The sequence below is a fragment of the Argentina silus genome (assembly GCF_951799395.1).
Source record: "Argentina silus genome assembly, chromosome: 7".
Classification (NCBI taxonomy): Eukaryota; Metazoa; Chordata; class Actinopteri; order Argentiniformes; family Argentinidae; genus Argentina; species Argentina silus.
Window position 1 is genome coordinate 9691137 of NC_139661.1, and position 63177 is coordinate 9754313.

A 63177-nucleotide genomic window follows, 5' to 3' on the forward strand; every position below is an offset into this window, starting at 1 on the left:
CAGCTAAATAAATAGGCAATTCTTCTTTATCTCTCGCAACACCCAGTCATAACCACAGGCCTAATTGCTGCCACTTTAGTGTAGTCTTACAGTTGCCTATACGCATTTGTTAATATCATTTCATACCTCTTTGTTTCCTCTCTGTAAACGCTGTTAGGACTATGGTTATTATTCCAGTAGCCTATTCTAGGCCTAGTTACGGTTGCTGGCAATAGTGGATAACTCATTGTGTAGCGCATTGTTTGAACCTGTTAAAACAGCGATGCGCACGGTTCCAATTATCAGTGGGGGGGCGATCATGCAATCTAGCACCTATTGTATGCTAGATTGTATGCTAGATTTGGATTGTTTTCTCCTCCCAATAGTACCATGGATTGAATAAGTGGAATTTGAAAGCAAATTAGAGCCCATATAGTTACTACAGGATAAACCATTCTCTCTCTCTCTCTCTCTCTCTCTCTCTCTCTCTCTCTCTCTCTCTCTCTTACAGACACACATACACACACACACACACGCACGCACGCACGCACGCACGCACACACACACTGATGTATGGATACAACTTTTGAAGAGAGCCCAACATACAGCCGCTCACCTCTCCAAACCTCCAGGGGGCGACTCTTCCATGGGCTATTTTAGCCATATCAGTTGGGAATTTAATAAATATTTGCCTTTATGTCTCTGGTGGCTGCCTCTTCGCGCACATGGAGAAACACAACTTGACAAAATGGTTGCATTTAATATGTGAAATGCAACCATGGAATGCTTCAGGAAAATATTATGATGATACAATGTACAAATGTGTTAAGTCTTTTCAAATTAGATCAGTCTTTTTTCTATTTTCAAAAGTCTTGATCAAAAACGTCAATGCGAAGAGGATTTCTTAACGAAGTACTTTCCTGTTGACAATCCGCATTATGTACTTCTCTCAACTCTCAACTGCAAATCTGCAATTCATGTTTTGATCCATTGTTCAGTGAGGACTGTATGTGTATTCCTCCCAACCTTGTTATAACTTGTGTCTTCTTTATGTTTACACTCTCCATTGAATTCTCTCCCACAGGTATGTCTTAGTTATAAAGTAAAGTATAATCTAACTACAATAAGTGCTGTTTTTGTGAGAGGCTGTTTCTACATAAATACAACATCAGTCTACTCATTATAAGAGCTTTATGAACATACTGCTTATTATGTGATCTATCACTAATGGTGGGTAGCATTACACACCCTCAAATTCTATTCATGTATAATCATACAAAACAGAAATGATAAAGCAAGGTATTAGAGCTCCACTAACACTGGAAAATATAAAGTTGCAACATATTGAATGTTAGCGGTGAATAAGGTGTGTATAAAGTATAATGTTATCATTCATAAACAGGCACTTTTTAAGTAAAAGTGAGATTTTATGCACTCCAAGTTGATGTGTTGAAAAACCACAGCACAGGCATCTAGTACAAAACAACACTGTGAGAAATTCTCACCACGCCACCCTTATCACAGTTATTTCACACGGCTCAAAAGAAAACAGAATGCATTGTTTCTCTAAGACCAAAATGATACATCATTATGATTTCTTACAACAACGCCAACAACATAACACAAAGGTACAACTCTCTTTTCATTTGGAAGTACTAATCAAATGTGAATTATTGTAATTCCTTGATTATACAGTACAGTAAGTTGGTATGGCAATTTGATATATTGTAAGAATTACAGATGATTACAACTGTGACTAAGAACACAAATAGTAAAATTGCAGTGTAGAAACATCATTTTATTTTAATTAACATCATTTTCATCACATTGTTTGACTGTAACTGTGTGCCACATGACATGTTTCAAATTGTTCATTTACCACTCGAACCACATGCCATGCAACAACAAACACAATATCATGCATTTGTTGCATGTCAACTTTATCTTGATTATGCAATCACACAGTGCCTCTTTTATGGTTTTCATTTAAACATTGAAAATAGGTTGAGAAGTGATTTCTACAGTGTTTTCCTTTCTTCTTTTATTCTCAGGTGCTAGTGCACTGAGGCAGTCTTACAGCCAGAGAAATACACGAGGATGTACTGCATGTGGCTGTGAGACCACACCATTTAGTTTAAGAATTCTCTTCCTGTTTTGTCCCACATTGTCCCAAAATGAGGGGTTTGGCTGTGGTGGAAATAACAGAGATACCATATGTGATGCTGAACTTTCTCAAATAAGAAAACAGCAAACTGGAACATGTCTGTGGAGAGGCGGACAACAGAGATGCATTTGCAGTATGAATACTGTAAATACTTTATCTGGCCCCCATGCTCTGTCTTTTCAGTAGTATTTGCATAATGTTTGAACAATGTGTATTAGCCTGGAGCTACATTTCACACACAACAACATACTTGGAGTTGTGGTTTAAGTTGTGAGGAAAAGCATTGCACAACATAACAGAGACAAACATAGGCCCAAAAGTGAGTGAGCCGTCTCTTCAGCTGACAGGCTATTTCAAGAAAACACATGTGTCTTGTGGTTTTGAAAATTAACATCAAAGCACAGATTGAGCAGAACATCATGAACATTGTTTAAAAAGGCCTTTTGGTGAAAACTTTGTGCCTTTAAATGATCCACTTAGCCAGTTGGTTACATATTTAGGATGGAAAAACCTCCTTTGAGGTTACCCTCTGTTAATTCATGCAAATTCCATTGGTACTGTAATTAGCCTCAGCAATGTCAAAATGTATGAGTAGTAAAAGGTGCAAAAATGTAATCTCTTGTAATCTTTCCACTGTAATCTCCTTGATTACTTGATAGTAGTAGAGAAATTATGTAAATCTCTTTTACGCTTTTGCTGGTTACTAAGATCAAACAAAAGATGTCTCAAAGAAAGACAAATGGACTACGTATGTTAAATTAAAAAGGAATTCCAAAGTAAGAGTATAAGATTATGTTATGGATTGGTCTGGATTTCAACATTCATCATTTCTCTCTATTTGTCCCACCTCCAGATGCATTTCAGGGGTCAAGAAATTCAAGGGGAATGGGTGCTGACTAAATGCTGACTAAAATGTGTAGATTTCATGGATTCCAACTCCAACAACTTACAACACCAAGGTGTACTGAATAATGAGTAATGTTTAAATGGAAGTCATCAGCTGTTTTGGGGGCAATGTAGCATTTCGGAACAGGGAAAAATCTGCTGATGTGCATAGGTCTGCAGACTTCACAGAAAAGGTGATTAATAGTAAATTGGGGGTTGATCACTAACCCAGACTTACTTTTGTGTTTGTCAGTTAGCCTGTTGAGCTATGCTGTCATTCATTAATTATCATTATCATTGTAAGAGTTCATTGTTTTAAGGTATTGGGGCAGAAATAGTTTTTCTTCGGAAGATCACTTAATGTTTATTGACAGATTACTCACATTTGATGATCAACCATCTGTTTAATCTACATAATTCAGAGCTACTTATTGGAAATCTGAACATGCCTTTATGGCTAGAGAGAGAAATGGAGAGGTAGGACTACTATCACACTTATTCAAAGTACCAAGAGGCATCATCCTTTGTTTTGTTTTTCAGGTGAATTTGAGAAATAGTAATTCCAATATCGGACATTTGATACAGTATTTGCATAGGGGTGTTGTCTTTCATGGTCTGAAGTAAACCTAGTCGAAAAAGAGTCGACTATAGACCGTAGTTGTTAGTAGGTAGTAGTCATCATGTTGAAGGGTTGACATCGCCTGGAGTAAAATGTTCTTGTTATCTGAACAAGGTGTGCCAAGACAGCTGTAATTAATGTTTCCTGTAAACAAGCTAAATATTAAGCTTTGCTGCCTCTAGCAGCTGCGGTCTTATGATTAAAACCGAAGTGTGTGCGCATGAGCCGTTATTCTCCACCCATTGCCAAAAATATATAAAACCCACTAACAATTTGACTTTATAAAACGTCTGGAGCCGTGACACAGCACTCAGACTTTTGCCTGTGCCTTTACTAAAAGTGGACTGCACTAGTTTTGACAGGATACCTCACGCTTGCTTTTTGGCTCACGTGCTGCGCAGTCTTTTAGAACACCTCCGCTTTTTGCAACGCTGCAGCTGAAAACCAGCCTTCGTCAATCGCAAGACATTCATTGTGCCTCATTGGTGAGTATCAACCTGTTATTCTGAACTCTCCATATTATAGGCTACCTTCTTTTATCACCTTGGTAGTTCTTACTTTTCTGAGACTATTAACTGCAGGCCTGATTGTGAACATTATGAAAGTGTAAAGAGGGTCACCAGCACGCACTGATAGTCTTTTTTTTTAACAGACTGGATTTACTTTGCTTACTTTGTTGTTGCCCTTTTTTGGATTATATAGTTTATATGCTGTTGTCAGTTGACATAAATAGGAAAATAACTATTTACTTTATATTTACTGTTTTTAAATATCTTTAATTCATTCAGCTCGTGCCTAGTGCCACTCACTGTAAGCCTATACACATGTGATGGCTTATTTGATCAACATTAAAACAAATAAAGTAGGCCTACACTTTTTTGGTAATTGTAATAATTTGATATTATTTGTACTTGAGTTAGGCCTATACTTTAACCTTAACACAGTAAGTAGGCGTACATTTTGCTTTCAGTGTAATTAAGTTTACTTTATGTGCATCTAAAGGGTCCACTATAGATATTGTTACAAAGATAAGCCTACATTATGTATATATTGTCTAACATTATGAATACTTTCCAAAGTAGGTGTTACCATCTTGCTTCCTGGGGAAGAGATAGTTTTTATGACAAAAAAGGAAAAGTTAAATTTAAAGTTGACTGAGATGTATTTATTGTAGATCTTTATTGTACCCATTAAGTAAACAGTGCAAATAATGGTGGTTAAGCCATGGGATTCCTGAGGGTAATCATTCACACACATTTTGGTTGCACTCTTGTTTCATGAATCAATGATCACTCCAAGTGCAGAAGAGGCAGTCTTGCCAGAAAATGATCTAGGCTAAGCTTGCAAGTTTTAGATTCCTTCTTCTTCTTCTTCTTCTTCTTCTTCTTCTTCTTCTTCTTCTTCTTCTTCTTCTTCTTCTTCTTCTTCTTCTTCTTGTTTTTGTTTTTGGTCTCCTTATTTAATGTGGTAACTCTTTTTTTTATTTGTTTATCTCATTTGCAGATTTTTCTTGCTGAATATATCATCAACCAGCTGCTGAGGCTACCACACAATGGGTGTCCTCCCACTCTGCATGTTGTCCCAGTTTCAAAGAAAGCCCTCAAACAAGCACTCTATACTCAGATAGCAATTATAGTTGTACCCTTCCCAAAAGCCTCTTATTAAACTGAGCTAGGAAAGGTGTAACAAAATCACATTATTGTTTAGTTTAATTAAGGCAGGATACCTAAAACGTTTATTTATTTAATTTCAAATACATTTCAAATACCTCATTATTCATTGATAATCTTATTTTGAAAAGCATTGTTAAGTTATATTGAAACTCACTTTGTACTGCATTTACAAAGTTTTATATTTAGATTCAAACACATAAGATAAAGAGTAACATTTCTTGCAATGGAAACTACCACTATAGCCAAGCTAGCAGCTGCCACCACTCTAGCGATAGCCACACAGACCGATATGTCGGGCTACCTGTGGTTACTGGTGCTAGGCTTCATCATTGCCTTCATCCTGGCCTTCTCTGTGGGAGCCAATGATGTGGCCAATTCCTTTGGCACGGCGGTAGGTTCTGGAGTGGTCACCCTACGACAGGCCTGCATCCTGGCCACTATCTTTGAGACAGTGGGCTCCATTCTGCTGGGGGCCAAAGTCAGTGAGACCATCCGCCAGGGCATCATCGATGTGAACATGTACAATGGCTCCGAACACGTCCTGATGGCAGGCTCCATTAGTGCCATGTTTGGTGAGGGTTCATATCATGACTACTGTCATTAGACCCCAGATATCTCCTTGCATTCAATGCAGATTAAGAGATCTGAATGGTGGTTGTTGATATAACGTTGTTGAAAAGGCAACCAATGAGGTCATTGTTCAAGTTTGTGTGTCACAGGTTCTGCTGTGTGGCAGTTGCTGGCTTCATTTTTGAAGCTCCCCATATCTGGAACCCACTGTATTGTGGGAGCTACAATTGGTTTCTCCATGGTAGCCAGAGGTCATCATGGGGTCAAATGGATGGAGCTACTACGCATTGGTATGTAAATGGCTGTTTTTTCCTGAGCAGTTGTGTGAGGGAGAGATTTTCTGAGGGCTATATTCAAAATAAAATATATGCTCATACACGGACTGAAGAAAAAGCCTTTTGTGGATGGTCTCATATTCTTCTGTGTACTCTTTGAAAAGATGCTCTTTTGAAATACTTCTGTTTTCCCTCTATAGTTTCATCCTGGTTCCTCTCGCCTCTACTGTCAGGCATTATGTCAGCATTTCTCTTCTATTTCGTCCGCAAGTTCATCCTGAATAAGGTAAAAAGTGCAAATCAGACCTGATTGTTTTGTTTCTTTGGAAAAGTGGGGAGTGAATGTGACTGGATTAAAATCTGTGCCTCAACACAGCCTTAAGACACTTATGGAGAGGGTGTGAGGAAATGTCAGTGAACTTAGAGTATGATCCTTCACATGACTATGGCTTCCAGCCACTTCTTAGCCCTCTTTGCCTTCCTCAGGAGGACCCTGTACCCAACGGTCTGAAAGCTCTTCCCATCTTCTACGCTGTCACCATGGGCATCAACTTCTTCTCTATCATGTTCACAGGAGCCCCAAGTGAGTACAGTGCACAGAAACACACACACACACACACACACACACACACACACACACACACACACACACACACACACACACACACTACCCTCTTCACCCTCTCAAACCAATCTCTCAACACACTAATACAATGACCATTGAAAGCCTTGGAGTAAGCATTTGGCAGGCATGACGTCACTAAAAAGTGTGGAGACACTGTGGAGTGCTGATCCCCCTTCATGTTGGTGACATCCTCTTAAGATAAGAGCAGCAGTGTTTTTAATTTTTTGACCATTCAGTGTACTAAACTCCCTGAGTCACAGAAAAGAAAGCCGGGTTCTCTGAACCTGTCATGTCTTTGGAATCACATTTTCTTGCAAAGTTGATTGAACAACTTAGAGAAATATGGATATTGAAATGTAAATGTTTTGCTTCACTTGCAGGACTTTGAGAGAAGTCAACTGGCCTCGGCCCTTCACTGAAGGCTGCAGGCCGGTGTATGTGAAAGGATAATATACACCATAACCTATCCTCTGCGCATACTACACTGCAGTATGCAATGTACACAAAACACAACAAAAGTTTAGCCCACAATGAATGATACTCATCAAGACAAACTACCTCTACCTCACACTTTTTTCTTTTTCCCCACCTTCTTTTTCCCACTCAACCCCACTTTTTCTGTTCCACATACATTTTTACTCACATTAACATGCTAATGCTGTCCTGCTCACACAAACATGCACTGACACACAGAACCACACAGTCTTGTAGCTTCATGAAAATATGTGTTCCCTTGGGAGAAGGCACAATACATATTGCTGTATCTATAGCAGTATGAGAATCATAGTCATTATATTGTAGTTTTTATTAACCTGTGTATTTTGCTTTTATTAACCTGTTCGCCTCTTTTTGCTGTAGATAGTGTTTTTCTCCCTGTCTCCCACTTCTGTCAGGACTTATTTTGCCCCATATTCATACCACTATGACCACTATGAACATTCCCATTTTTCAGCATATGTATTTACTAGTTGGCCATACATTGATTATGGTATTTTACATGTCATTGTCTTCAATACAAAATAGGTAAGTTGCCCCTATAATGAAAATGTTGTTACTAACCTTATTGAACTTATTGGTGAGTTAACTGTATAATTAAAACATATGTTTTATTGGCTAGATAGATGCACTTAATAATTTGACTGCAGTCCAAGTAAAGAAATACTACTTTAGTGGTTGTTAGGTGTAGACCATACTGTAGGCTATACAGTAATATTATGTGTTGACCTATTTTAAACTGACCCTGGCAGGTTCTTCTGTCTGCATTCTAAGAGCATGTAATCACTATAACACAGCGCCTGCCTGACTGTCATTATCTGTTGTACAGACCATGTGCTCTGTCTGATACTGTTCATCTCAAAGAATGTAATCAAACATCTTTAGTAGAAGTTAGAACATTTACAGGAATTTTTACCCAATTCCTGTCACCTCAAGATGGAGGAGGGGCCTTGGTAACCATAGTTTGTACTGTCCCAGTCCTTATCTGATGAGTGCCTTGAGGAATGAAGGCTGTTTTACTTTGCGCTGCTTTTGTTTTATCAACTTCCCTATCTTGACCTTACTCATCATTGAAATTAAGTTTCTTTAGTTTTCAGTTTGAGGCTCTTGTTTTCATTAACATTGGTGTATTCTAACTACATGTAGAGCTCAAAACAAGAAAATATGGATCACTTAAAGTTTTTTATTTGTTCATTTTCCGATAGATATATTAATTAAATGTGAAATTCATGCTTTATACAGAACATTGAATATTCTCTGCAGAATGTACTATGTGTCTTTATTGCTTTGACTGTCATGCAGCATTACAGTGGGAAATGTCAGTTCTGCCATATCATCTGCTCTGGCTGAAGAATGACCTTGGAGGATCTGGAGTGTGTACAGTACTTAGTCTTAGTGCTAGCACCCTGTGCCCATCCCCCTGGTCTAAGAGTTCTCTCCCCTGTTCCCCTGTTCCCCTGTTCCCCTGTTCCCCTGTCCTGTTCACAGTGCTGGGGTTCGACAGAGTGCCATGGTGGGGCACACTGCTCATCTCGCTGGGCTGTGCCCTCATCACAGCCATGGTCGTGTGGTTCATTGTCTGTCCACACCTCAAGAAGAAGATCAGACGTTAGTGTCATTACTTTGTTGCACCTTTGAAATTTAAATGGAGGTTTGATTTAGAAATAATCCTTATGGCCGCCTTGCATGGTGATCTGATTTGGTTCTTTGTCTCATAGGTGAGACAGCCGCAAGCCCTTTTGAGACTCCACTGATGGAGAAGAACCCATCTAAACCTGCCCCTGAGGAGCAGTCCTCCACCCCCAAACACTGTGACCCCATCCCCCAGACACCTCCAGACGATGAACAGAGGGTGTCTTTCAACATTGGAGGCTCAGAGGAGGCTGATTTGGACAGTAAGGACATGGACACAAAAGACTTGGATATCAGCAATGGTGAGACACCTGTACTTTGTGTAATCCTGTGTTCAATTGATGACCACTTCACTCAAAACACAAACATGGAATCATAGAGTTTGTAATGGTGTATATTTTATGCAGGTATCAATTAGGTATTTTTATATGTGACTATCCACATATCAGTATTGACTGAACTGAATGGAGTGTAACTGTTTCTTCCTGCAGGGCTAAATGGCAGTTTAGGCCCCATGACGATTACCGACCCACTCAGTGGGCAAGCCCACACAGTGCACAAAGACTCAGGCCTCTACAAAGACCTTCTACACAAGCTTCACCTGGCTAAGGTGGGTGACTGCATCGGAGAGATTGAAGAGCGACCCATTCGACGTAATAACAGCTACACGTCCTACACCATGGCCATCTATGGCATCCACGGGGAATCCAAATACAAGGAGGGGGACAACGGGCCGCAGAGGCGATCTCGTCTGGACAGCTACAACAGCGTCTGCTCCGCGGTGGCAGACGGGGTGCCTTCAGCAGCTGCGGAGGGGGATGTAGGACTGGAGGCTGGCAAAGACATGTTTCTAGAGGACGATGAGTTAGAGGTGGATCGGCCTGAGGTCTCATCGCTCTTCCAATTCCTCCAGATCCTCACCGCCTGCTTCGGCTCCTTCGCCCATGGAGGCAATGACGTCAGGTAGGGGAGAGGAGGGAATATTGGGAGTGAAGTATTAGGTGAATGTGCTCATTTGCATACACTGATCATTTAGGCTGACACTTTGAAGTAAGTATGCTCTCTTTTGTTCTTTTCTGTCAGTAATGCGATTGGTCCCCTGGTGGCTCTGTGGCTGGTGTATGAGAGTGGCTCTGTGGCATCCAGGGCCCCCACACCTATCTGGCTGCTGCTGTATGGTGGAGTAGGTATCTGTGCTGGACTCTGGGTGTGGGGCCGTAGAGTGATCCAGACCCTGGGCAAGGACCTTACCCCCATCACCCCCTCCAGGTACCTCATACAATGAAACTCAAATAAACAATTTCTCTCTCTTATCGCTGATAACAATCATTATGAAATTAATTGAACTGATTACAGTCTATAATATATTGTCAATCTTATATTCCCTTCACCAGTGGATTCAGCATTGAACTCGCCTCAGCACTTACAGTGGTGGTGGCTTCCAATATTGGTCTCCCTGTCAGCACAACCCACTGCAAGGTAATTAACAGAAAGCAGACATTATTAAATCTGAGTTTAATCCAGGCAAATCCTGAGGCCTAACCAGTAGAAACCTATGTCCTGTAGTGTTGAGTTTAGTTGTTAAGTTCATGCTGTTGTGTGCACACAGGTGGGCTCTGTGGTCGCTGTGGGCTGGCTGCGCTCCAAGAAGGCTGTTGACTGGCGTCTGTTCAGAAACATCTTCATTGCCTGGTTCGTAACTGTCCCCATCTCTGGCCTCATCAGTGCCGCCATCATGGCACTCTTCACCTACGTAATCCTGTGAGCCCCGGATTGACTGGAACCATCTTCACGCCCTCAACCCTGCTGATGATCTATGATAGTCTGCAGGAATACTGTTATTGCTTCACTGACCATACTTTAAACGGTGTTGAGAGTGACATTTGTATTCAACATGTTTAAGTTATCTGTACATACCAAGTTCCGTCTCTGTTTCTTTATTATACACATGTGTGGTATTGTTTATTATACAGTACCAACATCATTTAAGTTGATAATGATGTAAAGCTCTCAAGGAATTGTATTTTTTCAAAATGTTTCAAAATGTTTCAAAATGTTTAGTATTCAGATCATGCTAGAACTAGAAGGGGTTAGAAACACCTTTGTAATTTATTTTTTGATTTAAAATAAAATTACATTAATTACCCATTTGCTGTTGTTGTTTTTATAAATATATATATACATAAATATAACTACTATAACTATATATATATATCATATAACTACTATAACTACAATCTATCTTGTATGGTGGCTCATGGATTGTATATGGAATCTGCATGTAGTGTGTAAGATCATTTGCACACAGCATGATGGGGACTGCTACCATTAAAGTGACAGTTAAAGTCAGGTTTTAAACAGGTTTAATACACTCAGAGAAAAAAGGTGCCAGCCAGTACCAAAAACCATTGTTGGTGCTTTGTAGTGCTACCTAGAACACCTTGTAGAAGGTTCTTTGTGAGAGGGTTCTGTGTAGCACAAGAAGGGTTCCTCGACAGGGACAAATCATAGACCCTTTAAACAGTTCTTCATGACAGGGTTCTATGTAGCACCAAAAAGGGTTCTATATGTTAATACTGTACATACTGTATAAGGAACCATGAACATTTCTATATAGAACCATGTTAAATGGTTTGAATGAAAGAACCATAGGGGGTTCTTTAAATGGTTGTAATTTATAATCTAAGGGACCTTTAATTGTTAGATTTTATAGATATTTTATTTTTACTAGGAGTAGTAGCCGAGATTCAGGAGGAGTGCAGGCAATTTCACATTGTGGCAGATCACAACATATCTCAGAGTTAAAAACTACAAGACACCTCAAAGGTGAATAATCTCGCATAATAATTTGTATTATAAGAGGTGGAGGACAGATGTTTATTCAGAACCTTTATTTACCTTAATTCTCTAACCTTTATTCTGTGATGTATTTTGTTGTTGTTGTTTGTAATGTGAGCTGCTGTAACGCCTTCAGATTCCCCTCAGGATCAATAAAGTATCTATCTATCTATCTATCTATCTATCTATCTATCTATCTATCTATCTATCTATCTATCTATCTATCTATCTCTCTATCTCTCTATCTATCTATCTATCTATCTATCTATCTATAGGCCTACCTACCAATGCTTTTTCTCACACACTGTCCCAAGCTTTATGAATAAGTGATGATCTATCTCTAGTTAGTTTTATCTCTTACCTTGAAAACATCATAATGGCCTGAGCCGCTAATGTTAACCATTGCACAATGTATTAAAACAAAAAAAATAATTGAGCTACAGCAGCCAATTTATGAATGTCTTTGCAAATGAATTGTCTCATAGCAGAGTGACACCTGGTGACGGATCAGCTGAAAAACGTCCTGCTCCAGCTCGCTGCAGTGCACTGCGAGTCGATAGAGGGCACTGTACAAAAAATTGACATGCATCAACTTGTCCTATGACTTACGGAAGCGGAAATAGTATCTGTAGCGCTTGTTGTGTGGAGGAGCGTGTTTTGCAGAAACGTATAGCCAACGCGTTTACTTTGGAGGAGTAAATAAATCACGTCTCCCGAAATATATATTGATTTAGAGGGTTTCTGCGCCGTTCTTCTAGATTTTAGCAGAGTAACGTTGACTCTGGCGCAAGCTAACACTAGCTGGCTCCTCTGCAAAATCGCTAGCTAACTTAAAGCTAGCTAGCTTGTGTTAGCCGCCGGTTTTCATTGAGCACAAAAGTGCGCAAAAGATCATTCTACCATGGCGGATGTTACTGCACGTAGCTTGCAGTATGAGTACAAAGCGGTAAGTTTATTTCAAATGATAAGTATCACTACGCTATGTATAGTTTTGAGTCTTGACTGCGAGGACGCTAGCCACGCGCTAGTCTGAGCCGTAGAGTGTCTTGAGTCTTAAATTGAAAGACGCAGAGAGCAGCAGTCTAATTTATGTAAAGATGATTAGTGTTGTAAAGCATCTTGATAAAACTGCTGTATTCAGTTTTAATTTTGCTTGACCTTGATAGAAAGTACGTGTAAGCAAGTATACATTGTCGTGTTCCATTATTCACAGCATTTTGCTAGTTTAGTAAGTCTTAGTTAGTTTGTCTGACTCTGGTCGTGTTGTTGTAGAACTCCAACTTGGTCTTGCAAGCTGATCGCTCGCTGATTGACCGCACACGGCGTGATGAGCCGACGGGAGAGGTGCTGTCCCTGGTGGGGAAGTTGGAGGGGACCAAGATGGGTGACAAATCACAGAGGACCAAACCTTCAATGCTGGAGGAAAGACGTGCAAAGTGAGTAAATGTGGCAATTTCAGATATTTTTCCTTGCATGAGTCACTTTACTGTAACCGAAGTATGCATCTTTCATTCCACCGTATTCCTTTGATGTGTGCAGGAGGAGGAAGCGAGATGAGGACAGGCATGATATCAACAAGATGAAGGGCTTCACCCTGCTGTCAGAAGGCATTGATGAGATGGTGGGCATCGTGTACAAGCCCAAAACTAAGGAGACCAGAGAGACCTATGAGGTCCTGCTCAGCTTCATCCAGGCTGCCCTGGGAGATCAGGTCAGATAATCACTCATCACAAGACATTTCTGCAACTACTGAATGCTGAACTAATGACATGTTCAACACCCAATGCAGGCATTGATGACAACTCAGTTAAGCAAATAACTTTATACTAACAACAAAGACTGCCCTGAATAGCATTGACTGTGTGTGTGGTGTTTCTATATTTCTGCAGCCACGAGACATTCTGTGTGGTGCTGCTGACGAGGTCCTGGCTGTACTGAAGAATGACAAGATGAGGGACAAGGAGAGACGACGCGAAGTGGAGCAGCTGCTGGGGCCTGCAGACGACACACGCTACCATGTGCTTGTCAACCTGGGCAAGAAGATATCTGACTATGGGGGTGATAAGGAACTCCAGAACATGGGTATGGAACAGACCATTGAAGTTGTGGCATCCTTATCACAGTTCGGCAATATACTCACACAACCAGATTATGCAGATGATGTTAGGCTACTATGAAATACTAAAATCTATCACTGCTTCGACACACAGATGACAACATTGACGAAACATACGGAGTGAATGTCCAATTTGAATCTGATGAAGAGGTGAGTAGGTCCTTCCAATTTCAGTCTTCATAGTCAGGATGGGTTGAATGGTTTTTGTATGTTGAAAATGGTACATGGGATGACATTGATATTGACTCCTTTTTTATTGCAGGAGGGAGATGAGGATCAGTTTGGGGAGGTGCGAGACCAGGGTTCAGATGAAGACAGTGAAGGAGAGGAAGCGGACGTGGGCTGCACACTCACAGCCAACGTAAGTCCCATATTGACATTAATGGACACTAAATGAACAATGTATCGTTATTTATAAATACTAAACACGTATGCTGTCTTTTAAATTATTTATTTCTCTCTCCTCCCCTCTAGCTTGGTGTCACAGGTGACGTAATGACTGCGAAGAAAAAGGACCTGCATCCTCGTGACATTGATGCCTTCTGGCTCCAGCGTCAGCTCAGCCGCTTCTATGACGATGCCATTGTCTCTCAGAAGAAAGCAGACGAGGTTCTGGAAATCCTAAAGGTCAGTTTGTTTATGCACATTTTTTTGTCTGTGTGTGTGTGTCTTATAACCCACAGCCTGATTGACCATATATTTATCACACAGACGGCCAGTGATGATAGAGAGTGTGAGAATCAGCTGGTCTTGCTGCTGGGGTTCAACACCTTTGACTTCATCAAAATCCTTCGCCAGCATCGGCGCATGAGTGAGTACCTGTCAAATTGCACTAAACTGAGACTATTACAGCTTTCATTGCTTTATTTGAGGGGTCATTTTATGAGATGATAATTAACTTCTGCTCCCCCTCAGTTCAGTACTGTACAATGTTGGCAAGTGCCCAGAGCGAAGCAGAGAAGGAGAAGATCATTGGAAAGATGGAGGCTGATCAGGACTTGTCCAAAGTTCTTTACCAGCTGCAGGAGACGGAGAAGGAGGATATTATTCGGGTACAAAGGCATTCTCTTTGTCATGGTTATCAATCCTATAAGTCTTTGATTCAGTGCTGTGTCATGTAAACACATCATCAAAATAAATTATTTTGACAAGATTTGAATGTAGGCTAAACATCCACCTCCTAACACATGGTCTTTGTATCTTTAGGAGGAGCGCTCTCGCAGGGAAAGAGTGAGGAAGTCTCGTGTAGACAATGACTTGGAGTCTATGGACATTGGCCATGGAGAGGTGGGGACCACATATGCACATATCCTGTACATGCTCCTCTTCTAATGTGAATATAGCCGGAACACCCATTGTGTAATCCACATCTGACCTTCGACACAGATCTTACCGGCATATTGTATATAACATGTATGTATGTTGCAATACTGCAACCAAAGGAACTGTGCGTGTGTACATTGCTAAATGTCTGTGATGTTATAACTCTCCTCCTCACAGAACATGACCCCTCGGCAGCTTCTGGACCTGGAGGATCTGACCTTCACACAGGGAAGTCACTTCATGGCCAACAAGAGATGTCAGCTGCCAGACGGCTCATTCCGCAAGCAACGCAAAGGCTATGAGGAAGTGCACGTACCTGCCCTCAAGCCCAAACCCTTCGCTGACGATGAGGTTTGTGTGTTTGTGAGCCTCTTAACTGTGAGACGACAAGCAATGTTTGGGAAATGGAGATGTATGTCTATTTTACTTCTACATTCCTTTCATGGTATATCTGTATTACCAGGTACTGACGGCCATTGACAAGCTGCCCAAGTATGCCCAGGCTGGGTTTGAAGGGTTCAAAACCCTTAATCGCATCCAGAGCAAGCTGTTCAAGACTGCCATGGAGACAGATGAGAATCTGCTGGTTTGCGCTCCCACGGTTAGTAAACAAACAACTGTCAACTACATAACTACTCTCTATAGTGTGATTACTATATCTCTCTGGTCAGCTTGTTTTGTTCATACAATTGCTTGTTTATGAAAGTGCTATGCTTTAAGCTCTTGTATGTATGTTTTGTTATGCTAAACAGCTGATCCTAATGTTTTTTCTATATCTGTTCCACTGCGCCTCCAGGGAGCTGGTAAGACCAACGTAGCCCTGATGGCTATGCTGAGGGAGATCGGGAAGCACATCAACCTAGACGGAACCATCAATTTGGACGACTTCAAGATCATCTATGTGGCCCCTATGCGCTCGCTGGTACAGGAGATGGTGGGGAGCTTTAGTAAGGTAAGACTTGTTGTCCTCCTTTTGGATCTAGAGCTCAAATGACATCAACTTGAATTTCCAAGAGACTTTATGTTCTGGTTTTCATGCCTGTGTCTCTCCCAGCGCTTGGCGAGTTACGGCATCACAGTGTCTGAGCTGACAGGAGACCACCAGCTATGTAAGGAGGAGATCAACGCAACCCAGGTCATCGTCTGCACCCCAGAGAAATGGGACATCATCACCCGCAAAGGAGGAGAGCGCACCTACACCCAGCTAGTGCGCCTCATTATAATTGTAAGTGCAGTCGCTAGTCTCAAGGAAGCAGATGCTGCTCCTCATAAAGGACGTTAACCCATCTGGTACCTATTCAAGCAACCCATGATCAAACTTCATGTGCATGTGTGTCCTGTGACATAATACTAATTTCATGTGATGTAATTTTGTTGTCAGGATGAGATCCACTTGCTACATGACGACCGTGGTCCTGTGCTGGAGTCTCTGGTGGCGAGGACCATCCGCAATGTGGAGCTGACCCAGGAGGACGTTCGTCTGCTGGGCCTCAGTGCCACCCTGCCCAACTACGAGGATGTGGCCACATGCCTGCGCGTGGATCCCGCCAAAGGACTCTTCTACTTCGACAACAGGTCAGCAAAGAAGGAGGGAGAACCTCTATGAACAGTCTCAATGATCCAAACACAGTCAGCTTTTCTCCTACATGGGGTCAAATTGTAAACACAAGTTTGAAGGCCATTCTTTTCCATTTTTCTCTAGTTTTCGGCCAGTGCCTCTGGAGCAGACATACGTTGGCATTACAGAGAAGAAGGCTATCAAGCGCTTCCAGATCATGAATGAGATTGTCTATGAGAAGATCATGGAGCATGCTGGGAAGAACCAGGTGTGGCTCGGCCTAGTGTTCTCTAAACATTTGGCTCACATTTGCCACAGAACATTTCATCTTTTTAATCCCTGTTAACTGTGTTGTGTATTTTAGATGAAAAATATCAATTTACAGAGTGATCCACAAGCTTTTATGTAGCCCTTCAGTAACTTATCTCCCTCCCTGTGCTAGGTCCTGGTGTTTGTCCACTCCAGGAAGGAGACAGGGAAGACAGCCCGGGCCATAAGGGACATGTGCCTGGAGAAGGACACACTGGGGCTGTTCCTGAGGGAGGGGTCAGCCTCCACTGAGGTGTTGAGGACTGAGGCTGAGCAGTGCAAGGTGAGTCCGACTGACCTGAGACCTGGTTCCAGATACCAAAGCCTATTGCGTCTGTCTAAATGCAGATTTGGCACCCCTGTCCTAGGTGCAGTGACTATGGTCACTTAGTCCCATTTAAAAGGCAGACATGTCTCATTTTATAATGCCTAATCCAGTTTTGTCATTCCTTCTCTGCCAGAACCTTGAGCTGAAGGACTTGCTCCCCTACGGTTTTGCTATCCACCATGCAGGAATGACCAGAGTGGACCGTACCTTGACGGAGGATCTCTTCGCTGATCGCCACATTCAGGTGATAGTCATCAAATATCTATTTGCCTGACATTTTTCACTGACACTGTAGAGAAAAGGGCCTGTCTCACAGAAAGGATTCTATTTCAGGTGCTGGTGTCAACAGCCACTTTGGCCTGGGGTGTCAACCTGCCAGCTCACACCGTCATCATCAAAGGCACACAGGTGTACAGCCCTGAGAAAGGCAGATGGACCGAGCTGGGAGCCCTGGACATCCTACAGGTCAGTCTGCACCAGCTGGACACAGAACTACATAGCCAAATAGCTGCTGAGATTATTTAAAATGATCAGCACATTCCCGTGTGTGTAAGCTGTCTGAATGACACATGTCTCTGTGTTGTGCCGTTCAGATGCTTGGTCGAGCCGGCCGTCCTCAGTATGACACCAAGGGTGAGGGCATTCTCATCACGTCCCACGGGGAGCTGCAGTACTACCTGTCCCTTCTCAACCAGCAACTGCCCATCGAGAGTCAGATGGTGGGCAAACTGCCAGACATGCTCAACGCTGAGATAGTACTGGGCAACGTACAGACTACTAAGGTGAGAGTCTGGTGCACTTAACACACCTTGTAGAAGTCTCAAACACATACACTGTTTCTGTGGGTTGTACATACAGACTGATCTCTGCAGTGGTGCATTGGACATTCAAACCCTCACCGCTTTTTCTTTCTCTTTGTTCAATCAGGATGCAGTGAACTGGCTTGGCTACACCTACCTATATGTGCGCATGCTACGCAACCCCACCCTCTATGGGGTCTCCCATGACGACCGCAGCTCAGACCCACTGCTGGAGAGACGCAGGATGGACCTGATCCACACGGCAGCCAACGTGCTGGACAAGAACAGCCTGGTCAAATATGACAAGAGGAGTGGCAGCTTCCAGGTACAGTACACAACACCATGCTCTCTGTTTGTGAGGGATGATCAGTGTAATTGAGAACCCTCTGCTGGTTTCTCCCTCATCAAAAGCTTCTAAAATGGTGAAAACATCTTATAAACTGATAATATTAGGCAAATTGGGGTTTGTTTTCAAGGTTGTCTTTGTTCACGTCACCCTATTTTCTTCCCCTGAAGGTGACAGATTTGGGTCGTATTGCCAGTCACTTCTACATCACCCACGACTCCATTCAGACTTACAACCAGCTGCTGAAGCCCACGCTCAGTGAGATCGAGCTCTTCCGTGTCTTCTCCCTCTCCTCTGAATTCAGGAACATCACTGTCAGAGAGGTATACACTGATAGCTCATGTTTTCATACAACATTCATGGGGAGTGATTTTTAATTAGGGTCAACAACAAACTTGAGACCGTTTGTCTCGCATTGTGCATTTGAATGCTGACATGAGAGGACTTGTTTCAGGAAGAGAAGTTGGAGTTGCAGAAGCTGCTTGAGAGAGTTCCCATCCCAGTGAAGGAGAGCATTGAAGAGCCCAGTGCTAAGGTATATAGGCCTATGTGTTTGTGATATATATTAAAACATTTTTGTGGTTTGTGGTCAACCATAGTTCCATGGTACAGCAGTATCGTAATAAGTACATATTTTGGAGCTAGTTTGATGTTTGTATGTTTTTGTTACAGATCAACGTGCTGCTCCAGGCTTACATCTCCCAGCTCAAACTAGAGGGCTTTGCTCTGATGGCCGACATGGTGTATGTTACACAGGTACGGTCACATCTATGCTTGCATTATAGTGCTCTCAATTAACAAGATGATATAATGATGTTTATTTACCAAAGTAAAGAAATTCTCATGAGGCTGATAATTACTTGTATCCTCAGAGTGCTGGAAGGCTGATGCGAGCCATATTTGAGATTGTCCTGAGCAGGGGGTGGGCTCAGCTCACAGACAAGACCATGAACCTCTGCAAGATGATTGACAAGAGGATGTGAGTCTGCCAATGCTTCTTTTTCCAGACAAACAGCCCTAATTTAATAAGCCATTAAGCTCCTCCGGCCTTCCCTGTCTTAATCCATTCCTCTTCTCCACAGGTGGCAATCCATGTCTCCTCTACGCCAGTTCAGGAAGCTGCCAGAGGAAGTCATTAAGAAGATTGAGAAGAAAAACTTCCCCTTCGAGCGCCTCTATGACTTGAACCACAATGAAATTGGTGAGTGTTCACCCCAAATCTTCAATTTCTACCCAATACTCACACAAACACACCCTGTATGCGTATTGATTTACCCTTCCAGCTGTTGAAATGATCATTAAAAAAGTCATTCTTGCCCCCAGGTGAGTTGATCCGCATGCCGAAGATGGGGAAGACCATCCACAAGTACGTGCATCAGTTCCCCAAGCTGGACCTGGCTGTCCACCTGCAGCCCATCACCCGCTCTACACTGAAGGTGGAGCTCACCATCACACCTGACTTCCAGTGGGACGACAAGGTCTGTGAAATACCCCAACAAACATACCTTTTAAATGTTAGGATTTAAAAATAGAAGTTGTATCTATTATAGAAAACTAGTGCTCAAATCTTGTAACAGGATTTGGATTAAATTATGTGTTTCTTACTGTAATATCCCATCCTCTTATGGTAAATTTAAAGACAATAAAAGGGCTAGCAATCCCACACCCAGTGAAGAGATCGAAGGACAACAGATAGTCTTAGAATATTTGAAGAGTGCAATAATAGAGGGGTGAGGTTAAGGTGAGGGTTGACTAGGGGGTTGACTAGAGGGTATGAATACAATGAGTACAATGGTTCAAAGCTGCAGAAACAAGATAGAGTGATCCAAGGACAGGATAGATGAGTAATAAACACAGTTGTAAACAGCCAGGACAGATGGCTTTTGTAAACAGCCTGGGTCAATCAGTCTTTCAACAGACTGACCGACGCCAGGTCAGGTGGGAGTAGCCCCCTGGATGACGAAATGTAGTTCTTGAATGTTATTGGTGTATGTAGACAGGAACTAGAAGTTTGTTGAATGGAGGGCGTTGACCTGTGTGATGTTTATAAAAAGACAGGTAACGGAAGTGGAAAAGAGTTCAACTTTGCAAATCTGAAACGGCTTCTTTCTCTGTGAATAAAGTCTCTGAATGAATCAACAGCTCTGGTTAACGGTATTTTATTTCAAAATACTATGATTTAAATTCTACGACACTCACCCTGACCCTCCCCACCCACTGTCTCCTGCCCACTCAGGTGCACGGGTCGTCTGAGGCCTTCTGGATCCTGGTGGAGGATGTGGACAGTGAGGTCATCCTGCACCACGAGTACTTCCTGCTAAAGGCCAAGTATGCCCAGGATGAACATCTGGTCACCTTCTTTGTGCCCGTGTTCGAGCCCCTGCCTCCCCAGTACTTCATCCGCGTGGCCTCTGACCGCTGGCTCTGTGAGTAGCACATCTCTAGCACTTATAAGAAGCTTTAAACTATAAGGACAAATATCTATTGTAATAGAATGGTCATGAACATGTATCTGATATGCCCACCTATCACACCCACCCCTGCCCATCTCTCCCGCTCTCAGCTTGTGAGACCCAGCTGCCAGTGTCTTTCCGTCACCTGATCCTGCCAGAGAAGTACCCCCCTCCCACTGAGCTGCTGGACTTGCAGCCCCTTCCTGTGACCGCCCTCCGGAACGCTGCCTTTGAGACCCTGTACCAGAACAAGTTCCCCTTCTTCAACCCCATCCAGACACAGGGTAAGAGACACTCAGAGATATCGCCAACCTTTGAAATGGTTTCTCATTGCGCCTGGCCTGGCTCTGTACACTTTTTGTGCTTAGATATAGGCTGTAGACTAATGAGTAAGATCGTCTATATTCCTCCAGTGTTCAACGCAGTGTACAACAGTGATGACAACGTGTTTGTGGGAGCTCCCACCGGCAGTGGAAAGACCATCTGTGCCGAGTTTGCCATTCTGAGAATGCTGCTGCACAACGCAGAGGGACGCTGTGTCTACATCACACCCATGGAAGCTCTGGCTGAACAGGTACTAAGTGCTAGGAGTTGGTAATGTTGATAACATTGCCAGCTCTTCTAACTTATGACGGTCCAAGCCTACATTGCCCACTTCCTTCCTGCCTCACCTAACCTCACTCCTGTGTTGTGTCCAGGTGTTTGTTGACTGGCACCAGAAGTTCCAGGATGCTCTGAATAAGAAGGTGGTGTTGCTGACAGGAGAGACCAGCACAGATCTGAAGCTGCTGGGGAAGGGTGACATCATCGTCAGCACTCCCGACAAATGGGACATCCTGTCTCGCCGCTGGAAGCAGAGGAAGAATGTCCAGAACGTCAGCCTCTTCATCGTGGACGAGACACATCTCATAGGAGGAGAGAACGGGGTAAGACCACAGAGCCAAATGGATACAACCTTTTATTTTCACATGCTCTGTAATAAAAGCACTATGCATCTGTACAATACTTCTATTTTGTCTTTGGAAGTTATAAATACATGTATGTTAACACTCATACTCTTGCTTCCAGCCCGTGTTGGAGGTGATCTGCTCCAGGATGAGGTACATCTCCTCTCAGATCGAACGTCCCATCCGAATCGTGGCCCTCAGCTCGTCTCTCTCCAATGCTAAAGACGTGGCCCACTGGCTGGGCTGTAGCACCACGGCCACCTTTAACTTCCACCCCAACGTGCGGCCCGTACCTCTGGAGCTTCACATCCAGGTCTGAACACTGTCTGCTGTCTCTGAATGTTACGTCATCATCAGCCTGGTCTTCACATGGAAGGATTCATCTACTGTATACCATGAGAATACTTTCGTATTTACCTAGAGATGATCTAAATCTAATCCTCTTATATTTCTCCTCTACTAGGGCTTCAATGTGAGCCACACTCAGACTCGACTGCTGTCCATGGCCAAGCCAGTGTACCACGCCATCATGAAGCACTCCCCCTCCAAACCAGCCGTGGTGTTCGTCCCATCCCGCCGGCAGACCCGCCTCACCGCTATCGACATCCTCACCTTCTGCGCTGCTGATGTGGTTCCTCAGAGGTCAGTGTCATAACCGACAAGAGGTCTTCAGTACTGTTAGGTGTTGTAACCTGTCTTGCGGTTTCAGATCAGTAACAGATGTTCATGTCTCCCTGTAGGTTCCTGCATTGTACTGAGAAGGACCTGGCTCCCTTCCTGGAGAAGGTGGCTGATGCCACCCTGAAGGAGACTCTGGCCAATGGAGTGGGCTACCTGCATGAAGGCCTGTCTGGCACAGAGCGCAGGATCGTGGAACAGCTCTTCAACTCAGGTACAGTCCTCTGAACCTGCTACTGCATGCCATATAAAGGACGGAGTAGGATTTCTATTATGATATTTAATCCCCCTCTCCAACCAACAGGTGCAGTCCAGGTCGTGGTGGCATCACGCTCCCTCTGCTGGGGTACCAACATCTCTGCACACCTGGTCGTTGTCATGGACACCCAATACTACAATGGCAAAATCCATGCGTAAGTATCTACCACATGGAGGTGGCGCTGTACAGGTTTTGTTAATGACTACATAATATTATTCATGACCATATTCCATATACATTATGCCTGTTCGTGACAGTTTCCTCCCTATGTCCCCAGCTACGTGGACTACCCCATCTATGATGTCCTCCAGATGGTAGGGAAGGCCAACCGACCCCTACAGGACGATGAGGGACGCTGCGTCATCATGTGCCAGGGCTCCAAAAAGGTAGTGTCATCCTCCTCTCTCCGTCTGTCTTTTCAACTCCATTTGCAATCTGTCCATTTCTCTCCGGAATGACAGGGTGACGCAATGAAAGAGATTAACTAAATCTTGTCTTTCTCCCCTCCAGGATTTCTTCAAGAAGTTCCTGTATGAGCCCCTGCCAGTGGAGTCTCACCTGGACCACTGCATGCACGACCACTTCAACGCTGAGATCGTCACCAAGACGGTGGAGAACAAACAGGATGCAGTGGACTACCTGACCTGGACGTTCCTCTACCGCCGCATGACCCAGAACCCCAACTACTACAACCTGCAGGGTGAGTCACGTCTATGAGTCACGCTCTCACTGACGTCTGCTTTAGACACTCACTGATGTGGTCTTATGAGACCAGACTGTATGTCTTAGTTGAGGTTGGCTTTCTTGTCAATATGTATTGGTGGTTCAGTGAATCTTATCTTAAACTGCCTCTCTCTATCTCTTGCTCTCTCCAGGCATGTCTCACCGTCACTTGTCAGACCACCTGTCAGAGCTGGTGGAAAACACACTGCATGACCTGGAGCAGTCCAAGTGCATCAGCATCGAGGACGAGATGGACGTGGCACCTCTTAACTTGGGCATGATCGCAGCCTACTACTACATCAACTACACCACCATAGGTAGGAACTACCACAACCACCACCACACTACAGTTACTATCACAAATACCATTTCATAGACTACAACACTGTTATAGCTACTCTAAGTACCTATAGTCAGTATCAGTACTGATACAACTATGTTATATTTGCCAACTGATGTTGTTTCTTTTTTGTTTACATCAGAGTTGTTCAGTATGTCCCTGAATGCCAAGACAAAGATCCGTGGGTTGATTGAGATCATCTCCAATGCTGCCGAGTACAAGAACATCCCCATCAGACACCATGAGGATAATCTGCTCCGACAGGTGAACACACTCAATGCATTTACGTCAAATATGAAATCAGTCCTCAAATATGAAATTAATCCACAGACACACACTATGAAATGGACATTAATCAAGTTGAAAAACGTCTTACCTTTCAGCTGGCCCAGAAAGTGCCCCACAAACTAAACAACCCCAAGTTCAACGACCCCCACGTGAAGACCAACCTGCTGCTGCAAGCTCACCTGTCCAGGATGCAGCTAAGCGCTGAGCTCCAGTCTGACACAGAGGAGATCCTGAGCAAGGTAAGGAGGAGGAGGAGGAGGGTTGGGCCAAAGTAGCACAGGCTATGCAGGTCTTTGATCAGGTATGAATAGATCTCTTGATGGTATCTCAGCTGTTGTTAAGGGACTAGTCTATGCTGTGTTGGTGTTGCAGGCGTGTTGGTGTGTAATCCTGACGTGTGTCTAACCTGTATGTATGTGTACTACGGTTGTGCTATGTGTAGGCGGTGCGTCTGATCCAGGCATGTGTGGACGTGCTGTCCAGTAATGGGTGGCTAAGCCCTGCGCTGGCTGCTATGGAGCTGGCTCAGATGGTCACGCAGGCCATGTGGTCCAAGGACTCCTACCTCAAACAGCTGCCCTACTTCACCAACGAACACATCAAGCGCTGCACGGATAAGGTGAGATACTCGCTTCTCCCCACTATTTATCTATTGGTAACACTGCAATTAATCAGACAAAGGCTGTGTTTGTGTTTCTTCAGTGTTTGAGGCTGATCTCTCTCTCTCTCTCTCTCTCTCTCAGGGTGTGGAGAGTATCTTTGACATCATGGAGATGGAGGATGAGGACCGTAGCGAGCTGCTGCAGCTCTCTGACACTCAGATAGCAGATGTGGCTCGCTTCTGTAACCGCTACCCCAACATTGAACTGTCCTATGAGGTGGCAGAGAAGGACAACATCAAGAGGTGAGATGATGTTTGAGGGCTCTTAGTGGTATAGGGAAATCTTTCATGACTCAATATAGACATAGGAATGTCAGAGTATTTATATGAGCACAATGAGTGTAACAGAATAAGTGAAAGTGTCTTATCATTTTCATCTTATTCACAGCGGAGGTCCAGTCCTGGTTCTCGTCCAGCTGGAGAGAGAGGAGGAGGTGACTGGGCCTGTTATTGCCCCACTCTTCCCCCAGGTATGTTTCAACACAAGTTAATGTCGGAGTTCAAGTTACTCTACTGGTTCAAGTGCAAAGTCAACAGTGGTCATGTTAAACTTTAACTGTGGTGTTGTTCCAGAAACGTGAGGAGGGCTGGTGGGTGGTGATTGGCGACCCCAAGTCCAACAGCTTGATCTCCATCAAGAGGCTGACCCTGCAGCAGAAGGCCAAGGTCAGTAACAACGCCAACTGGACACTCATATGAGCTTGTAAACAATACCCGCAGTCATGTGTAGCTTTGACAATCACCATCCATAGTACAAATGTGTTATTAAAGGGAAGGTGGCATTAAACCTGAATACACAATCTTTTTATGAATTTGTTCTTTTATTTGTGTTTTAAAAATGTTTTAATCAAGCTTATGTATATATCTATTCTCCCTCCTAATGCAGGTGAAACTGGACTTTGTCGCACCAGTGCTGGGCGTTCACAACTACACATTGTACTTCATGAGCGATGCCTACATGGGCTGTGACCAAGAGTACAAGTTCAGCGTGGACGTGAAGGAGGCAGAGAGTGATGGAGACAGCGACTCAGACTAGATTGGCAACAAAAGTCGTGTCTCAGTCTGAACTGATGATTTCTTTTTATGTAATTGCGTCAGATTTTGTTTCTGTTTATTTTTCTGTGACCCATTGTCATTGTATGCTCTTACGGTAATAATGGTCAAATATTTTATATGGCTACAATTGTTTTTCTATTTAGATAAAAATGTGGTTAATGTGCACCAGCCCAGGATACAAATGTATATAGTGCCTGATTAGAAGAACCAACCAAAATGTGTACGTGAAAAAGTGCTTACGATTGTAGTGAACAGCCATTGAATATCGAAGATTTGTCTTAGAAAATGTGTCGACTGTAACTTTCAACAGCTCTGGAATAAACGGATGTGATTATAATTGGATTGGTCCAATAGGTTATTTTGTAGTAATATGCTTTGTGCTGTCCTGCATTGGTTTTGCAATAAAGAAAATCCACACTTGACTGATTTCTAACTATGAATAAGTAAATTCCAGGAAATTTCATTGTGATACCAAGTTTATGATATTGTATTTTATTTCATGAAATGCCATTGTATGCCAAGTATTGTTATTAAAAAAAAATACATAGCACACGTTATGAAATTCACACTCAAGCCCCTGAGGACTGGCAACCCATCCTGAATTTGATCATTCAGTCTGAATCAGCCACCTTGAAGCTGATTGTAACCATGTCACACTTGAGGCGTTATATGCTAAATGTCTCTGGATTGTCTCTATCCAATCAGAGTATAAAAGTCTTTAATGTAAACCGAAGCGCTGCAATACACACATGGGTTAAAGTTTCTGAAAGGACAAGGATTTGAAAGAATGGATTTCCATTCTGGAGGCGTCAGGGAGGAAAGTGAATTCAGACTTGAATCCGTGGAGAATAACGATAGTGGGCGGAACGATTCAAGGATCGGTCGGCAGGTATCCTGAAGACCACATTTTAGAAACAAAATTATACATGAGCACAGATAATGATCCAGGTCCAAGTATTAAATTCTCCTCAAAATTGGTATCATGATAAGTAATATAAGTAGTATAAACATAGCATGTTACAATATCAGTGCAGGTAAGTGTGCTAGGTAAATTCAGCAATGGTAATTATTGAAGTCCTAACAAGCCAATCATACTGTATACTCCATCCAATTAATCCTCTGACTGGTAGTTCCAGATTGCCATCTCTCCATTGTCACTGCAGGAGACAAGGAGCCCTGCTTCCTTTGGATTCCAGGTGACACAGTTGACATCCTGGCTGTGGGCCTTGGGCATTTGGGCAGACAAGAAGAAGACAGGCTGGTCTGGATCAGCGGTCTCATCCTCCTTAAACACACGCACTCCATCATCACCACAAGCAGTGGCCAGGGCACCAGTCAGTGGACACCTGAGAACAACACAACAGAGGCCTGACTTACTTGACTGAGTTAACTTTAGGTATTAAAGGGAGTAAGGACTAGGAAAGGGGGTGCTCACCATGCAATATCATACACTGCCCGTCCATGGAACCCTGACAGGGTGCAAACACACTTCCAAGCCGCCTCTGAGCCGCTACTGCCTTCTGGAAATTAATAAATAAATCAGCATGAGGGTTTGACGGATAGATGGATTAGGCTCTGTATTCTAACCTATCTACATTACCATCCTAACATTTTTTACCTCTGAAGCATGATGTATATTATCCAGCTCACCCTGTCCACTTCCAGACTGACACTCTTTCCAGATCTTCACAGTGCGGTCATCACTGCAGGAGGCTATTCTCTGTCCGCTTGGGTCAAAAGTCAAACTCCAGACTGTTGAGGTGTGTCCCTCCAAGGTGGCCCTACACTCCCAGTCATCATCCACTTCTTTAAAAATACACACATTGTTGTCGTAGCTGGCTGAAGCCAGGAGCTGCGTAGAAAACATCAGTTAGCTTTAGTATGGGAGGAGAATGGAGACTGCAGGCACAAAATGCAGAACACACTCATCGAGAGAACACACTAAATATTCTGTAAAGACTGGGTGGTACAGCAGAGAAATCAAACAGCATATAAAATAGGCAGTACCTCCTGTTTGGGGTGCCAGGCAACATGCTTGACATCCTGTGTATGACAGTTCACCACGCTTACACACTCATACTCATCATCCTCGTCCACTGAAAAAGACGGACAAAGACAAGGTGAGAAATGATTATAATCTGCTGTACTTAAAAGTGCTGTACAGAGGGACAACAGGTGAATCATTGAGGGTCTCCAGTAAAAGAGGAAAACAGGTAGTAATGTTTAATAGGACGTAAATGAATATGCATAATTGTTGATATTACACTGACCTTCCCAGACCCAGACGCTCTTGTCTCTGCTACAAGTGGCCAGCAGGGTCCCTGATGGAGCCCAGGCCACACATTTGACCTCATTCTCATGACCCTCCAACACAGTCAAGCACTAGGAGGGACAGACAGTGCAATGTTCTCAAGCAGGTCTCCAGACTAGCATAGATGTATTGTTCACAACCAATTATAATAGTGGTCTTATTCAATTCATATTCCCTCTCACCTCAAAGTCATCATTTTTCTTTTTCCAGATACAGGTAGTAGCGTCAAAGCTGGCTGAGGCAAGGTAATTCCCACACGGTGACCATGCAACTTTTCTGACAGTTCTCTGGTGTCCATCCTGGAGCACACTCTTGCATTCCCAAGAATCACCTAGAAAACGAATCACAAGGGGGAAATGTTTCACTCGCTGTCCCAGGCACGTGACGCTTCAAACTGAAGATATAGCGATACATGTACAATTATTAGGACAGTTCTACCGTCTACCGTCATCAATCACATGAACTAAAGTGGAACATGTTAAACTGCTTGGTATGGTTTGCTACACTTACAGTAAAGATGTAACAATGTTGGCCAATTTACCTTCTTTTCCCCATATCCGAATGGCCCTGTCACCACCGCATGACGCCATCAATGTGCCCCTGGGGTTCCATGCAACACACCAACATTGTGAATCTGGATGAGCGTTGAATTTCTGAACAAGAACCAATGTGTCCTTCATTGCTAGCTGGCTATCGTGCATGCAACTGATAAGCACAATGTGGAGCCACGAAAACACCACGTCAGACAAATATCAACTACTTAAACGTATCTCCGAGACAACGATGCACTCGTTACGGTCACGCGCTAATTTTAGCAAAGAATATAGTTATATTCACGTTTTACACAGTATCAAATGATATTGAATATGTCTTCTGGCTATGATTATATTTCTACACAATCCATAAACTTCCTTCTCAACATCTACCTCTTCAGAATTGTTGGATCCACGCCCTCGCTCAAGTCTACGGGCTCACTATCACTACCAACAGTACGGGATGAGCATTACACATATTGAAAGAATTGTTGTTGATATTGTTGTAGCTGCACTTGTACACCAGGAGATGGCAGTAAGTAATGCCAACGTGAATTTAAATGGTGTAGTATTGTGACAAAAATACGAAGAAGAAGGAGATGAACAAGGAAACATTTTTCAGGAAGCCAACTGGACTTACCTTTTGTTTTTGTTTTTAGCGCAAGACCTCGTATAAGTCCTCATTTGGGTTTTTTAGATTGATTTATCGGCCAAATTGTGGGACCTTTATAATCAGGTGTGGGTGATAATGGATGTCCGTTCATTGTATTGTTTTAGACATTTTTAGATTACCGTTTTAGAGAACAGCCTAGCTAGCTAGCTAACGTTTCGGATAAAGCAGGCAGCTAACAACAGGCCATTACCGAGGTTTTGGGAAATTATTTGTTCATTGCCAGCGCGTCATTACACACATCTCGCATTGCGAATTAGTGAAACACCGTAGATCTGTTTATTGTAATATTGATGTGCCAGGTGTACCATAATATAGATTACCAACGGTGTACATACACTGCCATCGGCAAAAGGGCAGATTCATTGTTAAAAGCTCTCCGACCTAACGGATTATATATCGAAAGTGAATTGAATGACGATGTATGCACCACCGGGTTCTACTGTCCCTGGAAGCCGGCGAAGAAGAGGGGGTACCACACTGCCCAAGCAGCCAGAGAGAAGCCTGGCATCTGCACTGCCCGGAGCACTCTCCATCACGGCACTGTGTACGGCCTTGGCCGAACCTGCTTGGCTCCGGGTCCATGGAGGTACCTGTCCCAGACAGGAGCTCGGAGTGGCAGACGTTCTGGGGTACACTGACCCCAAACTCCTAGAGGGTTAGTAACACTAACAGCTGCCTTAAGGCACTGTGTTATCTGAAAAAAGTCCCACATTGTTTACACCCATGATCCGATATTTGTGTTAATTATTATTATTATCTTCTACAGATTTCTGTGTGAACTCCCAGACCATCTTGCTGCTGAGAGTTATTGCTGCCTTCTGCTTTCTGGGCATCTTGTGCAGCTTGACAGCTTTCCTGTTGGATGTGTTTGGGCCCAAGCACCCTGCCCTCAAGATCACCCGCAGATATGCATTTGCTCACATTCTCACAGGTATGATTACAGGTTGGGTAGTAAAACTAAGTCTGTTGTTGGTGTGCTATGTGCATTTATGTATCTGTGCACTGTATAGGCTAATGATTTTCAGTCTGATTTATAAAATCTTTTGTCTTGGACACATTCTAAAGAGGTGACTGTGAAACTGGGGTTGACAACTGTTAAGGGAGAGTAATGTAATGTTTTGTCTGTGAGAGGAACAATCATTGTTTCAGTAGAACTATAATTTTTTGCTCCTCTCTCTTTGTATAACTTCAGTGCTGCAGTGTGCCACAGTGATTGGGTTCTGCTACTGGGCCTCAGAGCTCATCTTGTCGCTACAGCAGCAGCACAAGAAGTACCACGGCTCCCTAATCTACGTCACTTTTGCTATCAGCTTCTACCTGGTGGCAGGGGCTGGTGGAGCCTCCATTCTTGCCACAGCTGCCAATCTGCTGCGTCACTACCCTACAGAGGAGGAGGAGCAGGCTCTGGAGCTTCTCTCAGAAATGGAGGAAAGCAGTGAAACATATCCTGCTGATTATGACATTGCCAACCAGTTCCAGCCACCACCTGCATACACACCCTAATGTAGCCAGTTCGGCCTCTTCTCTCTCTTAAACCCATGCTTCTATGTGAGCACCACTTTGGCCTCATAACAAACAAACATACACACACAGACATGTGACCCAATAACTGTACCAAATGGATATTTTCTGCAAATACTCTTCTTTCCAATCAATACAATGTACACAAATGAACACATATTCCTTGTTTATGGGTGCTTGAGTGCATGAAAGCTTCCTGTTATGGTGGCAGAGATTCAATACTTGATTCTTCATTTCACCACTGAAGCTTTGCTTTTAGTAATGTGCATGTAAATGGCATTTAGGATCTGACCCTTACATGTAAAGTGACAAACTGTATGGGGTGTTTCATGCTTTGCTGTACGATTTGGGTCTACATCTGGTTTATTAAAAGATTATATATATGGTTCAAGACTCTTGGTATATGACAGTGTTGAAGTCACAGCTTGACAAATGCCATGTTCTGAACAAAGTTTGGGCTTTCCTCAAAGTGCTAGTACTAGTATTCTGCCCTTGGTTTGATGTGTTAAAAGACCACAGAACATCAGGCAGCTTAATTTATTTGAATGAGCTTGGTTATTTACCTGTCATGAATATAATTTGACATTTTATTAGTTTAATGTAAAAATAGGGAAATTACTAAAATTTTACATTTCATTGCCCAATTTAAAATTATTTATTTATAGGCTTTCATTCGTGTGATATATAAACTTTTGTATGCAAGGCACTTGTCAGTGTTGTTTAGTCCACAGATCAATTCTAAAGAAACGTAAACACTGACTTTCCAGATTGATTTCTCATAGATGTGAGGTTCTCCTTGCTATATGACAGAAAAACATGTAAGTCTCCCATCCTTTTGCAAATGCATACACTGTATTTTACACTTTTTTCATATGTAGAGAAAAAACAGGAACATGCTTTTCTCTGTTTCACTGGTGATGAGGGTTGAAGCCATTATAGAATCATCCTCTATCTGAATAAATTATACTTCGTAACAGTTGAAGTCAAATGCTCCAATTGAATGACAACTCTTATTTGTATTCAGTGATTAACTTGATTTATGTGACAGTCACAGAATGTGTGTTTTCCCTTGCATGAGTCCCATCCTCCTGATTCTCTAGATTTTGAGAATCTGATTGTAATCATTACATTTTAGGGCTGAGTATCTCAAGTTAAGATTCAGCCCTTTCTGTTAATTTTTGATGTGGTTAATATTGTAGTTGTACCAGTAGGTGATATTGTTGCTCTGATTTATTTCATTTGGCCTTTGTTTATTTTACTTTAGCTTCCCCCCTCATATTGTTGCTGTTCTTTCATCAGTGTGTGAAGATGTAATGTAAAATATTGTGGACTGTTTATACATAAAGCTGGTCATATTTGAAATAAAACCGAAATGCTAATTTTTGCTTTGGATGTTCTTTTTTCTTTTCTTTTTTTTCTTTTTCTTCTATCATCATAAATGACAACTGGACAAAATGTCCTATCTTCTGTGTGGTCATGATAACAAAAAAAATAATCTTCGTGTTGATATCTCTCAAGGTGTTCGGTCTGCTGCTATGGCAACCACCGAGGTCCGTCCAACGCAAGGTGAAAATTAGCCTGGTGACGAAAACTTTACGATAGAGTGCGGTCATATTTTCATTGAGGACAAGGTAGCTACAGTACCCAGGGTTGCGGGGTAAACTAAATGGATTCAGAAATGTCACGAGTGGCATCATTGGAAAGGAATGTATTGTTCCTACAAAAACAGCACAGAGATACACTGACAAAACTACATGAGGAAATTGAAGAACTGAAGCGTGAAAATAAAGGTAGGCCGTGCACGTATAGGCACTTATCTGTTTATACTTGAGCCGCAAATAAGTGGTACTTATTTGTTTAAATACAAAGATTGAATAACTTGGGAAATGATAACCCTGCTAAGTCTCCTCACAATTGCATCGTCACCTCATCCAGGTTTCTCTGAAATAGGCTATTATTTAACTTGCAGAGCTACACTATCGGTTGATAATGGAGCCACAACAGCCACATGAAAAAGGTATCAATTCTTTGTTGCTTTTCACAACATCATGCTGTTGGTGAGGGTTCATGTTCCCACACACAAATGTTAAGGGTCTCACACATACTGTTACAGGCAGTATGTCCTAAAGAAATTGTTTTTTTATGATGAAAGTGTTTTATTTGTCAAAAATGCAAGCATCACATTATGACACAACCAAAGAGACCTATACAGGTTTACAGAGGGTAGATAATCAAGAAATGCTGAATTGAGAATAATGACAATAATACACATAGGCCTTTCCAAGCTTACCCCACAAGTTCTCAATAAATTAACCTCCTTTCGGTTTAGGGTGTACAAAATGTAGATCGCAAATGCAGCTACAGTCCAGAGATTTGAGCTATCCTGACCTTTCCCAACATTCTCTGTGTTTGCATGGTATACCATCTCAGTCAGTAAGGTACAGTAATCCTTATTCACCAGAATATTTTACATAGCAATAAAACTACTGTTTGGTAGTGTTCATTGTATCTTATTTTTCACATGGTCATACAGGGAGGATGTAAAGCCTACAGCTAGTACATCTAAGCTTCTGAATCCAGATTTAAATGTAGTGGCAAAAGGGAGCTTGATTACTTCCTTGCTTCCCCTGCGGATTGATGGTGGTCCAACTCAGTCTCCCCGTGCCCCCACTCTACAGGAGTGTGAGCTTGTCACCCAACAGCTCTGCAACACCAATAGCTTGCAGTCCCAGGAGGTACAGTGAGACCCTACAATCATAAATGTAATGCTATCTGTATACTCCCCAAACACTAAAACTGACTCAACTCAACTTTTGTTTCAGCTCTTGCGTGTGAAGGCTATTCTCAGAGACATAGTATTCAACAACAAGAAAATGTCGCCTGAGGCTTACACACTTACTAAGGCTTACCTTGCTGATTCAGACAGGTGAAATTCATTTCCTTTCATACTTAAGGAAAATATAAACTCATATCCCCAACGTTTTGTGAAGTATTTTGAATCATTTCATTCTCAGAGGTGAAAAAACAGACAGGTTTCCAACACTGCCTATCAAGTCCCTGCCAAAAAAGCAGTAAGTCAGTCAGCCAGTCATGCTTTTCATAATTCATCCATCTTTTCAAATTGTTTTACTTTTTAATAAGAGGTTTTTCATTTATTTGCATTGCACAGGCCAGTACCCCGAATTGGCATGGGAGAAAGAGTGATCTTGCCAGCCATCAAACAGAGTCTGAGCTCCAACATGGCAGAGAGGCAGAGGAAGACACAAGCTGTGCTGAAAGCTCGTCTAAGAAAATTGGTGGAAATGCATCATCACCACTAATTATGTATTTTTCTCTTGGAACTGAATGCTGGCCTAATGCAGTCCTCTGCATGAAGTTTATGGATAATTCACTCTCAGTACAACTTGACTCAGTCTGCCATTCTGTCATGCTTTCCCCTTTTTTGGTCATCCTCAGATCAGATTATATTTGTCCTGTTCTCAGTATGACTACACATAGAGTAGGACAAGAGTAGGAGAGGATAATTCATGGATGGACTATAATATTGCATTACACAATTTGACATACAATTTGTAGCTTTTAGTATGGGCATTCTAACAGATACATCTTGTCGGCTTTGACACTTCCGTCTGTTGTCTGGGATATCAAGAGTTCATGGCCCTAGTAGACAGAAGACACCACATGGTATTACAACATGTAAGAGCCTTATCATGTAATGGGCTTTAAACAAAATCAGTCTCATTCAATACAGAGGCATCACATCTCATCTTTCTTCCTACAAACAATAGAAAACCAAACAGATTTCTTTTTCTTTTAAATCCACAGTAACCTATAGTATATGAATAGATAAGGTAATTTGGAAAAACAGCAGTTTTAAACCTTAACATTTATTCAATTGGACTTTGTGTGTAAAGGAAAAGTATAGAAACATACTTTAAGTCAGTGGTATATCTAAAACTTTCTATTATGAGAGGGCTGAAAAAGGGTGGGACACTGAGTGGGTTATAGACAGTTCATGGTTGAGTGAGACTATGTTTTGACTAGTAGGCTAGAGGACTGTGGCATTGCTGGCCAAATGACTTAGGGTAATGAGATAAATGAAGAAGGTATTATTAGAGGTGATAAGTAAAGGAAGAGGTTTCTCCAGACAAAGAAGTAAAGAGTCTTCTCTTCCCAGAAGCTAGCTTATAAAGTGACGTCATGGGCCCAGTGTGAGTAAGTATAAATACATCTTCAGCAGGTGCAACATTGCTACAGGTGAAAAGGAATTCAGTCAGAGACTGTCAGGGTTGGTGGTGCTGACTCCTCCATTCTTTTTAACACTCTGTTTGAGTCAGGAGTTGAATCATGCTGACATCCAGGCGTTTGCTCGCAAAACAGGCAGCAGCCGTTCTCTCTCGTCAGCCTGTCTGCTTGGCACATCATGGAGGAGACTGGGGCAACTGGGGAAATACCAATATTGCAGTGGTAAGTGGCATTGATTGATTGGTTGCTCAGGTAAGAAGGCAGGCAGAAGAGAGGCAGTGGTGAATAATTCCATGTTTGGAAATAGATATATTTTATATTCAGAAATATATATTTTTTTGTCTAAGTACATTTTGTTTCCCCTTCAGGTGTTCTCAGGATGTGGCTGGTGGGATGGCACTGATATCCATGAGGCAGCATAGTGAGTATGGTTTTGTGGTGAGAGACGTCCTCACACATCTGGGTATTTTAGACATCTAATTTGGTCCTGATAAAGAATTAGACGACTACTTGGCAACTCTGAAATTGATTTAGAGAAGGTATTCAATAGTTTAACTTCCCGTTTTGCAGCACTATGTATCACCTGAGCCGCAATGGGGCACACTTCCAGATATTTGCTCCAAAGCAACAGCAGATGCATGTGATGGACCATATGAAAATGCAACCTGCCTCTGGAGAGAACAGGTATGCTCAGTCAGGTGCAATTGCACAAGAAAATGTACAAAGCTATTATTAATTTGGTGTATTCAGATTTTTTTTTTAATGACTTTAGGGGGTTATCTCCCAGTTTTTACATGGATGGATTAACTGCATGTGCTTCATTTCGCATACTTTTAAACCCACCACTAGGGTTGAGACTGGCAGGAAGTATTAAAAAGTGCTCCTATTTCCATTCCTCAGGAACATGATGATGGAATCAGCCCGTTTCAGCCATGGCCAGGGCATGATGCAAATGCACGATCTCTCCAAGCTTGATGTCAACAGCTTTGATGCAGTCATCTTTCCTGGAGGACATGGCATCACCAAGAACCTGTGAGAAAGAGAGGGGTTCCTCAACCTGGAATGTGGCTTAGAGGTTTATGGTTAGGGTTATGAAATTCAAGAAGATACAGTAAATCTATGTATTGAATGTATGTAAATCTAAGTATTGAATACATATGTGGCATAGTCACACTGAAGTAAGCCCTCTAACCATTGAATATAAAGCAACAGTTTTCCTCACAGATTTGTTAACCTCGTCCCCAGACTATTGCGCACAGCTTCAGAGCATTGGGCGGAAGAGTCTGGTGAACAATATAACAGATTTCTGCGTAGAGTATTATTGAAGATGATATCACAGAGGATACATCAGTTCCTCTCCACATTTTCTGGTTCCAGGTCCTCTTTCAACAAGGACGGAAAAGACTGCAAGCTCCACAGTGATGTGGAGAGGGTCCTCAAGGACTTCCACCGCACCCGCAAGCCTATTGGGTATGTACTGTAGGTCTCTTACCAGGGATGTGTCTATTCCCCATGAAACTCTGAGGCTGTTTTGACTACGATTCACACCTGTCTGTGTGCTACTGACCCATTTTTTCAGTTTATCTAGCATGGCACCTCTGTTGGCATGCCGTGTGCTGCCCAGTCTGGAGGTTACCATGGGCTACGAGAAGGATGAGAACACTCGATGGGGTCACTGGCCCAACACAAACATGGTGCAAGCTGTGAAGAGCATGGGTGCGAGCCATAACGTTCGTGAGCCTTACATATCCTTTCAGAGGTCTTTGACCAATATTGTATGTGTCAATGTATGGGTAACCTAACATTGACTCTACTTTCTCTGAATGTGATATACGCCAATGCAAACACTTTCACTGTATTTCACTGTCTTTTTAACTACTGCATTGACCTTGACTGTTTGTTTCACGAAGCCTATGTGGACGAGAAGAACAAAGTGGTCAGCACCCCTACCTTCATGTGGGAGACAGATTACCACTACCATTATATATTTGATGGTATTGGCAATATGGTCAAGCATGTCATGCGTATGTCAGCCAATATTTGAGCAGCTTTGCGCCTGCATGAGAATCCCAGAAAGTTGATGAGTAACGTATGATTTCACTACTTAACATGATGAGTAATAAACATTTGTATGGATGTAAACATGTTTGTTTGAGATTCAATGCTTTTTAAATGCCTAAATCATGACATCACCATCTGGTAAATTCAGAATAAATCAATTTATTCAATACAAACATATAAAAATGACAATAACAACAGTCAAATGAGCAGATATAAAAAGAAAATCAAGTTTGTACAAAACATCTTTAAAAATGCAGAATTACTCAAAATGAAGATTTACAGTTGCACCATAAGTATAATACAGGATTTGATTCTTTCCTTTTTTGTTTCATTTAATCACATTTAAAAATCTCTCTTCTTGGTCACTGTAAAAAAAATTCCAGCAGTATAAAGTACAAAGTACAGTTTTTGTCATCAGTAACAGGACACAATTCAGGGCATCAAATTTACAACAATAATGGAGACTCCTAATTCCAACATAGAATTACAAGTTACCTTAATGGAGTATATTCACAGTGTTGTCTTCACATCAATAATGTGAACTTGCATGTAAACATTGTTGCAAAACTCATGTGAATAAATATACAATAATGCTCAATTATACTTGAAGTACAAAGTAAAAAAAAAACTTGGGATGAATAAAAAATATATATTTTCTCTTGCCATATTGTCCTTCTTGAACTTCAACAATACATCCTAATTTGGGAGCCAGTGTTCAGTCATCTTTAAGGGCAATACTGTGTGGTATAAAAGGGTATAAAACCTTTGCTTCGTTGGATACACATTTTTTCAAGTTATATTTGCGATCGAAATGTGCAGTCATGAAAATCACTGGTCATTTTTCATGGAACTGCATATGAGTAATTTGATGATGAAGGATTAAGATCGAAGATTTTAGTTGCTGTGATACCAAAAAATACAAAAGTGTAATAGTTTAGGGCTTCACGAGGCTACAGTACATGAACAGAGAAACAGACATACATGACTAAGAATATGATCTGTACACTCAACATGTTTCTGTTAGTTTGAGATACTCTGCAGAGAACAATTAGGTGGATTATTGAGACTTCTATGAGGATATTCACCTGTGAGAGTTACAAAAACCATTACATTTGCCCTTGTAGCCAGATGTAGGAATAATGGACATTAATCACATCCTGTGTTTTATTATTGTGTCTGAGAGACAATTTACCAAAAGCAATTATGCTTGTCATTTGAAAATATACTTCTCATAATATTTATGCTCCAAGTTGTTCTACCCAGGGTTATGGTTAAGAATTCTGAGCTAGCTGCTGAGTATAATAAACAATGCAATAAAAAGATTTAAGGCTCACTCACTCAAAACACATGCCATTTACCTTGGGGAGAGGTGGCTCTAAAGAGACAATACTGTTACTCTTCTACTGTGAAGAGGAACTGTATTACTGTTACTGCTTCTACACAGATTGAAATCCAGATCCGGACATTTTCACAAACCAACTGATGTTTCTTAGATGCAATTACCCCAATGTGCTCATCCGTTATAATAATAGGGCAGTGTTTAAGAAAAAGACTTAGAGTCTGTAGACTTGAAATACAGCTACCAGGCACAAGTAATGGCTTGCCACCACTTTAAAGCTTGCCTTGTGGTAATTGTACATATCAACACGTAATTCAGGATCTCAGTGTAGGGAGAATTTGTCCAACATCTTTTTCTTTAAAAAAGGCGTTTTCTGTGTGTGTTTGATTGTCAAAGCGTACCAAAAACCCATACAACACTTGTTGGTTTAATTGAAAACATAGGTTAACTGTCCCATGTCATTTTCACAATGAATGAAGACATGAATAATTCCATGAAATATAAATATCCAGAATCTGATAACAGGCTCAAATTAGGGCCAAGTACGTCTTATATGTCAACAATGATGGCACAACAACAGAGTATCAATGTCCATGGCAGTTTTTGGTGCAATACAGTACAACACAATGAGCGCAATATGAGTATAGGCTGTCTCTTTAAGTTGGTTACACTTTTGTCAGTATCCACCCACAGAGGACCCATTGAAGTTGTTGAAGTTCCATTGAAGAGTATATTTGGATTTTGTATATAAAATAATGAGGTGTCACGGTAGCAAGAAGCTTCACAAAGGTATACAGCATATATCCAGTGCCACAGTCCTGTCTTCTGTGCATTTGAAAAAAAACAGTTATTTGGTTCCTTCCTTTGAACGGTCTGAAACACAAAAAGGAAGAAAATGGCACACCATTAAAATAAATTCTCAGTGCAGACAATAGAGAGACAAACATCAAGAGACTGTAACATCATGACTTCAGTATCTTATCAACTGAGAACGCAGCTAATTGTCTTAGAAAAGGAAGAGAAAGAATAAACATTCATTAACACTTTTACAACACATGGATGACAGCTAGCAAGGACAGAAGCAGGCAGTGAGAGGTCAAGAGAAGGTGAAAGGGTAGTGGACAGACAGAGGAACGGACCGGGGGGGGGCTGCTAGAGCAGCGCTGAGTTGGAATCAGAGTCTGTGTCAGGGGGGAGGCAGGAATCACGGGTGCAGGTAGATTCCTGGGCACGCCTGTACTCCTGGTACTCCAGGCGGAGAGCTTTGAAGCGCGCTTCACTTAGGGAGTGACTGTATTGGCAGCGAGGTGGGTTGGAGGCTGGTGGACTGATTGAGGGAGATGGGCCTGAGAGGGGCAGGAGGGAGAGGAATAGCATGGATGGGAGAGTCATGGCTAAAACACATCAACCACAATGGAAAAAACATGGATTCACACACAATATCAAGAGCTGATACATTTAGTGTGGTGAAGTAAGAAGAACTTCTCTCACCTTTCCTCTGTAGGTCCTGGAGGCCAGCAGAGCGAGGTCGATCATGTCTAAGCTCCCCCCTGCCCTTCCCTACCCCTGTTCCTCCTGTCTGATCAAATCTCATGGCCTCCAGGACTTCGGAGTCCACACAGACATCAGCAGAATCCCACTCATAACTTTCATCTACTGATGTGTTCCTTCTAGTGACAGACACACAAAACAAGTAGTCAGACAAATATACACAGGACAATGACAATAATTATATGATACATTAATGACATTTTGACAATATCTTCAAATCCTTCTGCTGTGAAGACACCTCTGTGTGGTTGTTTTCACTGGACAGGTGTGGTGATTTCACCTTTTGGCTCTTCTCTCACGTAGATCCATCACGGCTCTGTGTCTCTCACCCTCCTCTGTAGTCTCTGGGGAGCTGAGAAGGGTGGGGGTAATAGAGAGGGACTGGCGGAGGAGGCCAACGCTACCTCTCCCACTGCTCTGACTGGCATAACTAGCCCTCCCTCCTTCCCTGCCCTCTCTCATCTCTGTTTCAGCCCCCTTCACCATTCCTCTCTCTGCCTCTTTCTGACTCTCTACATCCCTGGGTGGGAAAGGGTCATGGTAGGGTGAGGGCCAGCTGTAACCCCTGGGCAGGTAGGCCCTTGGTGGGCCCCTCCTAGGGTCCATGGGCCTGGGGTTTTCCCCCCGTGAGCCTGGTCTGGGTGGGTACTTGGGTATTGATGAGTCCATGGGCCTGGGATTCTCCCCCCGCGAACCTGGTCTAGGTAGGTACTGGGGTATTGATGAGTCCATGGGTCTAGGGTTCTCCCCCCGCGAGCCTGGTCTGGGTGGATACTGGGGTATTGATGAGTCCATCGGTCTAGGGTTCTCCCCCCGCGAGCCTGGTCTGGGTGGGTACTGGGGTATTGATGAGTCCATGGGTCTAGGGTTCTCCCCCCGCAAGCCTGGTCTGGGTGGGTACTGGGGCATTGATGAGTCCATGGGCCTGGGATTCTCTCCCCGTGAGCCTGGTCTGGGTGGATACTGGGGTATTGATGAGTCCATGTGCCTGGGATTCTCCCCCCGTGAGCCTGGTCTGGGTGGGTACTGGGGTATTGAAGAGCCCATGGAGACATATTTGTGTTGCACAGACCTAATGGCTTCCTGATACGTGATAGGCCACCTTGAGGAATTGGGGAAAGCAGTGGCCTGTCGACGTGGATCGGATGATTCTCCTCTACCAGAGACTGAGGTCTGTCTTGGTGGATAAATTGAGGGGGTGAGGTAGGGAGGGCTGGCTAGGGATCTTTGAGCATGGTGAGGCCTCTCCAAGCTGCCCACACCGGGCTGTCTGATAGGGCCTGACTCCCTCCAGGAGGGGCCTGGCCTGGAGAAGGAAGAAGGGGTGCGACCCAAACTATAGGACTTGACCCGGACGTCAGGGTTTGGGAATTCATCCCAGTAACATTTCTCAGAGACATAGGTTCTGGGGCTTTCAAAATGCTCCCATTTCTGTGAGCCTAAGCTGATGGATTTCTTTAGGAATGGACGAGGCTGTCCCATGCCTGAGAGGGTTCTACAGGGGCCGATGCTTAGAGATTTCTTAAGGAATGGCACAAGGGGTTGGTGGATCCGAGAGGATATTCTATTAGTCCTGTTCCCCTGAGAAAGAAGTCTTTGGGATTGTTCAGAGATTGATTTACCTGCAACATTTTCTGCATGTTTTGATACAACGTCTGCCATGCTTTTAGCTGCACTAACCAATGTCTGGGCTGACCCTAACCCCATTCTGGACTGTGGTCTCTCTACGCTTGTAGACCTTTGCACAAGAAGAGGTTGTGACTTCTCATAATGATGATGTTTGCTTGCCTGTTCTGGACCAGGTGAATGTTTTCTGGTTTTGTCTGAAAACGCTACTTTGAGACTTGAATCTCTTGCTTCCACTTGCAGAGAGTCTCTATAGTCTGGCTTCTCATTGGCTTTAGAACTTGTTCCCGCTGGACATGCAGGTTTCCTTCTCTCTAGAGGAACTCCCTTTTTACTTGAGTTAGTTTCAAGGTTTTCCTGAAGATGAACTTCCCAGTTTTTTGGAACCACATCAGGCTTACCTTTCAGAAAAGTCATTGGTGTCTGCTCTAAGCTTTGGCCAGCAGTGTCTGTTTGTTCAGTGTCATCCCCAGGATCATCTACACTCATCTCTATGAAACCTGGGAGGCTAAGATACTCCAAAATTGCACTTGTCTGCAATGGGGACATTTTGGGAGCTTGGGTTGCCGGCTTATTTCTGAAAGACTGTGACATTCTAGCTACAGAGAAATGGGACTGATCGCTGTCACACTCTTCTAAAAGAGTTAACGGGGAGATGCTGCTGGGACTGTCACTGAAAAGACATTTGTCACTCTTCCTGGAGCGTGTCCTGACCCCCTCTCTCTCCATCTCAGGGTATAGAAGTGAACTTTGAGGGTCATCCCCACTCTTATCATCTCTTACTTTTACTTTTGCCCCTCCTTTATGGAGCTCATAGGGCAAGGTAGAATAGCTAGAGGGACTGATATTCCCCCTTTCCCTTAACTCATATGTCACCTCTGCTCTCTCAGAAAGACTATATGGTGCAGTGTCTGGGTAAGGCTGACCAGGACTTGTAGCCCTCTCTCGATCTACTGAAACAGATCGAACATCCTCCACTGCTGGCTGCAGCTGCTGTGTTCCATAAGCATAGGAAGATCTTGGTTTTAAGGCACCTCCTCCTGTTTCTGTCCTTTCCATCCAGCCCTCCTCAACCATGGACCTCCTGCGATACATATCTGTCTCTCTTTCTGCTGTTCGCTTAGGGCTCTTTGACCTGGCTTTGCTAAAGTGTCTGGGGGCTCCGAAGCAGACAGCTGGGCTTTCTGATGAAACATTAGGGGAGATGAGAGACAGAGAGGTGCACTGAGTGACTGGGGAGCGTGAGCAGTCTACAGGTAGTGAATCCTCCATAGTTGACCCAACATGACGTGTGTGAGGATGTTGAGACCTTGGTGCGGCGGTCTCTAGTGGATTTTGCACTGGGATAAGGCTGGTGACAGAGGTAACTGGGCTAATGTCCCATTGTATATGGGAGGAAGGGAGACGATCCATTGGACTGCTCGTATTCCCAAAGTAGCAAGCTTTCCTATAGTCAGATATTCGATTTGTCTGCCCAGAAACTCTGTGAGATTTCTGACGTAAGGTAATGTTCTGTGGCTTCCATATAGGCTCCTCTGAACTGCCCAACTCCCTGTGAGGGCTTGCTGCCTTCTCAGGCTGCCTCCCTTCTCTCTCACGCTCCCGCGCCTTCTGGATGGCAGTATAGTTCTCCAGCTCCCTCTCCATCTCCTCCCTCTCCTTAGCTAGCTGCAGACACTTGCTAAGATTGTCCCTCTCATGTTCACTGTTCGGCTGTGACACCAAGGTGCTGGTGTTGGTCAGCTGACTCTCTCTCTCCATAGGTTGATAGCCTGAGTGGTGAGGCCTCTCTCTGTCCCTCTCCATCCGCCTAGCTCTTCTGTCCAGACTTGGGAGCAGGTCCTCCGGGTGCCCAGACACACGGTACCTTTTCAAGGAGTCACGGGCTCTTTTCTCGCTGCTGTCTGAGTAGAAGCTGGCTCTCTCCAGCAGTGCCTCTGCGCCCTGCTCATCATCAGAGTAGAAGCAGCCGTGGCGAGAGAAGTTTCTGGCCATGGCCTTCACCCTGCCTGGGGAATGGGGGGAGTTGCTGGAATCAAGGACATCCACAGTGAGGGGAGAATCCTTTTGTGCATCCTTCTCAGAGCTCAGAGTGCTGGACTTGGGAGAGTCCTTGAAAGATGTTCGGTTGCTCCCTGTGCCACCCACTCCCCCGCTGGTTTGTAGGATGTCCTTTTTCAAGTTTTTCTTTATGCTGGCAGGACTAGAGCCCTCTGGCAGGGGCTGGACAATGAAACGTCCATCTGGCCCTCGTGTGATGGACTCCAGAGCAGAGGGCGAGGGGACCTTACCCCCCATGTAGCTCTCAAATAGGGTGTAGTGGGGTGGAGGAGAAGGGCTGGCTAGGAGTTGTCTGCGCTGGTCCTGATATTCTCCGCGGCTGCCTTTATCAAAGGAGGAGCGGTCAGATTGTGAAGATGAGGAGTTGGGGAAGAAAGACAGGGGAGGGCACAACTTCAGCTTCAGGACGCTGTCGGGGCTGTCAGAAGGCGAGCGAGCTCTAAGGAAGAAAAAACGGATAAGAGATGAGTTCAGAATAACGGTACCACATCACATAAAGTTTCCTCTATACCTGTGTTGTAACTATGTAATTACCATAGTAACAACATTGTATTAACATGTTGTCACACAGTCACTATTACTTCAATACTGTACAATATGTCAGAGAATGTTGATACAATGTTGTTACTAGAGTAATTGCAGAGTTACTACACAGGTTATAGGGGCAACAAAATGTGAAGTGTGACAATAGAATAGCTTAAGTGATTAAAGTTTGAGGCATACATTGGAGATTCAAGATTAGCAACATTGTAGTTATTTGTTGCACAAAGGAGTGTTATTGTTATGTGTCAGAAGCCTCAAATGATAAATGAGCACATAAATATGTAGAATGGGTTGGTGAGAAGACCAATGTAATGTGGGAGAGCTGCTGGTAAGGATGGACACTTACTCTGTAGATGGACTCTTCTGGAAGGCAGAGGGGAGATCTGAAAAGATGGGGGAGGGTGAAAAGGTCAAACAATGGCACAACTAAAATGAACTAAAAAGATGAGATGATAAAAATGCCATCAACTGAAACTTGAGAGCAGGCTCTGAAAGGTCTTCATCAGAAACAACTTTAAGGAGAGATGAGGCAATGACATGCTTGTCAACAGTGTTGTGTTTTTTTTAATGACCTGTAAACAATCTTTTATCATCCTTCAAATGTCCTGTGACATGTAACCAATTAATACTGTATGTGAGAATGGACACACTAGTCTCTCTCTCTCTCTCTCTCTCTCTCTCATACAAAAGAGAGTCTTTACCATCTCTCCTCTTCCTGCGCCGGCTGGCTCTCCTGTGACTCATGAAACAGGCTGTCACCAGGGAGAGGATGATGGCCACAAACAGGAAGCACACTCCACCCAAAACACCAGCCAATAGAGGCTCAGGGACAAACTCCAGGAAGCCTGGACGCAAAGGGTACATCTCCATCCCTGTTGTGAGAACAGTTACACTGTGTGTAAGCAAAGCACTCCCAACACCATGGAGAAAGGCATGAACTTCTCTGAGAACTGTCAATACAAAGTCACTCAGGAGCATGAATATATTCAAGCCTATATTCACATTGATTCACATAATGTTAATGGTATATCCTCTAGGATTTGTGAACCTAACCAGTGTTTCCATCAAACAGCTGAGCAGTACATAGTAATACAGTAATAGTACTGACCTGTGGTGGACACATTGACAGACTCACTGGGCTCGCTCAGAAGTTTGTTACTGCAAGACATCAGTCTTAGATCATAAATGGAGTCCTGAGAGGAGAGAAGAGTAATGGTTCAATAGACACAATTCTAGGATAAAACTCAATCCACTCCATCTACATCTAAGTCTTCCATTTATCTAACACTCATATTATTTCAACAGATGGCCCAATTCTGAAACCATTGTTGACTTGACTCTCACCCTGAGCAATCCTTGCACCAGTAGTTCACTCTGGTTGACACTGACAGCGCTATCGAGGATGAGCCACTGTCCTTTGCCCCGTCTTGCCTGGAGAACATATCCAGTGAGAGGAGAGGACTGATACTCAGGAGCTGACCACTGCAGGAGGATCCCCATCACAGTCCGATTGGCTGACAGAGACATGGGAGGATCCAGTGTTGGGAGAATGGTCACCACTTTGGGTGGGTCTGTTGGCAGGGCTGATGAGGAGAGACAAGATGAGCTCAGGCTTGTACAGTACATACAGTAATACTGTTAATGAGTGTCCAATGGAGACTAATGAGAGCACTAAATTGGGATTGGCACTGGCACTGACCCTGAGTCCTGACAGAGGTGATGTCACTGAAGGGCCCAGAGCCCAGTTTGTTCTGAGGTAGAACACTGAACTGGTAGCTGGTGCCAGACAGCAGCCCAGTCACCAACAGGTAGTTCTTGGAGGTGGGTACAGGCAGAGAAGACCACTCATGTTTCCCTCTGGATGCCTGCTTAACCCTGGGAACAAGAGCAAGAGAAACAGATTTAACAGCCAGGAATTCCGAGGACAATGATTAGTATCATTGTGATGTACACTGAGTTAAGTTACTAACCAGACAGTAAACTTCTGGGTGTAACCCCCATCGAAGCCAGGTTCCCAGGAGATGTTGGCCTGGTTCATCCCAGTATTGACCAACACTGATGACACAGCATGAGGACTGGTGCCTGGAGGGGAGATGAGGAGGACAGTAAGCTTACACCTGTGCACTGTACTATATGATCAATGTGCATGTTAATCGACTGACACACTCACCCAGCACTAAGACCACAGTCCCTGCATTGACAGTGGCTACACGGTTGGTAGCAGAGCACTGCCAGGCACCCTGGTGGTCTTTGCTGAGAGGCCGCAGGAGGAGGGAGCCATTGGACAACACTGTGTAGGGGGAGCGGACAGTAGGACCAACCTAGAGCGCAGCGGGACATCAGGAGTGAGCAAACAGATAGCTAGGGCGGGGGGGGGGGGGGCATAAACAGTCTGGATTAAGCTATACTGGTGGATGGGACTCCTTACCTTGCTCCAGGTGATATTTGGAGTGGGGTCTCCATTGGCCTCACAGGGGATGACTAGCTCTCGGCCTACCTCCTGAAGGTACTCAGCACGTGGAGACACACTGAATGAGGGAGGGTCCTGCAAGGGGAGAGAATGTAAGACTGTTGCATATTCCTCATAGGTACCTGTAGCAACCTAGGTAGTATTTGATACTCTAATCAGGGTGATGATGTGTGAGGTCCAGCCTTACCTGCAGGACCACCTTGGTCGGATCAGACTGGCCCATGGTCCCATAGCTGTTATAGGCAGTGCAGGTGTACATACCCACAGCATCATCATTAGCAGTGGCTATGAACACAGAGCCCTCGTTGTTCACCATCCAGCCAGGAAACTTAACAGGCAAGGAAAAACACCATGAAATAAAACAGAGCACAATGATGCAGGTCCCCATTGATAGGATTCACGTTTCCCTGCTTATTCACTCACATTGTCAAGGTTTAAATTGTCCCCATCTTTGGTCCAGTTGACAAAAAGCATCGGGGGCTCAGCTTGGACTGGGCAGATGATGACTCCCCCCATTCCTGCAGGTAGGTATGTCTCCCTGGGCATTCGGCCCACGCGGGCAGGGTCTGAGAGAGACAGAGGAGGCAGGTAAATTACTCTACCAGAGCTAAACTAAAACACACAGGAGGTCAAGTGATGCGTAGCCAGCCATCAACCAAAGTTCTTACGCTTCACTTTGAGGTGGGCAGAGGCAGAGGGTGGAGTCAATAGCCCATTTGTTGGTCTACAGGTGTAATTCCCAGTGTCCTCTGGGACTATCCTAGCAATGAGGAGTGTGCCATCCACTAAGATCTTTACACGGGATTTGAGATACCTGAGAACAGATAAACACACAGACAAGATACTCTTAAGATGTTTAATTAAGTAAATAATAGCTTATAAAAGTGTCATACCTAAGAGGAGAACATATATTTAAGTACACTTAGAAAAAAATACATTTGGTTGCATAACAATGTTCAGAAATTATTTTAACAATGTTAAAAAAAATTGCTGTTTTGATGGCTATGGTAGTGTATACTCCATCGTATTGTATGTCCCTCCTTAATCGTTTCCTTACATGTGCTCAAGACGCTACCATGGACTAGCAATGCTGTTTGCCATCTGATCCCCCAAACATACTTTGTAAGAAAGTGTATTTAAATGTAATAGGATACTGTATGTATCTAATTAACTATTGTAGTATTGTAAGTAAGTAAGTAAGTATTGTACACTAATTGCACAGTAAATGGCTTTGTGGGATAATCAGTAATTGATGCCATGGGACTGAAAACATGCATAAATAATTGATATCACTGAAGCCAAAAGCAATACTTTTGATTGAACTTTGATACAATTGATTTATGTAAGTCAACTCACTCTATATGATAGACATTCTCTCCCTGCTTCCACCACTCATAGGTGAGGTTGGAGGGGTAGGCCTCAGCTTGGCACTGCAGAACAGCATCCTGGGATATGTTGAGTGCAGTGTCCTCAGGAGAGATAATGATGATTGGAGGACCTGTTTAGAAGTTGGGAGAGTGGGGGGTTACCAAAACAGTTGGCTTCTACCTATACACTACCTGCAAAACACACACACCAGTTTCATACTGGTTTACCTAAATGGTCATGAATCCTAATACATTTCAATACAATCAGATTCGAATTTGGTCTGACCAGTACAGTGAACCCATACACCACTAGATGGCAGTCTATCTATGTCTAACCTGTGATCAGTAAACCAGACTATCAAAAGCTCTCCACTGTTTACAATGATACTAATCTGATCTTTAAGCCCTTGAGCAGGAAAGGGAATGATGGGATTGTCCCATTTCATTGTCCAAGTCAGACATCATAACATATGTGGCCTTCAACTAAATGGTTCGAATTGTTGACCAGGCATATAGTTCAAGGACAAATGTATGATAGCACTAAGGGTAAAAGAGACCATTAAAGTGAGTTCTGAACTCAGTAGAGACAATATGACTCTCCCAGATGGTTATAACACTGATGGTTACAACACTGACCTTTGACCTGCAGCTGTGTAGTATGGGTCAGATTCCCCTCTGAGTTGGACACGTGACATTTATACATTCCTGTTGTCTCTCTGGTGACGGTGGCCAGAGACAAGGTGCCATTGAGCACCTGTAAGAGAGAGAGAGAGAGAGAGCGAGAGAGAGGTGGGGGTCATGACACTGGGCCACAAGCACATAAGAAAATATAACTGCAACAATGATCTAGATGTCTAAGTCTAGAATCCATTGGTTTCAACAATGTAATACTCTATACAACAAACTGAATCTACTAAGCGTATTCTCCCATACCATAATTGTTTCATGTTTCTCAACGGGTGTCTCATCTTTATGCCAGATAACAGTGGGTCGAGGGTTGCCATGAGCCCCACAGCTGAGGGTCAGGGAGTCTCCTTGAAGAACTTCCACAAAGGTAGGAGGAGTCTTGATGAAGACAGGTGGAGCTACAACAGAGGAAGCAGCAGATGAAACACTACTGGATCTCAATAGTGCTCAATAGTGCTCACTGTTAAATCTGGAAGGAATTGTTTCAGTTTCTCAGAAAAGCTTCTACCTATTGGAAACGTCATGTGTGATCTCATTTATTGTAATTCACAATGAAGCATCTTTATTTGAGGTGAATGTTACAAATCTAACTAAATGAATGTATCAATGAATATATAAGTATAAATATGGTATGTATAGAATAAATGCTGTTTGTTTGCCATTATGTTGTCCATCTGATCCCCCCCAAACACATTTTTCTAAGGAAGTGTATTCAGATGTAACAGAATACCGTATGTGCTTTGATGCAATCCTATTTGATGTGCAACAACTGACACTCTTTGAGATCACAACAAATGGTGTTGTGGGTGTATTCATGACGTCCTAGTGAGGACTCTTGCCTGGCAGAGAGACAATTGTCTGTAACCTGATACAACACATGTAGTGCTTTAACACTGACTAGCGCATAATCAGACCAAACCCCTGCTTACTTTCCCACTACTTAACTACAGGACAACCTGTAACCTGATCAGTGTGGGTACTGTATCTGTTTGTGAATGCTTGTGTGCGAGTGAAAGATGGTAGAGAAGGAGACATACAGACAGACAGATACTATGTGTTTGGAGATGTGAGTGTATGTGAGAAAAAGAAGTTGGGGGAAGGATAGAAAGAAAGAGAAAGCGGGAGAGTGATGCTAGACAGGAGAAACACTACAACACAAAGTTTTTACTTTATAGCCTATTATCATCCACAGCTCATGTCACGAGCACTCTCTGAGTAGTCCCCAGTGGCTCATAACAGACACCACAGTGTCAACATCATCTCACAGAAGACAGCGGGCACAGACAAAGACAAGACGTGAGCACTGTGTTAAACACTGAGCATTACGCAATAACCCCTCACACACTGCAATAAGACTCCCTATGAAAAGCAGTGGATGAGGGACTGAATTTGTAATGTTCCAGCCCCCTGCTGCGGGTATTCTAGAGGAGAGCATTGACAGCGGGATGACCAGCTAGAAGCTGCCCTGTCCTGTCTGGTCCCTCTGGTCCCTCTGCGAGACCCGCGGTGCTGCACCTGTGATGGAGAGGAAGGTCCAGGTGCCATTGCGGAACTCGTCGGTGGTGCGGTCCAGCAGCAAGATGCGACACTCGAACCAGCCCTCGTCCTCCAGGCTCAGCTCCTCCACCAGCAGAGAGGCCCCCCGGGTCAGAGACACACGGCCTGGAGAGAGAGAGAGAGGGAGACAGGCCCCCAGGTCAACACACACACAACTACCAGACTAGCAGAGTCAGCACATGCAGACATGGGGCTTACCAAGCAGAGGACAGGACACAGGCATCCAGTGTCACACAAAAGGCCACAGTCAAAGTCAAACCTCATGGGTTTTAAGCTGGTGCAAAAACTCTGTGTTCAGGGGGAACATCGTCAATGCTGTCCCATGGTTGCTGTTAGTGTCAACAACACATCACAGTGATTCTGCATTGGGTTAAGGAGTTATTACTTTGGGTCTTTTGGTATGCTGGATGGAATATATGGAATGAGAAATATGGCAGACAAGGAATGTAATTTAAAGGCGGACAAACCAGAGATCCTTGGGTCAAGAAGTGCAAACACATGATTCACTTGTGCAAGATTATAGTTGAGGAAGATTTCCTATGTCATTTGCACCTCTAGTTGTTTACAATGGAGAGTACAGTGCAGTGCAGTGCAGAGCAGAGCAGAGCAGAAGTGAAGGCAGAAATAGCAACATATCAGGATCTCCTGTCAGTGTCAAAATATGTCATAGGTAGGCTAGATATTTCTGTGAGTTTCAGCTAGTTGGATTTCACCAGGATCCAAGGATGACGTGCTCTGAAATGAACCACCTGTTTTTGTTTATCATGGAGGAGCATATGGCAGAGACAAACACAGTGGAGTGCGGAAGACACGCTGTATGACATCAACCCCCCCCCCCCACCACCACCACATACACACACACACACACACACACAAGCAAGTCTCTCTCTCTCTCACTCACACCCCGCCCCTCTTTCTCTCTGTCTACTTCTTACAACTCCTGCATGGGCTTTGAAACTTGATCTCTTGGTTGCCTGGTGACTGAAGCCTGGTTTTCAGGGTACTGAGTTACCCTTCCTTCCCCCACCCCTTTCCTTTTATTCTGTATATCAATGAAGTCTTTTTCCCCCAAAATTCAGGGAGTTTAAATGATAGGAGGGGTAAATGATGTTTAAGGGGGAAATACATGCCTTATACGTAGCTCATAGCAGGCCCCAGCCAAAGCAGTTTGAAAGTAAACAGTGCAGCCACAATGAAACCTGCGTCTACTCGACAACCAAAGGACAGTGGTCAGAAATCAAAGCTCTTAAACACTGTAAATAAACCCTAACATTTCAAGATGAAAAATAGAGACCAATTAACTGTTTTGACTATAAAGAAAAGGACCTGGTTTGATAAAGGCTTCAGTTTTGACATGGTTTTTACAAACCAAAGATATTCACAGCTTGAGTATCTTAATTAGAAACGAATCACTATGAAAAGCACAATGTGTAAAACACCAATTTGAAAGCAGGTCTGTTCATTGAATAACCATGATTAAAAAATAGCTCCATCATAGAATCTTTTCACTCCACAATCTGAAAGTTCAGCTCCGGAGGTCATCTCTCCAGGGTGTTGTATGACAGGAGAGATTTATTGAATTTACTTCAACCTTGAAATTATGCCAAAAAAACATCAGAGGAAAACACAATAGTGGCCCTATTCAGCTGTCCTGGAAGCCTCTCCTTCCGACAGGAGTGATCGGAGGTAAACCAGGAAGGTTTGTGATACATCTTGTGAAATACATAACCGTAAGGCTGGGTGAAACACCACACTGTGGGATTGCAACGACGAACAAATAACCTCACATTCCTAACAGGGGCTATTGTGGTTAATGATTGGGTTTGCTTTCCAGGGTAATGATTGACTGACCTGCTCAAAGACAAGACCAAGCCTTAGCTGGGTGGTGCTCTGTTTGTGTTTCCATAAACAGACAGGTCTGATCCCAGGTCAGCGTGATTTAAATGACTGGGTAGGGCTCTCTGAGAGGGGAAATGTGTGCTGACATGATAACAGCACATGTATGAAGACTTTATTACACCTGTTATCTCAAAGTGAGGGATCCTCCCTCGACTGCCCATTTCCTATGCACTCTTTTCCAAACAGCAATGCAATAAACTCTAAACTGAGTGTGATGAAGGAAAAACACCTTCACGTGCACCACACTACACTACACTACACTACACTACACTACACACACACACACACACACACACACACACACACACACACACACACACACACACACACACACACACACACACACACACACACACACACACACACACACACACACACACACACACACCTAATCCCCGTGTGGCTAAATATTGAGGGACATTTTAAGCTCATTAGAGGCTGCCAGCACCTCTTAGAATGATTTGAATTAAGAATCAAACACAATCCATGGAATTCCCAAAAGCAAATTAAATCTCCATACTGGCTACCTACAACAGGAACCCAGGCACTGAAGCACGTGGACACACATAAGTGTTGATTTTCAAAAACCTAGTGTGTGCCCTGCCAACTGGCTCACCACTGGGGAATTCTAGTTTCGCCATCGAACACTTAACCCTTTCCCACTGCCTCCTGCCTGTCCATCACTACAAAGAGACGGCACCCCTCACCCCTCTTAATTCTCTCAAGTTACCATAGTGATGAAACCAAGAATACCCGGGGCTGGGAGTTTGGATTTGAATTCAGTTGCTGTAGAAACACGACAGGGCAAAACATTGACAGGGGAGGGTCGATCACAAGGGGTGGGTTTGGCCTGTGATTTGAAAAATGACACATGAAAACAACTTGTTTTGATTTAAATAATGGGCAAATGGCTTGTGACAGCTTCAGCAGTGAGAAACACAGAAAAAGTGAGAGATAAAAGAGAGAGAGCGAGAGAGAGAGAGAGAGAGAGAGAGAGAGTCAAAAGCCTGTTTTCATTTGAATCTGTGGTGAGACAATAACCTTGACATGGAGTGACACATATTGCCTGGGTGCTCCATATGTCAAAATTGCAGCCATGCATAAAAAACCAATTAGGTCAAAATAAATAGCTATCGGTTCTGTGAACGATTACTTTTGTCCCATTCTTTCTATGATGGACAAATACCTCTGTCCTAAAACAAATGCATTTGGAAAAGTGCTCAATATTTGGACATTATTTGGGCATCTTTCATCCCCAATCCATATATAAATATAGTTCTGAATTTCCATGAACAGTAAACAGTACAGAACAGTAAAACGACCCATTTCTGCATTCCATGAGGAATTCAATGAGAGGTTATGGAGAGGTTAGGTCGAATGTTTGAATCGATAATCCACCGACTACCACCAATGAGCCAGAGACCTTTGTGACCTCAGTGAGCTGTGACACTCCACCGGACACATTCATCACTCCCCCTCGGTGTGCATTAGGTCCTCCTCTCTACATCACCCAGACACTAGTCTCTATGGCCCAGGGGTACTGAAACAATAGCTGCTCCTTTCTTGTGCTTGTGTCTATTCTCTTCTATGTTTTTCTACCCTTGGGTATCACATGACAACTCCAGTCTACCTTAAATTGATCTCCTTGTCTGACAAGTCTGGCTGCTGTGCAGTGAAGGGTGAAAAATGGAAATGCTAATCCTCCAGTGCTGCGCGCCCCTCTAAGGCGCACCCTCTTCATATAAGCAAGAGTCAGGTTCTCTCCCAGTGGGTGGCAGGTTAGGAATCACTCAGCTCTCTCTGAGCTGTGCTGCTAGCTGCCAGAAATCCAGCCTTGTGCTTTTTGTATTCTGACAACAGTTTTTTTATGTAATCATGGCCTGGGGCTCTAATATACAAGGAGGTTCTCAGTGGTGGACTTCAGTGTGTTTGGACTCACCCTGTGCTCCAATGCCAATATAACATTATTGAAACCAGTGTTAACAATATCACTCAAGCTGAGTGTTACATGGAGCTCAACACTTCCGCTAGATGAAGCGATAGCGTGTGGCGAATATTGCTTATTATGTTTTCTTCTGGTTCTTTGAGTTGATTGTGTTCATTGTGGAGTTAAATCTCTGGGATAAAGCTCTATTGTTCTATTGAGGAAATGGAATGGACATGTGATTGTTGCAGCGGCAGTTCCCACTGCCACATATTTACATGTAGTAATGCATCAGGATATACAGAATTTCATATGCTACAATGGCAGTGGCACCTATGGAGGAAGACCCATCACTGTGTTTAGAGAGGCTCTCAGCCTTGTTTTTCTTTGTCCATCCGTATGTGTTTAGGGGAGACGGGGAGAGGTGCATTGTGGGACGTGTTTTGATTTGAATACAATCATAAGTCTGGGGCCAGCCCCCAGCCCCTGACAGCCCTCCCCTCCCTCCCCCCAAAATTTCTCTCTTCAATCCTCCTCTCCCCTAATCAGTTTAACCCTCTTATGAATAGCTCTTTGTCATGCGATAGATTACAGTTAACTCTGGCCCTCTCCCTCTCTGTCCGGCTGTGTTAGCCCCTGCACCAGCAGGCACGTTCCGCTCACATGCTCAATCCAACTGCACCAGCAGCAGATGGGTCCAAACTTTAGCAGTAGCACTCTCTGTGCTAACTACATCACTGCATTTGACTAACTAACATATGACTTAGAGATGACTGACTGTATGTAAGCCAGTGAATTATTGACAGTTGGGGATTGACCTTTCTGAAACAGGTGTTACACCTGCTCATTGAGGCAAAGCAACTGGGACATTCTTCAACATATGGTCACTAGGTTTGAACCTCCTTACTGAAATACTAACATGATGCATTAAACTATCTTTGAGGGGGTAAAGCCCAAATTGAACCCCAGTGGTCTTTTCACCGGGCCATAAATGTTTTGAAAGAACATTGTTTACCTTCAAATAATCAATGCTTGATTTGTTTCTGTAGCAGCTCCTCATTTCTATTGCCCTGTTCTGAAACTCAAACCAGGGCTGTGGTAGGTTACAACCTCCCAGCAGTATCTGGACCTAAGAGAAGGCTTTCACACAAAAGCCACACAGTACAATGCTGGGACTGATCTCATTCCCCGTCCTCTGATTCCGGCCCATGGGACACACCTTGAGCGCGGTGAGATGAAGTAACAGGCTCTTTGTCCTGCCTGAGCACCTCTGAGCAGGAGAACATGAGATCCACGGGTCCTGCATTCTTCTCTTATTGTGTCACTGTTTGGCTAGTCTCACCAAGTCCAGTTTTAGCAGAAATACAGGTTGGTGGATTATGTTGATCAGCCTCAGCTGCCACCACTTTATTTGGCCCTGTGTTCTGCCTGAGGTGATCAAATAGGGTCATGTTCGCTTCGGCTCTGTTAACCAAAATAAAGTGTCAGTTAAGCCTATATAATTGGGGAGGAAACAAAGCTAATTTTGGCTTACAATGTGTGTGTGTGTGTGTGTGTGTGTGTGTGTGTGTGTGTGTGTGTGTGTGTGTGTGTGTGTGTGTGTGTGTGTGTGTGTGTGTGTGTGCGTGCACGCGTGCGTGCGTGTGTGTGTTGTAAAAATGGCCATGACTCCCCAGTGTTCAGGGCTCATATTGAGAGAGTGATGGGGGCCTGCTGGGTTGAGTCTGGGGCTTTGCCTCTGCTGTTCTACCCCAAGGAGGGTGTCCCATCCACACCGTCTCCACTCATTTACTTCAGCAGAGAGGAGGCATTTGATCTGCCCTTTTTGGAGTAAGTGCCCCTGACAGCACAGGCAATGCAAGGAGACTTGCAGGCCAGCCTGGACGAACACATTTGCTCAAGAGGCAACAACTCAAACAGACTTCACTAGCTTGTCAACTGCACTTCAAGTGTTTCAGTCACTATTTATTTGGCTCTTCCTCCCTGCTATCAGGTGATTGATGATCGTTCCTCCAGGGCATGTTTGGAATAGAGACGGAGGAAAAGGGAAGTGGGCCGCCATCTTCAAAAGGGTTTCTGATTCCCTCTAGAAATCTAAGATTTGCAAGCAGCAGCCTGCACAAGCCCTTTGTCTGTGGCTGAGACCGATGGACTTCTAATGGGGTCAACAGAAGGACAGTACTCTGTGGCACAGACAGAAACACATCAAGCACTCATTGTAATCTCAAATTCACCTGATAGCATATCTGAACAATTGGAGGTTAAATGCCTGACTTTATAATGCCCTCAGCTAAGATAGCTCTTCCTCTTATTCTTTCATGTGACACTCTCAGGGTGGAGTGTGTCGTCAGTGCTAGATTCAGCTGTAGACAGAGCAGGCTTTAGAGCACTAGATGAAGTTGGGAGGTCCATAATTGCAAGGCTAAAGAGCTTGTTGAAAAAGCTTGATTCGGTTTGTCCCTGAGCACAAACAACTTTAGAAGAAGATGAGGCGTTGGCTGTTTTACGTACTTTGTTCTGGGGTGGGGCTGTGGTTAAATCTGAAATCCCCATACATTTTAATTTGAGGGTAGAATACATTAGATCCCCAGCACTGATATGCTTCACATGCTGCCATCTGCCTCCAGTGGGAGGAGAGATTGGAGGAAATGAGGCAGACTTGGGTTAAGCAGACAGCCAGACACAGAAGGTATGATAGCTTATTGGGGCAATGTCAGGGGACTATGAGCATCATTCAATGTCAGGAGACTATGAGCATCATTCTATGTCAGGAGACTATGTGCATCAACATCCAAGTCTTTCATTCTCTAGTCTGTTGTTAGAATGTTGTTTACTTTTCGGCGTTCCCATAGTTGCAGTAATGAATTATGGGTGGGAATGCATCAGATGAGTGCCCTCCAAGAATAAACTTTTAACAGCCTAGATGTCAGCTAGACGTCTGCAGGGCAGTGCTCTTAAACCCATGCCTTGGTGGACAGAGCCTGCTAGGTGTGCACACCAAGCTCCATTTGATCTTTGGTGTACTTACTGAATGCCTCTATTCAAGTGAAAACCAAACTATAGGTGGAATTGAAAGCTTCCCTGTAAGGTTCAGTGACCTAGATGGGAGGGTAGGGGATTGTGGAGGTAGTGGTTAGGACTCAGGCAGAGGAAGGGGTGGGTGTGATAGCCCTCTTTGTCTTTTGTTCTCAGAGAGACAATGACTGGATTATAGTACTCTAGCAAGAAAACTCTATTATTCCCTATGCTTCACCCATCCTCCTTGCAGCAAAACAATCTCCTCTTACTGGGTCACCCCTATGAATACCAATAAAAAACTGTCATCAGACCACCAGCCCCCACCCTACCCAAGCCTCTCTCAATTTAACCCCACTCTCTTTAATCCCGACACCCCCCCCACACACACTCTCACACACACATACACACAGCCCGTCTGTCAGCCCACCCCCCTGATTGCATCCATTAAAATCCTTCCATCCTCGCCCTGTCCTCATCTCCTGCACTACCTCTGCACTAAAACACACACATACACACACAGTAATTACAGGGCTCTTGTTTGGGTGGATTACCTATTTGGGGTTGTCTCTCAACTAAAACCCCCCAGCATTCATAAATACCAGTGTAACCCCCTTCCCCACCCCCACTCAAACAACACAGCTGTACTTATGGGACATTCCCAGCCAAGCACTTGTGAGAGGAAAAGAAAAGCTCAAAGGAAGGTCATTGAAAGTTGTTTCAAGGGGATTGAAACTTTTTTTTAACAAGAGATCACTTCAGAAATAACCAGAAAAATCTGTCTTTTCCAGGTTCTTGTATTCACTCCTTTGAGAAACAACAACTGCTATCTTAGATTCTCTGGGTGACTGAGGTTAAACTCTGCTTTGTCCTTCTCCCCTGTGCAGCACTGTTTTACTACTGAGGAATGCAATTAAAACACGGCACTATGCTTTTGTGTGCAGGCTAACGGCCTCCAATAAACCAGCAGGACAAAAGGTCCAATTGCACCAAGGTTTTGAAAGTTAGACTCAAAAGGTTCAAATGTCCAGTCAGGTTAGAAACACATACACAATGTGTTTCCTTAAGAGTTGCTCTGATGGAGGCTGTGATAGAATGCGGATCCGGGACAAGACTCACCTTTGTAGTTAGGATGCACGCGTGGTGTGTACACTCCAAATTTGATGAGGATCGGAACATTGTAGCCAAGGCGAACCCACTCCACCACGTGCAGTGGGAAGAGGTTTGGTGTAGTGGCTCCCGAAGAAGGGGGGGTAAGACTGCAACTCAGCTCTGCAGTGCCCCCAACTCTGGCACGGACCACCGACTCAATACCCTGAGAGGGACCTAAGGAGGCAACAAATGGAGGATGAATGACTGCTGAATTTGATGTGGAACTTTTGATGCTTGAACGGTTAATGGTCAACACAGCAGCAGGAGAGGCACACGAACCAATATCCTAGAGAGCTTTAAAACATCCACCAAGTATGTGGCTCTGTTCTACAGAGATTTGAGTCTCGTGCAAAAGTAGTGGGGCCAGATAAACTTCACTGGAATTCACTGGAGCAAAATTCCAAGGAGATATTGTGCAAATATTCACATTCTCTTTTTTGGTGGGGTTTAGAATAGATCATAAAATGATTTAACCGCAACATCTAGGCTGCCTCAGGAGAGATAAGGGAAGGATAAAAACAGGAGAGGCAAGGCTACAACTGAAAGGCCAAGATAGATTGAAAGATACTGGAAGGACAGAGATACTGTAAACCAACAATGAGTGAGGGAGAAGTGATTAGGGTGGATAACACAAACATGCATTTCACACAGGAATGTGTGAAGACTTCAGCCTGCCTATTCCAATGACTGTTAACTCTCCAGGGTATGCTCCGTTTAAAGCAGATACACAGAGGCCATGTAAAACAATGATGCTCCATTTGGTGACAAGATTGCGTGGCTGCAGGGCCTCTGGACATGCTGCAATCCCATTAGCAGCACCTGGGGCACTGCCTATAGACCTCTCTGTGCCTATATGTCTGTGGCTGGCTGTGTCTGTGGCTGGCTGTGTCTGTGGCTGGCTGTGTCTGTGGTTGCGGGTGCCAGTGTTTGTTCTGCACCTCATCTGGCACAGTGATTAAGCTTTAATCTCAAAGGGGGACACTCACTGATAGAGGGCAGCAGGCCCCTCCCTTCCCCGTGACCCCCTAGGGTACACACATGGTCTGCGGACTACCAAACTCCCCTCCCCCCAGAAGTGTGCCTCGTTGGGACGGGGGAAGCATAAATCCCAGATTGATCTTAATCCGCACCCGCAGTTATTTTGTGGAGCAGGATTTCACCCCATTCTTTCTCACTCACTTGTGTCTAACCCCCTTAGTCCCCTCTACTTTACTTTCCACAATTTAGGCTTTAGGAGAATAGTGGCTGATGTATAATGCCTTCTATGTACTAAAGACAGAGTTTAGAATTCCTCTAAACATTCACAAATATCCACCACTTACTCCTCCAGCCTGTAGACACCAAGGCCCAGGCCTATATTAGATTACATACATGTGATTAAAAAAGGGCAAGTTTTAAGGGGTGGAACAAACAAAAGGGAAGCAAAGAGACAGAGATGGAGAGAGAGGGAAAGTAGGAGAACAGAGGAATTCACTCCACTTAGAGTTTACATGACATTTGCATAACTTCACTATTGAATGGTGAATGGTGAATGGTGAATGGTGAATGGTGAATGAAGACAGAGTATACAGAGTGTAGATCAAGTTAAGGTTTCCAGTTAGATACTTACGCAGCAGACAGAGCGTAACAGCAGTGGTGACACCCAGAAGCCACAGTCTCTCCAATCCCATGGCCGTCCCTCACACGCCTTCACACATCTCCAAACCTGAAACACACACATTCACTTTATACAGTACATCCGCCATATGGACACATACATTATGTAACACACTTCACAGCTGTCAGTACTGCATAACGACTTCTCACTACACCCCTCCTCAGAGAAGACCAATGTAATCCTTCAAATTACAGTAACATCAGCCCAAAAGTATTTCATAATCCCACTTCAAACAGCATTCCAATCGGTTCATGGCTTGATAACTGACTATTTTCTGTAAATAATCTGTCTACTGCAAAATTGGATGTCTGATCTGTGGTTTGGATGAGAGGAAGCATACAGTACTTATTACAACAAACATTTGGAGGGTACCATATCCCCTTCTGAGCTAGTGGACATCATCATGTCGTGTGTGTGTGTGTGTGTGTGTGTGTGTGTGTGTGTGTGTGTGTGTGTGTGTGTGTGTGTGTGTGTGTGTGTGTGTGTGTGTGTGTGTGTGTGTGTGTGTGTGTGTGTGTGTGTGTGAGACATCATAAAACAGACCTGTAGGTGTCCCTGTCACTGATACAGCCAAATGGATTAGCTTCCTCTCTGTGACTGGTCCAGCTCATACAGTAGGCCTCGTCACAGGCTAAATAGGCCAACAGTAATTGACAAGTGACACATGCAATAGGAAAACACCAGACCCATCTGTGTTTATCAGACAATCTCTATCTTCTATCACCACACATCCAGTCGAAAGTCTTCAATGCACTTTAAAGTCAAATAAAGTAAAGTTTCTATGCATTTGACCTCATCAATCCCTCTCCTCTTGAATAATCTAGAATCTGTTAGTTTGTGCAGCATTGCAACCACTCAATATACACCCATTCCTATTGTTTATGAATCCTGTCAATCACCAAAAATAGAAAGAATGGAAAGCCCCTTAGAAAAGGAACTCAATGAGGCTTCTGAGAGTTGAATCAGGTGCTGCACCGTCCGGTTAAAATTTGCGATATAACCCACAGTTTAAGGTCATATACAATTGAAGTCATCCTCTCTCATTTCGACTATATGGAATGACCCCCTGCCCTCCCATTCTACATTTTATTCTCACACACTCACTTGATTCATTGCCACTAATGCCAGCTTATTACTTTAAGTTAATTACACTAATATGAAAGAGGCTATTTTTGGAAAGCTAGTAAGTGTAATGCTGTAGTTGACGCAGTCCTACAATAGTCAAAGCACATGATGCTCACTAACTCACGTGACACATTTGGTTTCTTAGAAGTAATGGTACTAGTAATCTAGTAAACAACTGTGAATAGAACACGTCAAGGATATTGTTATCCCTTGGACCTGCACTTGACTGATATGGGAGTCAGAGTGGGGCCCTTAACACCTGTTGAGAATTATCCATAGTGGTGGTTTTGAGTGAGTTTAATCAGTGTGATGTGTTTCACTTTCAAGGGCAAAGTAGATGTTTTGGGGGTTTTGAGTGAGTTTAATAAGTGTGATGTGTTTCACTTTCAAGAGCAAAGTAGATGTTTTTGTCGACAACATAAATGTAAACATTATAACAATTATTACAGTCACTGGGATTGGTTGCACACGACTGCATCATGCCCTGAGGTATCAGTTCTGCATCACCCAGCCACATGACATCCCAAGGACCAGCCCACTCCTTCTCACCACACTAGCTGGGACCATATACACTGAAAAATGTATGCACTCACTGCAATGTAAGTCGCTTTGGATAAAAGTGTCAGCTAAATGGCATATATTATTATTATATTATATATAATTATAGGAGTTATTGTGAGGGATACCTTATTTGACTACAAAGACTTTGACTTTGGACTGCTCTATCTACACTAGGGTACTCTGTTAGATGTGTCTCCATCAAGATCTATTTCAACATAGCAGACTTTGCAGGGTGGTGGGTATCAACAACCTAAAATACAGTACATTAAATGACGACATTGTCTTTGCTGTTGGCTTTAGTTGGTATTTGGTGGCGAATCAGACAGCCATTCCTGAGGAAAGCGTCCAGACTCACAACAGAGCGAGCCTGGCTGGGTCAAAGTCTACAGGTGCAGAGCAAGAGAGGGACAGGCCCTACTGCTGTACTGCAGCTTCGGGTATGCCTAATTTCCTATGGCAACAGAAATAGGCAGGAAGCCCTTTAATCTATGTAATCACAGAACGCCCACCAGTTTGACTCAATATACAGTAGATGATATATTGAGCTAATGCAGTACCATGTCAATATGTTGGGCTATGTACTCTACATATAGGCCATTACAGAATGTGAATGTGAAATGTAAATGCAAAGACATTACCTCGTTAAGACTAGTTGCATTTCTTACTGGGCTACACTGAGACAAATTGCTTTGGATCCAGGCTGGTCTTGTCTTCAGGATTGTAGGCCTGTATTTCTGAACACCTACACTAATCCAGCAGTGCTGCTCCCATGTTAATAGTGTAATCAAATTAGAAATCAAACTAGAGAGTTTGCCAAAGGGCATCTGTCAGCAGGCTATAATGGGTACGCCTGTGCAGACCGTTGGCATTCTGTAGCACTGCTTGACTGAGAGCTACTGATTTTTTTGACAGATGCAGGACTCCAATCATCTTCCCTTCCTACATCTGATCAAGCAAGCCATTATAAATGCTACAGATTGTTTTGTCTACTGCTCGGTAAACATGAAAGCAAATACTGCAGATAATTCTGTTTACATGGCTGCTAACTCACATTACAAATAACATGGAGTGTATGCATGTGCTGTAAAGTGAGGGAACGGCGAGGTGAACATATTGAGCCATATCTCATACCAGCAGGTAAGATGTGCTACATTCTGAAGTGACATGCAACATAGGGTGAGATGGTGGGAATGCTAGCCATAATAATCCCCCAGCAGTAAGGCCACTGAAAGTAGACCCAAACAAAGAAGGTGAAGTTTAGGGTTTGTGTGTGTGTGTGTGTGTGTGTGTGTGTGTGTGTGTGTGTGTGTGTGTGTGTGTGTGTGTGTGTGTGCACTTGAGCAGGCCCATCAGCGATGG

The 63177-nt window shown here is 43.6% G+C and overlaps 5 protein-coding genes across 5 annotated transcripts; 4 read left to right on the forward strand and 1 right to left on the reverse strand.

Moving 5' to 3' along the window:
- Nucleotides 1-3988: 3988 nt before the first annotated feature.
- Nucleotides 3989-11063, forward strand: slc20a1a (solute carrier family 20 member 1a). Its single transcript, XM_083673523.1, has 11 exons — nucleotides 3989-4132; nucleotides 5151-5892; nucleotides 6040-6180; nucleotides 6366-6451; nucleotides 6652-6748; nucleotides 8774-8893; nucleotides 9004-9219; nucleotides 9409-9880; nucleotides 10001-10186; nucleotides 10312-10396; nucleotides 10527-11063. The coding sequence occupies exons 2-11, from the start codon at nucleotides 5544-5546 to the stop codon at nucleotides 10680-10682; spliced, it is 1908 nt and encodes a 635-aa protein (XP_083529649.1). The 5' UTR covers nucleotides 3989-4132; nucleotides 5151-5543; the 3' UTR covers nucleotides 10683-11063.
- A 1342-nt stretch (nucleotides 11064-12405) lies between these two features.
- On the forward strand, nucleotides 12406-26362 carry snrnp200 (small nuclear ribonucleoprotein 200 (U5)). The gene is made up of 45 exons (XM_083673626.1): nucleotides 12406-12701; nucleotides 13028-13191; nucleotides 13295-13466; nucleotides 13645-13837; nucleotides 13966-14021; nucleotides 14134-14232; nucleotides 14346-14498; nucleotides 14583-14682; nucleotides 14787-14923; nucleotides 15078-15158; nucleotides 15372-15545; nucleotides 15658-15795; nucleotides 15991-16146; nucleotides 16249-16419; nucleotides 16576-16769; nucleotides 16897-17020; nucleotides 17195-17344; nucleotides 17523-17633; nucleotides 17723-17854; nucleotides 17983-18171; nucleotides 18317-18514; nucleotides 18706-18858; nucleotides 18990-19070; nucleotides 19208-19291; nucleotides 19408-19514; nucleotides 19618-19736; nucleotides 19859-20013; nucleotides 20772-20961; nucleotides 21099-21272; nucleotides 21402-21562; nucleotides 21687-21914; nucleotides 22057-22248; nucleotides 22399-22577; nucleotides 22676-22827; nucleotides 22918-23026; nucleotides 23150-23258; nucleotides 23383-23572; nucleotides 23748-23912; nucleotides 24078-24199; nucleotides 24319-24462; nucleotides 24666-24842; nucleotides 24967-25127; nucleotides 25273-25354; nucleotides 25458-25550; nucleotides 25771-26362. Exons 1-45 carry the CDS (start codon nucleotides 12657-12659, stop codon nucleotides 25918-25920), a joined length of 6414 nt encoding a protein of 2137 aa, XP_083529752.1. The 5' UTR covers nucleotides 12406-12656; the 3' UTR covers nucleotides 25921-26362.
- A 116-nt stretch (nucleotides 26363-26478) lies between these two features.
- ciao1 (cytosolic iron-sulfur assembly component 1) lies at nucleotides 26479-29171 on the reverse strand. Its single transcript, XM_083673627.1, has 7 exons — nucleotides 28793-29171; nucleotides 28434-28582; nucleotides 28211-28322; nucleotides 27948-28036; nucleotides 27591-27792; nucleotides 27376-27460; nucleotides 26479-27286 (listed from the first exon to the last, which is right to left on the reverse strand). The coding sequence occupies exons 1-7, from the start codon at nucleotides 28950-28952 to the stop codon at nucleotides 27052-27054; spliced, it is 1032 nt and encodes a 343-aa protein (XP_083529753.1). The 5' UTR covers nucleotides 28953-29171; the 3' UTR covers nucleotides 26479-27051.
- A 220-nt stretch (nucleotides 29172-29391) lies between these two features.
- Nucleotides 29392-31364, forward strand: tmem127 (transmembrane protein 127). Its single transcript, XM_083673694.1, has 3 exons — nucleotides 29392-30112; nucleotides 30224-30388; nucleotides 30650-31364. The coding sequence occupies exons 1-3, from the start codon at nucleotides 29869-29871 to the stop codon at nucleotides 30958-30960; spliced, it is 720 nt and encodes a 239-aa protein (XP_083529820.1). The 5' UTR covers nucleotides 29392-29868; the 3' UTR covers nucleotides 30961-31364.
- Nucleotides 31365-35084: 3720 nt separating this feature from the next.
- gatd3l (glutamine amidotransferase class 1 domain containing 3, like) lies at nucleotides 35085-37025 on the forward strand (the record flags this gene model as incomplete). Its single annotated transcript, XM_083673292.1, has 7 exons — nucleotides 35085-35193; nucleotides 35316-35445; nucleotides 35592-35644; nucleotides 35794-35907; nucleotides 36124-36255; nucleotides 36601-36693; nucleotides 36803-37025. Exons 2-7 carry the CDS (start codon nucleotides 35326-35328, stop codon nucleotides 37023-37025), a joined length of 735 nt encoding a protein of 244 aa, XP_083529418.1. The 5' UTR covers nucleotides 35085-35193; nucleotides 35316-35325.
- Between the last annotated feature and the right edge of the window lie 26152 nt (nucleotides 37026-63177).

Excerpts from the sequence above, each read along its gene's own strand:
- slc20a1a (XM_083673523.1), top strand. The coding sequence starts at position 5,544 with ATGGAAACTACCACTATAGCCAAGCTAGCAGCTGCCACCACTCTAGCG. Across the intron at positions 6,749-8,773 it reads CATGTTCACAGGAGCCCCAA|TGCTGGGGTTCGACAGAGTG; the intron begins GTGAGTACAGTG and ends TCCTGTTCACAG. Across the intron at positions 9,220-9,408 it reads AGACTTGGATATCAGCAATG|GGCTAAATGGCAGTTTAGGC; the intron begins GTGAGACACCTG and ends TTCTTCCTGCAG.
- snrnp200 (XM_083673626.1), top strand. The coding sequence starts at position 12,657 with ATGGCGGATGTTACTGCACGTAGCTTGCAGTATGAGTACAAAGCG. Across the intron at positions 13,467-13,644 it reads AGGCTGCCCTGGGAGATCAG|CCACGAGACATTCTGTGTGG; the intron begins GTCAGATAATCA and ends ATATTTCTGCAG. Across the intron at positions 23,573-23,747 it reads CAACTACTACAACCTGCAGG|GCATGTCTCACCGTCACTTG; the intron begins GTGAGTCACGTC and ends TGCTCTCTCCAG.
- ciao1 (XM_083673627.1), bottom strand. The coding sequence starts at position 28,952 with ATGCACGATAGCCAGCTAGCAATGAAGGACACATTGGTTCTTGTTCAG. Across the intron at positions 28,037-28,210 it reads GAGCGTCTGGGTCTGGGAAG|TGGACGAGGATGATGAGTAT; the intron begins GTCAGTGTAATA and ends CGTCTTTTTCAG. Across the intron at positions 27,793-27,947 it reads CCTGGCACCCCAAACAGGAG|CTCCTGGCTTCAGCCAGCTA; the intron begins GTACTGCCTATT and ends TTTTCTACGCAG.
- tmem127 (XM_083673694.1), top strand. The coding sequence starts at position 29,869 with ATGACGATGTATGCACCACCGGGTTCTACTGTCCCTGGAAGCCGGCGA. Across the intron at positions 30,113-30,223 it reads TGACCCCAAACTCCTAGAGG|ATTTCTGTGTGAACTCCCAG; the intron begins GTTAGTAACACT and ends TATCTTCTACAG. Across the intron at positions 30,389-30,649 it reads ATTTGCTCACATTCTCACAG|TGCTGCAGTGTGCCACAGTG; the intron begins GTATGATTACAG and ends GTATAACTTCAG.